Raw genomic sequence first — 69,197 nt, 5'->3', positions numbered from 1 at the left:
GTAGACTCAACTTGTGATATGTGAACAAAGTATTTTACAATTACAAGGACCAGAAAGTGAATTTTATATTTTTAAATATTTTCTATATACATAAAGTATTTTATTATATGATTTTTTTTTCCCAAAGAAGGCCAAACATTCTGCCAAGAAAATGTATGTACTGCAGGGCAATAAGTACTGCATTCAAGTTTGTAATTAGTAAATTATATTAATGGTACAAAATACACTTGGTGTGTGTGTTTTCTGCATAAGGATTCATTGGGTTTGAAGTGGAAAACAGGCCCAGTTAAGTCGTGACTCAGCTGAATAATAGTGAAATGATGTGTAACCTCTGAGTGGTTCCAAGCTATTCCTTTCAATATTTCCCCAGGGCAAGGGAGTTGAATGTTGCAGCTTCCAGGCTGTGAGCTATCCCAGGACCTTTGGGATGCCTGCCCAGGGCAAGTTCAGCATTATAAAATTCCTCTTCAGCATAAGAAGTAACATGTATTTAAAACTAAACCTACAAATGGCTTCATATAAATCATTAACCACACAATTTTTTCCAATTCAGTAGGCTCCACACAAGCCTACAGGGACATGATTGGCACAGAAGTACTAGAATTTTGCTGTATCTCTCTTAGGTATGGAGTCACCATGAGTAAGTCTCCACTTTAGCTGAACGTGCATGCTGAGCTGGTGTGTATTTAGTTTATCTTGTTCAACTCCTTAATCACCTGAAATAATGTGTGATTTGTTTTACAGTAATAAATATCTATTTTATTACTGATAACCAGGCCTCCTCAGATGAAAGGATTCCTCTGTTCAAACAGTATTTGCTGCTAGAACCTCTTTTGCTTTAGTTGTTTTCTTCCTACACCAAGCACTCCACAAACCCATTGGCAAGAAAAAAATTTACCAGGAGTCAAGCGCAGAAAAAACTTTGGGAAGACAAAAATAATAATTTATTAATCCTTACAAATTATACTTCTTAAATAGAAACATGAATCTGCAGCCAAGCATTCATTAGGCATTAACATTTCATATAGCAGAGGACAAAGCAATGAATTATTTATCACACACAGAATGTAGTGGTTATACACTGATGGGATTGTTAGGAGTGCTAATAGTGTCTTCGGTGTATAAACTGCATAAGACACAAAAATATTCCTGGGAATGCATAGATAGGGGTCAGCATTTGTGCAAAATCTTTGACCCAACAGCCGAGCTTTCCTCTGGTGGCTCTGGCTGGTTTAACCCTGGTACCCTCCTGGATTCAGCTGGTGCTCAGACCATGCCTGACCCATCCTGTGCTGTGTGCCAGGGAGAAAGCAACAGCCAGGGTGATGCAAGGAACGATGATTTTGTTATTCCATTCTACAGAAGTTAATATTCCACCAGAAAGCTGATATGAAAATCATATTTTGCCAATGCCTCGGGCTGTTTGACCTCCAGCACTTTTGCAGAAGAGGCTGTTTTGATGCGACAAAATGTTTTATATTCACCTCAGGAGACTGAACGTCAGCCGAGTGAACTGGCACAGAGGAAATCGGGGTGTTTGCACCGATCTGTGCTGCGGGTGAGCAGCGGCCATCCCGCGGACGGCAGGCTGGGAGCGGGCTCCCTCTTGTGTGCTCAGTCCCTGCTGCAGGAGCCGCTCCCTGGCACAGAGCAGCGAGCACGGCCCGGGGCGGGTGAGTTCCCCAGGTATCGGCTGTGATACAGGTCACTGCTCTCCTGTGCTCTGGGAAAGGGGCCGAGGCTGAGGTTGGTGCCCAGCCCCAGTCAGGGGGAGTCACCTGGAGCAGTCGGAGCTCCGGATGCAGCGCTGGCCTTGGCGTTGCCCCCGGCTCGTCTGGGAGGCTCCCAGCTCAGCACACCTCGGCTATCGGGCAGGTACAGACACTGTACAGCTTCTGAACTCTTAGACAAGACAAAGATAAATTCCTTTGGTTGCTGCAGTTTCCAAAGAAACTGCGGGAGGGGGGGAAGGGGAAGACGAAGAAACAGGAAAATTCAGTCCAGTTTGGTGCGTTCTGTTTGCCTGTTACATCTCATACTTTAGTCTGCTCATCTAATCCACAGCACCCACTTTTCACTTAAGCTACGAGAGAACTCTTCATCAAATGCAAGTGGAGAGACTAAATACTAAAATCCTAAAAAAAAAAAATCAGATAAAATCCAGCTCTTAAATACTTTTCAATTTCTTTATTCCAGAATGTCACAGCAAATTAGTCAAATTCTGAATTTTAAGTAACTGTGGTTTTGTTTGTTTTTTTTTTTTTCAGTAAACAACATGGGTAAACACAAGTCATAGGGAAAAAAAATAAAATACATTGCATAGGAACACAGGAAGATTTCATATCAGCCCAGAAATCACTGGGCACTTCACTAGTTTCTTTTCACACAGGCAACTTTATAGGTTCAAGATGCAATCTTTCTCAGGAATGCAGAGGCAAAAGGAAAATAAAATTACAATTTTGTGCTTTTAAAAGGGGAAATTAAAGCAGCATTGGAGAAATGTCAATACAGTAAGAAGAATAGGATTTTAAATTGCACATGTCAATGCTATATACTGACAGACAACAATAAAAGGGATTTTGGTTGAGAGCATATTTATTATTTGGATAATTACTATCACTTTTATTTTTAACCTGAGAAATGGGGAAAAGTGTAAACAGGGATTAAGAAATCACAGGTAATAAGTCACTTGATAGTATTCAAACGAGACATAGTTTTGTGCTTCTTCCACACATTGAAACCCTTCTGGTTTTTTCCTTCTAAGTAAGATATGACTTAATATACACAATCTAAAAAGGGAACATTAATGGTAATGGACTCAGTACAAACACTAAATGGGCTTCGTGGCAGGTTCTTTAGCTTGAGTACCTCTGCTATTTTATAGCAATCAAATTATTAGAACAGCTTAAGGTAAGCCTTTCCCTGAGAGCTGCTAACTCTGCAGTGTTTGAAGATTATCTTTTTGTAAGGAAAAGTGTCGCATTAACAGATAGTTCTGCCAATACTTCCTTTGCATTGAGCTACTTTCATATCAGACTCACTGCTCTTAGATTAACTAGAAGCTGTAACTGTGCATAACCACTTTAATTTATTTCCAGGTTAACAAAATAGATTTTTTTCACATCATTAGCCCTTATAGATATTGTATTTCAAACTTAATTTTAAAATGAGAGATACAAATATTTTGTTTTATTCCTTGAACAATTAGTATGTCAGTTCTGATGCCTTCTTGTTATAACCACTTCGTTCAGAAAGTGTTGGGACTCTGAAAAGTAAGTTTTTGTCGCTTACTGTTAGAACAAGCTCCAATTCTTGGAAATCCTGTAGCCTTGCAACATCTTTGTCCTTTAAATAAATAAAATAAGTAGTTAGGTGATACTGTCTGTTAATTTTGCAGAGGTAAGTTAAAACTATCTCATACTAACACATGTATCTATAAATACGACAATTCTTTACAGTAAGCTGGAAAGCAGACATCCTGTTGCATCTTATATTTATTTTGGGATCCTATTCAGCTACTCACTTAAGTCTATTTTTAGAAGGAATGCAACACTGATGGTGAGTGCAAGTGATTAGAGGAATTGCACTTGTCAAGACCTACTGCATGCCACCCAACTCCTCTTTTTTTCCTGCTTGATAATTCTTAGAAGCTCATGAATTGATACTTGCATCTACCAAAGAAGGTCCTGCATGCAGCTTCCTCCAGAGCAGCCCACTAAGGCCAGCTCTGGGCCCCCCACAGCCCTGCTCTGCTGCCAACAGCATGACACAGAACTGGGGTTTTGTCACCTCAAGGAACAGTAAGTGTCCTGAAGTGATTAGAGCTGGATATAAAAACTCTTTTCAACAGTAACTGAAGTTGGCAAGTGAAAGAATTCCTTGTGTCTTTTGCTTTTCCCTCCACTTCTTGACTAACACAGAATAAGTCATCCTATAGTCAGTGAAGATGCAGCAGGGTGAAGTCTATTACTCCTAATCAGATTTGGCCCACGAGTGACGCCAACAATGCTCTGCAAGGATTTCAGAGTGAAAGAGAGGTCAGTGGTGAGTTGGTAAAACAGGTCAGCAGGTGCCTTTTGTGTTTGCTGCAGGGGTAAACGTCCATTGAAGTAAGGACAGTTCCGTTCAGAGACCTGCACTGAGTAATTCTGAAACATCTCTCTGTTTGTGCAAGGACTCCAGCCAGGCCTTGATGAACTTGAAGAGCTCGGCTGAGTTCTGCAGGCCTTTTAAATGCTGATGGCAGCTCACAAAATCAGGTGAGCCTAACCAAATGGTTATGAAAAGAAACTGGAGAACCTTTTTACTTAACAGAAAACCAAAACAGCTGCTCAGTGTTGGAAGTTAAAGGAAGGTTTTTCATTTTGTTTTTTTTTTTCCAATGTAGGACTACGCAGGTGACCCAAAAATTATCCCTTTATAACAGTAATCTAAAAATGTTTTTTATAAGTTAATGCACTTCAAAATGTAGAGTTCTTACCTTTCTCAACATTGTATTTGGTAATTTTCTGATCTTCTGTACGTGCTCGGGGTTCACACCCAGCTCATGGCAACTCACTCGGAGCAGTTCCTTGTAGGTCAGTTCTTGTCTGTCCAGTTCAATTTCAATGAAGTCATTTTCTCTAAGATTAGGGTTTTGTATTCTAACTTTAAGCACCAGTTCTATTAGAAATAAAAAGGCATATTAATAGGCAGATGTATAAAGGAATTCAAAATTATAGACTAACTTTTGAATACTTCTGTATTCTATTAACCTTGTTTGTGTCACTTGTAACAACATGTGAATACTTGGAAAGCAAAAACTGGAATTGTATGAGCAGAGTTTTCATTACATTGACTTTCATCAACCTATATGAAAAAAATCATTACAAATCTAATGCAGTGTGTGTGTGGATGTCTGAGCCTTTGCATGAATACTCACCTTACTGGATTTAAGCCAATTTAACAGCAGATTATACTGATTATCAGTTTCCTGAGCAATCCAAGATTGCTTTTATTTACTCTTTTGGTCATCAGTTCAATTCTAATTGCCAACCCATGGCATCAGAACACCTTTTATTTCAAGCATTAAATTCTGAACAGAAACTGGAATTGCAGATTTCCCTCTCTAGGCAGGCAAAGCTTCCCTGCAGAACTGGCAGATCCCAGAACAATTCAGCTCAAGACCTGGGTGCAGACTGAGCCATGTGATGTTCTCTTGAGCTCACCAGCTGCATACTCACGTTCTGTATTTGCAGCCTGGACTATGCTATTTAGAGAATTAGATTACCCTGGGGCCTGTATGCTTTTATGACAATTGAGACAAACAGCAAATGTTTTCATCAATATTTTAATACCAGTTCCAGCAGAAACAGGATACCTGCATCTTTCATTCTCTACAAATATTTCATGAATGTCTAAGCACGGGAACCTGAAAATCTCTGGAAGTGCTGTGAATATGTGTGACCCTGATTAGTCTGCACTGCCCAAGGTGACAGAAGATCTCAGATGAAGTGAGAGGAGACTTTTGCTGTTACCTTGCATATTGAGTGGAAAAGCTCCTGTGAAGAACACAGGCTGGAAGGCTGGCACAGGCCCCACGCAGGAGCCGTTCTCTTGCTGGGGTACGGACTGGTTGGATCCTGCCGGCGAAGGGGGGCCTCTGCTCCACGACAACGGCCCCTGGTAAACAGGAGTTCTCTGGAGGACAGGATGTGAGCGTGGTGGCCCAGCAGGCCCTCGGGGCAGGGGTGGCATGTCCCCATTGGGAGCCCCCTCGGGAGCAGCGTTCCCGTGCTGTGACGGCGCACGTCTGTAAAGCTCCGCGTCAGGCACGGACGGAGAGTCGGCATCGTGCGGCTCAGAATGGGAGACATTCCCGTTCACAGTGGGATCTGGAATGCTGCTACCCGTGGTGTTATAAACATAAGGGAAAGGTGGGTTAGCCAGGTAATTGGGGATGATTGGCAGGTCTGAATCTTGCTTTAGGTCCGGGAGTTCATCGTCTTCCACTGTAAAACAAACAAAACAACATTCTCCGAGACTTATCTTGGGGGAAAAAAAGAATTATTGCTATTGCACTGCTTTATTTCTTTTTTATTATTATTATTATTGTTATAGGGAGGGAGTGGAGTGTTAAAAGCATCAGAGGTTAAAAAATGTATCAGGAAGACCTGCACCTTTTTTTTCCACAGTAAACAGAACCGTGCTCAGGTGTTGCCATACAGTGAACACAAAAGCTGAGTCTGATTCTAGTGATTCTAGGGGTACTAATTCCTTCTAAATGCGGCAGTACTTCTGTTTTGGTTTGTTTAAATCCATAGCAGTGTGTTGTAACACAGTCTCTGGTGGTGTCATTTTCATAATGCATCAGGCAACAAAAAACAAAGGGTCGATATTAAGGCAGGGGATAAAGGGAAGGGAACATGCAGTACTGGGAGAGCTGCAGCATTACCCATTCAACAGCTGGGAGACAACAATGAAAACAAAACCAGACCTGGGAGTACAAAGGGGAGGGGAGAGGTTGTTAATCGACCACATTTCAAATTACTTATCACCTCCAGCAGCAAATCCTACTCTGCTCCAGCAGTTACAAACAAGATAAAGATGCTCTACCAATGTCCTTTAATGAGCTGCTAATTTTCGATTTATTCAACACAGAACATCAGGAAAATTAGGTGTTGATCATATAAGGACTTCCTACAAATTCGAGAGATTTTTTCTCCCATTGCCTTTTTAAAAACAGGAAGCTGTATCTGTCTGCTGCACGGCATTCTTCAAAATAACAGTTTTTCTAATTTGTCAGTGTTTAGAAAAAAGTTTGGCTAGCTGGGTATGGAATTTGTTGGTAATCCTCTTTTCTTAAACTTTGTTTTCTTACCAAGTAAACACTAGAAATCAAGTATAGTTAGTACTGAAATCCAAACACAGTCTCTTTGCATGCAAAACAAAGACTGGAGCACACATGCTTAAAACAGCCCTTTACTAGTCTTTGATGGTCACGTGGCACAGTGATAGGTTACCTCCCAGCATCTCCTTGATCTCTCTCTTGGATGTTAACTGGGCTGGCCTCTCTCCTTTCTTGGTCAGGATGTCCTTGTCTGCTCCTGCGTGCAGCAGATAAGCCACCACGGCCGCGTGGTTCCGCTTACAGGCCCAGTGCAAACATGTCCTGCACGTGGAAAACATTAACTCTGTGTCAAAGCAGATTCATTTCCACTCATTCTTGCTGCCTGTGAGAAGAACAAGACCTAATGCATGTCCAGCAAAATAGGTTTGAATTGCAAACTTCCTTGGAAATGTACACTGGATTCAGAGCCTGCAATGGCTCTTGCTGATGTCATTTTCCCTCGTTCTAATGCTCTTGATACCAATTACCAAAGCAGTGTTTTTAAAGTTCAAGATCATTTCAATTTGTCCTTTCTTAGGCTATAAACTTTGCTGGAAAATTAAATATAAAAAAGAAATCTTGTGCATGCTATCTTAATCTTTGAAAAAATCATCTGTACTTAAAATACTTGTCCGTGTATGTATACATAATCTATTAGGGATACTTCCCTAGGATGCTATTTGTACTCTTTAATTAATGCTGTCAGCGCAAGGACTTGCACTTTTGACAAGTAAATAATGCTTAAAATATTCTATAGTTTCTCAGCACAGTTCTTTGCCCAGTTGCTATTTGCTGCACCAGCAATTCCCCAGCTTTGATCTGCAGACAACTCTAGTTTTCTGCAATCTGTAACTGATGCACAGAACTATGTTTTTCTATGTTTTTTAAATATTATTTGCAGTCACTGACTAGAGAGACATAGTAAGGAAACATCTTAAAAGCTACTAAACTTATTTAAAAGCTACTAAACTTAGTATTGGAGACTTAGACTCACACACATGTAACTTGCTATACAGTCAGACCATCCTTTCCTATCCCAGCTTCTAGAGGTGTTTACCTTTCTTCAGTTTTTATGTTTTAATTCTTTAGCTCCAGCTGAAGGAAACTTCAGAAAAATGAACACACTCAACCCTTCTCCAAGTTTATTTATTTTTTTAAGAATTAAAAGAGATAAATAAACTTAGACGGAGAAAATGTTTTAGTTGAAAGTCCGGCCCCAAAAAGCCTTTTCCACTCTGGGTTTTTTGTTTTGCTGTGGTTTGTGTGTCTATTACAGAACAGCCTTGGCTTTAGTGTCCTCAGGTGGGTGTGAATGAGATGTCAAAACCAAAGCGTTTGTATACATCCCCTGAAACAGCCTGCAGGGTCCCTGCTTGAAAGGGAAAGCCATTTTCAAACTTGGTTTAGAGTCAATAATAAATATTTCTAGAGAGACGTGAACACGTAAAGCCGAGGTTTGTGTTCTGACAGCCTCTGCTGTCTCAGGCTGGGGAAAAAAAAAAAAATCTAACCCAGCACTATAAGTACAAAGTAAGTACACAGTGACCCGGAGAAGGAGGAAAAAACCCAAACCCATCAATACAAAGTAAGTGCACAGCGCCCCCGAGAAGCAGCGAAAGGCGCAGGAGGTGGGATGGGGACCCCTGTTTGAGACCCCGGTTATCGGCCGCACCTCCGGAACAGGGATCGCTCCACAGAGTGTTCCGCGGCGGATCGACCTTTTATTTCCTTCTCAACTGGCACCTCACGTGAGGAGCGAACCCGCGGGAGCGCCGGGGGGGCCCGGGGAAGGGCGGCCCTTACCATCCGTTGACTTCGTTCTGGGAGTTGAGGCCGACCCCCAGCTCCACGAGCCGCCGCACCTCCTCCGCGTCCCCCAGCGCCGCCGCCTCCCGCAGCCGCTCCTGCCGCTCCCGCTCCGCCAGCTCCGCGCCCGCCTCCCGCATCCCCGCCGGCGCCGGGACCCTCGGCCCACACCCCCGCGATGGGGGAACCTATTGCCGGTGACAACCCGGCCCCGACAGCCGGTTCCGGCGCAGCGCAGGGCGGGCGGGGCGCGGCCGCTGCCGCTGCCCGGCGGGACGGGGCGCTCCCGCAGTCATTTAGTATTGTTTAACGTACAAATGCACAATAGAGGGTGTCTCCTGCCCTGCTTGTTGTTCTTGCGCGCTCTGTAATCGTTAATAGAATGATTAACGTTAATAGAATGAGTCGTGGAATCGTAGAATGGTTTGAGTTGGAAGGGACCTTAAAGATCATCTCGTTCCACCTTTCCCCCCCCCCCCCATAGGCAGGGACACCTTCCACTAGGTCAGGTTGCTCCAAGCCCCATCCAACCTGGCTTTGAATACTTTCAGGGATTGGATATATTTCTAGCTCACTGAGTATCTCTGGTAATTTAAGTAAGATTCAGTTAATCCAGTGGTTTTACCCAGGTTAAGGAAACAATGTTATGATGGCCACTGTTCTGCACTAGCCTGCTGCTAAAGAGGGTAAATAGAGGGATTCGGAAAAATTGGTTTTATCTGCTGACTGCCATGAAAGGAGGTACTAAAGAGATTTTTAAGATTATGAGGATTTGGGTTGGGAGGGACCTTGGGTTGGGAGGGACCTTAAAGATCATCTCATCCCAACCCCCTGGCATGGACAAGGACACCTCTCACTAGACCAGGTTGCTCCAAGCCCCGTCCAACCTGGCCATGGACACTTCCACAGGAGCGTCCTGTTGTTCTGCTTAGGAAATTCTCACCATCTTTGTGCATTCTCAGCAGAATCAATTAATCCCCAAGCCCCTGCCCCCCAAAATTAAAATAAAAATCTACAGCTGCCTGCAAATCAGTTGGAAAGATTATAGGTAAGTCCTGCCATTTGCATTGCTTGGTTTGAAAAGCTGGGTTTGGTCGTTGTGGATATGTCCTAAATCAAGTTACAGAACAGTTGGTAAAAATTTCACAACTATTAAAAGTCAAAATAATTATTTTGAACTTCAGTCAGACTTTTCCATTCCAGCCTGCTCTGTGCAGCCACACTGACACGCCAGGGAACTCTGCAGCAGTTGGGCTCCAGGGTACCTGTTTGCTTTCTCAATGCAATCGGAGCAATAGAAAGAAGCTGAAACAGCCCAGTTCTGCCCCAATTTCTGACACAAACACCCGCCTTCCCTCCCGCCCCCAAACCCAGACTGTGGGATATTGACTGAAAATTCATGCCAGTTGTGTGGTGTTGATTTCAATTACACTCTTCCAACAGTTCCAGTGGGTTGTGCAATCATTACAAAATTGCAAAGCTTGAAAAAAGTGATACCTCTCACTGCTGCATAATGGAGGTGTTATGGAGGGATTTTCAAAAGGTAACTCCTCAGGTAACACTGGTGCTTGCACGAAGCCCTCAGTGATGCTGAAAAAGGCTGCTGTGAGTCCTGTAGGTTTTACAGGATCTGCATGAATACAGGCTTCAAGGTCTTAAAAAATATTATTTAATTAAAATTTAATTAATTTCATGCACTTAAGTGGTTCAAATCGATGTTAAGAAATTGAAAAATAGTTGAAAATTGCTATATGAAATTGAGTACATATGAGGCATAAAATCACATCTAAAAAGGGAAAACAACAAAAGGGGCCAAAACTGGTTCCAAGGTTAAACAGAAAGATTTACATTAAATATGAAGGACACCCTGCAACGTGTCAAATATGGGAACAGGCTGCCCAGTGAGGTGGTGTCACCACCCCTGGTAATGTTCAAAAAACATGTGGATGTGGCACTGGAGGACATGGTTTAGTGGTGATGGTACTGTTGATAGTTGGACTTGATGAACTTACAGGTCTTTTCCAACCTAGACTGTTCTGTGATTCTATGAATTCCTAAGGGAATAGCCATAGCTGGAGGCACTCAGGAAGGGGAATACCATCTGCCATAGGCACTCTGGGTGTCAGTAACCGTGCATCAGGAGTGGTCTTGGTTCTGCTGGGGCACAGAGTGGACTGTGATAACCCTCCAGCTGTGCCCAGGGCTGTGTCCTCAGCCTCTCACCAAGCACTGTGTGCCTGGGCCGTGTCCCTGTGTCAGGACAGCACACAGGGCTGGACACAGTCTTAAGCTGCTCCAGGGGAGGTTTAGGTTGGACATTAGGAAGAAGTTCTTTACAGAGGGAGTGACTGGGCATTGGAACCGGCTGCCCAGGGAGGTGGTGGAGTCACCGTCCATGGAGGTGTTCAAGAAGAGACTGGATGTGGCAGTCTGTGCCATGGTCGATTAGGCAAAGTGGTGTTAAGTCAAAGATTGGACTCGATGATCTCAGAGTTCTTTTCCAACCTAGTTGTTTTTGTGATTCTATGACACCACACAGGGCAGGACACTGTCTGCCATGACACCACACAGGGCTGGGCACTGTGTGGCTCCCGCCGTCCCTCACATCGAGCCGCACACGAGTGTCGCTGTTCCCTGTTTCGCCGTTTCTTGGGGGTTCGCCCCCTCCCGCCCCTCAGGCCCCTCAGCCGCCGCTCACCCCGCGGCTCCCGGGGCCGGGCCACGAACCGCGGCCGTGAGGGCCCGGCCCGCGCGGTGCATTGTGGGCAGGGCGAGCGCCGCCGCCATTTTGTCTCTGTCAGGCGCGGCGCGGGCGATCGGGGCGAGGCGGCCGAGTCGGTGTGTGGCGAGGGGGGATTCGGCCAGGACGACACGATGATATCGGCCGCCCAGCTCCTCGATGAGCTCATGGGCCGGGACAGGAACCTGGCCCCGGATGAGAAGCGCAGCAACGTGCGGTGGGACCACGAGAGCGTGAGTGCAGCGGGGCCGCCTCTCCCCTCTCTCCCTCGCTCCGCTCCCGCATCGCGGAGGGCCGGAGGGTTTCTCGGAGCGACATGGGCGGCTTCTCCCGGTCCGGGGGCAGCCGCGAGGGAAGGGGGAAGGGGAAAAAGAATGAGGTGCCGGGCAGCGCGGGGGGTTCCCCATGGTTTGGCAGGGTGCGGGTCAGGCCCTCCGCGCTGGGCCCTGCATGGCGGCCGGGGGCGGGCCGGGCCCTCCGGGCGCGGGAACCGCGCCGGGCCCTCACCGGGAGCAGGAGGAAGAGGAGAAGGGGGAAGAATAAGATCCCGCCACAGCCAGGCTGTTGTTGTGCTGCTGGAGGGACAGCCCCGTTGTTTGGATGTCGGCGGCCGGGGCCGCGGTTAACGGGAACGAGAGGGCCGGTGGTGGCGGAGCTCTCTCGTGGGGAAACACAAATACAAGGCGGGGAGAGAGGGTAAGGTTAAAGGAATTCTGCGCTTCTGAGTAGAAGCTGCTGGCTTGCGCGAAGAGGGATGAGACAGATGTTCGTAGTTTGGAAGACAAATGTCTCTGGATCTCTTCCTGAGGGTGGTGTTGGGGGAGGAAGCAGGAGGGTCCGGGAGTACCGGCTTTAACGTCTGCAGGTTGTAGCTCAAGAAGAACCGTAAGACTTCTGAAACGAAGCTTTGGCTAGGAAAAGCTTGATTCTTTTCATGCCCTCTCAGTCAGAGGAAGGTGGGGGGAGCACACAAACATAAACAGGACTGTTTTTTAGCAGTACTTACGTATTTTTGTTATTGTGGTGATTCATTCATTTTCTGCAATAAGTAGCCCAAACAAGACTTCTAATTATTATTTTATTATTATTCTGCCCAAGAACGGTGGAGCTTTAATGAATGATGACTTTTAGTGACGGCCATCATAGTCATATTGTAAGTTATTTCAGAAAAACTCAGTGGTAGCCACAAAGTTCCTGTAGCTGCTTCTTGGGGAGAGATGAACACTGATGTGTTTTTTAATTTTATTTTCTCTCCGTTCATGATATATTTTTCGAGTTAAAGTGCACACTTACAGTAATTTATCACCTATGCAATGGGAATTTCTGTGGTTTAAGCTGCACAAAGCATTTGGCTCCTCCCCTTTTAGCATTTTCTTGGGATGTTGTTAAATTGGAAGGAGGGAGAAATCCTTGGGTTTGGCTGTTCTAAATTGCATCTTAATCACAGAAGCGGAAATTTCATGTTTTTAAACGAGAGATATGTCATTCTAAGGATGGACAGTACATGTTTGAATTTGCCTTGCAATGCACGAGATAAGGACCAGTATCTGTCCTGCCATAGATTTTGCAAGTGTGAGTCCCTCCCTTGAAAAATGCTGCTGTATAGGTAAACAGTGGGAGTCAGGAGGAAATTGTGAGTTCAGGAGGTTTTCATGACCTTCTTTATGTTTTTCTAGACTTATTAAGCAAATATCATTATTCAGTTAGGTGTTCAGTTACATTTTCTTTTGATTGCGAACTCAAAATAAGAAAGAGTTATATGAAATGTATAAAATGTGAAGTGAATGGCTTGAGCCATGTTGGTCCAGGTAGGACAATTAAGGGGATTGGTTTGGTTTATTCCTTAATGTGAGAAAGACTTTTTTTTTCTTGGTTTTTTTCCCCCTCCTCATTCTCTTTTGACAAGTTTGGATTGTTTTCTTCATCTTCGAGTGAGCAAATCACAGAATATTTTCAGGTTTTTTTTTTCAATTACAGTTTTAGGCTGAAGAGTTTGACTATAATCACTGGACTCTGTCTCTAAGCTCTTGCTCAGTTCTGTTGTTTCAGAAACGGGCCTCGTCTCTCCTTCCCAGCCCTCTGACAGTTCAGACAGTAAGATCTACCCTGTGTCTGAGTCCAGCAGGACTGTTACAGCCTCAGGGTTGAGCCTTCAGTTTTGCAGGAACTGCTGCTGTTTGCTCACCTTTTACTTTTATTTATGAGTTTATGGGATCATAATTAAATACAACCTCTCTGAAAGGAATGTTTTCCTAGGTTTCTGTAGTCAACTGACGAGTTCATAAAAACCAAAAATTACCGTTAAAACACGTGTTCGACTTTCTGCGTCTCCTAAAGATTCAGTTTGCAGTGCTGACATGTTTTAAAACACAGGAAATGCAGATAAGGTTCAAATAGTAACGTTAATTCCTCTCCCTGACTACTCTTCTGCTTTTCAGATGAAATACATGCGCTAATGGCGTTTCTTCTGAGATTAGACATAGATAAACATGCAGCCTTTTCAGTGTCAGCATGTTGTGTTCCTCCCAAAGTTTAGGATTTTGTGTCACATTTCATCACTTTTAGGCATGGAATATTATCAGAAGAAGCTGATCTGTATTTTGTTTATCATTTGGAAATTGCATCTAGATGGCTCTGAGAAACTGGGAGATGCAGTGAAATACAAGATGGGAGTGGAAGAGGAAGGTGTGTGAGCAGTGTGTGTGATAGCTGAGCAGTAATTTGCAGAGCCAGTGAAACACGTTGATCTGTATTGTAAAACCTTTTTTAGACCTAAAGTTCTTACTTTAAAACTTTGACACGATTAAAGCCTTTCATATTTAAAAACTGGAATCCCACTCGCTGTATATTTCAGTATTGCAGCATGTCCTTAGGTGATCAATCCTGGGTTTGGCGTAAAGGCTTTGTTTTATATAGGGAGATAATCATTTGTATCATTTATTTCAGTCTTTCTGCTTACTGTTAAGTGTATTTCTGGAACAGTAACTGTATTGATTCACACGTGGCTGCTCTAATATGGTACCTGCACAAAGCGAGCTCATACGGAAACAGCGATTGCGTAAGAGTTCTGAGGCTGTTCTGTAGCACAGGAGAGCCCAGCATGGACTGCCTGTGCTCTGTGTAAGGCTTTGAAATTGTGGTGCTTCCTTCCAGGCAAAGTCATGTTTTCAGATAGCAGGGAGGGGTGAAGAGCCGGAGAAATAACTGACCCATTATCTCTGATAATGCAGTTTCTCAAAATGAAGGTTCTGTTTTCAGAATATGATGTGATGGTTTTAGGTATTTATGATGTGTTACACTTTTATTTTTATAATACCAATGACCTAAATGCATCTAGGTAGAATTTAAGGACTTAATCCTTCAGGGGATGGAGGGAGAGGACTTAAGTGTTATTTGTTTTGGAAGAATATTAGTAATGGAAGGTTATCTGTAAGAGTGGGTTTGGAAGAAGGGCTTATGTTTGTTTGGGTTTGAGTGGGCGGGCATTGCTCATAAAATATCTGATGCATGGGAGCTTTAATGGTTTCAAGGAACTAATCTGTGTGAAGGAATTTACTAGTTTTTGATGTGTAAGCCATAACCTGCTGGATTTTATTCTCAGTCTTTTTAGTAGGAATTGTCTGCCTAAAGGAATTTGCTTGCATAATTGTTTATCATTGTTAGAGAGATACTTCTCCCTCAGTAAATAGATTTCTTGCAGAAGAGAAGCGTCTTAATGTAGAAGCATTAACCATAGAGAGCTGTCAGTAGCTTCTTTATGTGGGAAAGCTTTGAACTGCTTCCCAAACTCCAGAAGAGCTTGCAATTCTTGTTGTTAACTTAGTGGACATCGAGGTAGAGGATACTACTTTCCCACTTCCAGGAGATTCCAAGGATTAGTGAATTTGAGATGAAGAAGTGGAAAGTTCCAAGTGCCTGTGTGCATTCTGGTGTCTTATCGAAATGTGAGATCCCAGGGGCTTTGAGACACGAGCTGTGGCTGATCCTACTGCAACACTTTGACAGTAACATTTCTGTTACACCTTCTTGGTAGTGGAGTCCTCAGAATAATTCAGCAGAAAGGAATAAATGCTTGTTACCTGCCTAGGGAATTATCCATACTGAACTGCCTTCTGCTCTGCTCCTGCATATATGACATGTGTTTCCATATTACTTGTGCTAAGTGCAGTGGCCTGATAAGCCATGGACAAGTGATGTCAGTTGAAGCTCATCAGTCACCTGTTTCAGTCCTTTAATGGCTCTGTGATGCTTCAGCCATTCCTTGTCCCTTTCTGTTCTTGCTCATCATTGATTATTTGGGACTGACTGTGAGTGCAGTTGATAGTGTGTTCAGCCTGGGAAGGCAGATGCTCCACGTGGTGAAGCTGAGCTGGAAGTAAGATTCTGCAGGATTCTAGCAAGCTGTGTCTTTCTGTTGGTGAGTATAAGGAAATAGGTATGGGAGGGGGAGAAAATTGCTGCAGACACAGTGATCTGAACCACTCAGAAGTGAGTACTTCTCTGCAGGTGCTTCCTAGGAGAGAATGTCGTGTAATTCACTGGGTGCCATCCTAGTGCTGGTAGGAGAAAATTATGGCAGCTTTTCAGTGTGGGCAGGTTTTATCGTTTTGGGTTTGGTTTTTTTTGTGTTTGATTGGGTTTTTAATATATAAATAATTAAACCAGTATGTGACTGTTAAAGCTGCATGTTTTAGTATTGTAGTAACCAATTTTTCACTGTAGCTATCTCTTCATAAGGGGAGGCATTTCCTAGGAGTGCTGCTTCATAAAGCAGTTTTAATAATTTCTGATTTTGGGTGGGAGTGGGGTTTTTTGTTTTGTTCTATGTTGAATAACTTTTCCTTTGCTCCTTTCGTTGGTGCTTGTTTCAGAAGTATTACAGAGCAGTTTGCTTAGTGTTTGAGTTGATAAGAGATACTCTACAACTTTTTAGCAGTATAATATGGTCAGACTGTGCTCTCTGTGTCTTAGGAAATTTGTCTAATCCATCCCTGAAATTTTTTGAAAAGTGCCTTTTCACTGATCCTAAAACTTGAATGTGAGGATGAGAAAATGGAGGAAGAAGCTAATGTAGAGAGGAATTAAGTTTCTGATGACAAGTACAGGAGTTCTTACCAGAAACTCTTCCCTTGAAACATCTTGATATTCAAACAAGGGATGTTGCAGCTTTCAGAGAAGAGAGCAGATTCAGAAATCAGATTTTGTCCAGTATCTTTCTCCTTGCTTCTGAGAAGAAAAAAAAAGTGATTTTATATATTTTCTTAGCTGTTTTTAATAAATTACTTCAAATAGGTGCCAGTGTCCTAACCTGGATCGTGGGAGAAGTATTCACATTATATAATGAGAGATTTTTTTGTTTGTTTGTGTTTTGTGTCCATGGCTTGTCAGTAGAAAGCCTGATTGTTTTTCTGTGTAATCTGTAAAGCAGTCAGTAGAGTTTTAACTTCCGTAGCCTGATTTGCAGTCTGGCAGTTAGCATGGAAAAATAAATCAGACTGATCTTATTTGGGCAATTGGTGTCGCAGGCATTTCAGTGAGGTGGTGGTGTGGGGTAGGTTTGGGGTCTCTCTCCTAACCCCTATTTGTTAAAATACTTCAGATTTTATCTTGGGAAATAATAGGTTGCAAATCTTTGTCCCTGGTGTATGTGAGAGTATCAGATGGTTGTAATAGAAATCACAGTTATTAGATTTGCCAAACATTAGAAATATAAGATAGAGGAGGTGTTGGAAGAATGTCCAGGCTAGTTTTGGATTTACACCTTAGTTAATGGCAGTCACATCTACAAGAATGGTCTAGTGAAGACTTAATTATTTGAAATGTTTATGAAGTTAAGGGTGAAAGGATTTCTGATTTTGCCCTTTTGGCTGTTCTGATGGATAGGCAGGAGATATTTCTGTGTTACGAACTTCAGGAACTGACCAACTTGACTAGCTAAGCCCACGCTCATGGGTGAGGGTAAATAACCTTTTTAACAAAAGATGGTTTTATCCCATCATATGTTAAGTATTTACTCGCTAGACTTAACAGGTTGGTGGTTTTTTTGAACTTTCTGGTGGTGGTTTTCTCTTATCAAAACCTGGCTTGGTAATGCAAAACCAGACTATGCAGAAACAAACCAAACCCTTTCTGAGTTGGCAGGAAACCAGGTTAAAAGGAGTGTCTTCCCTGCCTGCCTGAAGGGGTATATGATGTCTCTTTGCCTCTCATTCCTAAAGTAGGGATTTTTAAAAGCATTGGAGTGGGAAAGCTTCTGAATAGTTACCATACATGTTCCTAAGTGTTCTAATTGCCCTCAGAATCCTTGAGACAGTACCTGGTGTTTGGGTGCTGGTGGCTCCTGTTCTCCAGGCCAGGAGCTCTGAGGAAGTGAAGCCTGAACACAGAGTTGTTCCCAGCAAGCAGAGGAACTTGTTCCACGCTTCCATGACAGACATTGTCACCTCTTGTAGCTTTTCACACTTAAAGAATTTCATTGTAACTTATTATAGGCCAATCTGATTTACTTCCGCTGGAAATATTAAGTATTTATATTTATAAAGTGGTGACACTCTCCTGTAATCTTAAATATTTAGTGGTAAAATTAAGAAATACTGTTATTGCAAGGGAAAGTAAGATTTTTGGTGTTTTGTCATCAAGATGCACTTTGTAGCACTTACTGCTGCCAAGAAATCCAGAGGGTGTGTAAAATTTTCAGAAATTTTGTGGTGTACAAAGGAAAGATTTACACAGTATTTTAGAAATAGTGTTTACCTAAAATTGCCAGTTTAAGAGACAAAAAATAATGCCTGTTTCTTTCTTCTCCTCTGTCAGGTTTGCAAATACTACCTTTGTGGCTTTTGCCCAGCTGAATTATTTACAAATACCCGTTCTGATTTAGGTAAGTTTCTAAGTCTTGACATTTTTATTCACTTACATGTAATTACAGCTGAGCTTTTGTTTGCAAACTACATTTTTATTGTTAATTACTCTGTCAAGACACTTTGAAAATAGGCTTTTATATTCCTAAGGGGTTGCCAGTGATATAATATGCTAAGAACAATATTTATTCCAGTTCCTACTTTGTCTAAGTGGAAAAAATTGTATAAAAATTTTTATGTTACAGTGTGAGCTAAATTACTGGGTTGGGGTGGTTTTCTCCTGCTGAAGTGTTGGCTTCTAGTTTGATTTACTCTGCCTGGGCAGGGTTTGAAGTGTTTTTGTGTGACTGTATATTTTTGAGCTGCTTTACTTTAGAGACTCATCTACTGTAGTAGTTATTTCTGAAAGCCAGCTCTAAATTACTGATGGCTTTCAAGCAATGGTAGTTTGGAGATGGTAAGTAAGATTTCTTGTCTTAGAGTTAATTACTGAGTTCATTGAAGAGTTTGAGAATCTGGGGAAGGTGGGAAGTTTTAACATGAGTACCTTTGTGAACTCTGAGCACATACCTCCTGATTTGACTCTGAAGATCAGTGTTTTAAGTAGCCAGCTTGTTGCAAACAACACTGGAAATTAGAAAGTGCCTGATGAAATTACCCTTCGTGTGTAATTTTTCTTTAATTGTTTTTTAAGACCCCAGGTGTTTAAGATATTACATTGTTAGTTGAGATTTACTGATGTAAAACTTGATCTGGAAATTCTATTTTACATGAAGACTTTGTATGTCACTCAGAGTCTGTTTTGGTTTTATAATTACTAAACCATACTGGCATGCCTTTTCTTTAATGTGTCTTTCAAGCTCCAAGCAAAGGAAGCAGAAAGGCAGAAGCATAAAGTCCCTGGAAAGTGTTTGTAACCCTGTTCTCTCATGGTGCACAAACAAATGCTGATGGAATGTGAATACACCACTCAAGAATGCAAACTTAAACTTTTTGTGTTGTCTTTTTAGGTCCTTGTGAAAAAATTCATGATGAAAATCTACGTAAACAGTAAGTATGTTGGTTGATACGTTAAAGCAAATAGTGGTTTTGTTTGAAATTTGTTAAAAGCAACCCAAACACGACAAAGTTATGATTTATGTAAACATTTATTTAAATGTATAATACTCTCTTTCTGTGAGCAAGAGTTTATAATATTGTGTATTTTGTTACTTGTTTTTCATCTGTGGTGGATTGGTGCGAGCTTTTGTTTGTAAAATGTTTTACCAGGTATGAGAAGAGCTCTCGGTTTATGAAGGTGGGCTATGAAAGGGACTTCCTGCGCTATTTGCAGAGTTTGCTGGCAGAGGTGGAGCGCAGGATCCGGAGGGGCCATGCCCGCTTGGCACTGTCACAGAACCAACAGTCCTCTGGGGTGAGTCTGGAAGAACCACTGAGGCAGCTTTTCCTGCAGATAGCGTCTTTGTGGTGTCTTTACCTTATCTTTTCAGGTAAAACATACTGTTTTCCAGAAGATTCCCTTTAGATAAGTCTCTTCATCTGTTAGCCAGCAGATTGCATCAAGCCCTAATGGACAAGCCAAGTGGCTTCACAGTCAGCAAGAACCCCTCTCTTTTCTCCCCATCTGTTTATTTAGAATCAGTATCTCTTTTCTGCTGGGAATATTAATCCTGTTTAGTATTATTTTTGCCCTGACCACCTCAAGTTACCTTTTCTCCCTTAGTTGAATATTCCTCCTTCCCTGCACTAGTAAGCTGTATCTTTTCCCATGATGGGTTTGGAGCAGTGACTGTGGCCTGTGCTCTGTGGGTTTTGTGACTGCCAGGACAGCCTTGCTCCTTTTTGCTGCTTCACCTAATTGTTCTGTGCAAAGTGCAGTTGCTTCAGAAGGAGCTGTGGACAGTATCCAGTCAAGGGAGATATTGGTTGTGGAGCAGAGCAAAGGTGGGAGGGAGGCAGTAAGTCTAATTTGACAGCCTGCAGAGAGGACACTGCTAACAAATACATCTTGAAGTGACATTCTTTTTGCATTTGTGCTCAGAAGTCGAATTTCAAAGCCCACGGAACTTCTAAGTCATACTTGAATGTCTGCAAAGATATGTAACAGCTGCATGGCAGTTTGAGAGTTTAAATTTAGGACTTTGAATTTGGATATCTTACCTTTTATGGGCCAGGACCTTGAACATTTTTGTTGACTTAGGATGAATGAGTGTGACTAGACTCAACAAGGGTGGAGTAAGCTGTGTTAGACTAGACTATTATTAGTAGCTCCTCGTGGCAGAAGAGGCAGGAGGATGTTATTCCTGAAGTGTCTCTGAAATATGAGAAGACGTACCTTTGTGTTTTAAAGCTGTTTTAACAAAAGAAGAAAAACCAACAAGCAAACAAAAAACCTCCAACTCACACTTGTACTGTTTGCAGGGAGCAGGACCTACCGGTAAAAACGAGGAGAAGATTCAGGTGTTAACTGACAAAATTGATGTACTTCTACAACAGGTGAGGGTTTTTTAACCCCCCTAAGAGAGATCTCTTGCTTTTGTTACTCGATCAGAAGTTACATTTGAATTTTTTTATTGTCCTTTAGATTGAAGAATTGGGTTCAGAAGGAAAGGTGGAAGAGGCACAAGGAATGATGAAACTTGTTGAACAGTTAAAGGAGGAGAGAGAATTGCTGAGATCTACAACTTCAGTAAGTTATGTGTTTGTTTTTTGTCAGACATTTCAAAATTTGGTGCAGCAGTACATTCTGAATAACCTTGTCCTTCCACTGAAGGCATGCAAGGTCTGAGCAGAATTGATTAGATAATAACAGGACATTTAAACATGTTAATCCAATGTTTTATTTTGCATTCCACCTTGAGAGTGGGCTTCCTGCAAACAAATTATGAAATTATTCACCCAGCAGTCCTGGAGGTGAGCTTGCACCTTACTCTGGTTCTGGTCTCAGTTAAACTTTACCTTGCAGCCTCTGCAGTATAATTTTACTGAATTACCAGTGTGACTGTTACAGAAAGCCCTTGTGTCAGGGCTGTGGCTATGGACAGGCATCTTTCTGACTGTGAGAGCCACAGAAGCCAGAGGGAATGTATTAAGTAGCAAGTTCCTGTCAGTAAAAATGAGCTTAAGTTTAAATATTATGTTTTGGAGTTTAATGAAATGCTCATATTGAGAGTCTTATTTTTTAAAAGTTCTTAAATGTTGCAGGCAGTGTGTTTATGTCCACAGTGTATGATTCATGAACACTGTACAGCAGTAATCACACTTGGGTTTATGTTGAAATTTCAGTGTATTTCTCATATGTCTGTTGAATCAGTTTTGACTGTCATCCTTTTAAAGAGAAGCTCAGCATTCCTTTTTTTATTTCTTCATGGGATACTCTAGCCTTTTGATTCCTTGAGACATATTCCAGGGTTATTCTGCAGCTCCTGACATCTCAGTTGATGCAAAAGAAATCATCTTAAACTGAAAAGGAAAGCTGTAAAAGAAAAACTTACAATTTTGTTTTTCTGAGATTGCAAGGAAGCTGCAAATATTACTGTGTACATGCAGTGAGGAGTAATTCTGTGGTTTCTATTGGACTCCTTCCTTGTGGCTCACATGGAATGACTGTAGGTATCCTCTTTTTGCCCTGTTCACCCTGGTAGGTGCAGTGCCCCAAAGACAAAGCAGGCAGATACAGTTTTCAGCTTTCAGTAGTGCCTGGGATTTGACAAAAGTAACAGTAAAGTTCTAAAACCCTTCACTGGCTTCTGGCTAAAACTTGTTTTTCTTTTGCCTTATCAAATATTTTTCTTTCTGCAGACAATTGAGAGCTTTGCAGCCCAAGAAAAACAAATGGAAGTTTGTGAAGTTTGTGGAGCCTTTTTAATTGTAGGAGATGCACAGTCGAGGGTAGATGACCACTTGATGGGAAAGCAGCACATGGGTTATGCCAAAATAAAAGCTACTGTAGAAGATTTAAAAGTAAGTATTTCCTCCAGTTACTGAACATGATAAAATTGCTTGGAGGCTTCCCATGGTACATAAAAGGCTGTCCAGTGGACTTCCTCAAGAAAGTGAAACACTCCAAGGAATGGAATCCATTTAGGAGTGTGCTTGACCTGATGTGCCTTTTTGTATATGATTACACCAGGTACAAGCAAAGATGTAAATTCAGGTGGGAATTTTTATGGCCTTTATAAAACACTGTAGTGTGGCCTTTGTTCTTGAGAGAATGACCAGCAAAATAAGTTCTGTAAGACAAAGGATTTTCTTTTCAGGGATTTTAGGAAGTGCTGTCCTTTGTTTAGAAAATAACACTTGAAATATTTTAAAAGCTTAAGCTTCTACATCCTCAGAATCTATAAACTAAGTATATTCAATGATTTAGCTTGACTAATCTTCATTTCTTCCTGTGAACTTGTTTTTTTAAGGAAAAGTTACGAAAAAGAACAGAAGAACCTGACCGTGATGAAAGGTTGAAAAAAGAGAAACTAGAGCGAGAGGAGAGAGAGAAAGAGAGGGAACGGGAAAGAGAAGAGCGGGAAAGGAAGAGACGGCGTGAAGAGGAAGAAAAGGAAAAAGAGAGGGCTCGTGATAGAGAGAGACGTAAAAGGAGTCGCTCCCGGAGTAGACACTCGAGCAGAACATCTGACAGAAGGTCACGAGACCACAAAAGGTCAAGAAGCAGGGAGAGAAGGCGAAGCAGGTGTGTGTGTGTGATGTATTTCCATGTAACTTTCCAAGAGATAAAAATCTTAATCTATCAGCCTGGGTCACATCACTGGTTTGTTAACTTCACTTTCTTATCTCTTAAGTAAAGACACACTTCATTGGTTCTGAGGATAAGCAAGTTTTTGCTGCATGTTCACTGTCTTCTCTCCATTTTTGGAAGTAGGTGATGCCATTGTGGTGGAAGTGGTTTTATGAGGGAGCTCATAAAAATGCTCCCAAAGAATAGGGTCTTGTTTCTTACTTAAGTTGTCTTTATTTCTTGGTGGTAGGTATTTTTAAACTGTGTAGTTAAATGGAGTAAATGAAGAGGGCAATATGAAGCCAAGTCTAATGTACTGAGAAGTATTTGAAAATGTATGTTAAGATTTGTTTTCTGCAAATAATCAATGTATTAGAAAGTGCTGCTGTTTCACTGTTTTATCTTCTGAGTTAGAAAATAGCAGCTGAGATTGACATTTTTGAAATTTTCTCTGAATGTTCAGGAGTCGTGACCGCAGAAGGAGCAGAAGTCACGATAGATCAGAAAGGAAACACAGGTCTCGCAGTAGGGACAGGAGACGGTCAAAAAGCCGGGATCGGAAATCCTACAAGCACAGAAGCAAAAGCAGAGAGAGAGAACAAGATAGGAAGTCAAAAGAAAAAGGTATGTTTGTGTAAAGACTGAGTTCATAGCAAGTTCTGAAACTAATCTTGTCTTAGGGTCTCAAAAGCTCTTAGTCTTTCAGTGAGTGACTGAGAACTCTGAGCATCAAATCAGATCTGGTTTTATAGGCTGTGTATGTTGCTTTTAACCAATGTGGAGCATTTTTTTTTCAGTTGCTGTTACTGCACGTGTGTGCATACATACATCTGTTGCACTTTGTCTGCAAATGAAGTGTGCAAGGATTTTTATATATTTTAAGACCTATTTACCTTTAGGAAAGCATAAACCTGTAATCATCATTTCCTAAGAGTGAATGTCTTATATTCCTACCGTTAGCAGATATTTCTGATATTACCCTTTGCAGGTACATGTTTTGTGGGAGATTGGTACCTGACTTTTCACCTGTACCATGTATTACTTCTCAACGCTATCATGTTTCCTTTCTTATCCTTTAACAGTACTTTTAAGGTGTTTTTTTTTTTTTTCAATCTATGAATGCAGTCCAGGATAAATCTTGCAGAATTTCTGTAATGTTCTAAATGACAATTCGTGCCTTCTCCCCAGTCTCCTGCTCTTCCCCCAACCCTTCTCCCTTGTTTTTTGTTCTGGCTTTTTGTTTGTTGTTTAAATGAAGTGAGTTTTGCTTTGTCAGTATTCAGGTGAGTCTCAACAGAAAGCTGTGTTAGTCCTTGGAATGCTTTTAAAGCTGTACATGCCATGTACCACAGCACTGATGGTGACTCACTGCTTCACCAGAGGCTGGTGCTCAGAAACTTTAAGTAGAATTAAAAAGAGCTACAGAGGGAACACTACAGATTCCCATTTTGTGAGAAGATACTAATTAACTGTTATTGCTAAATTTCCCCCTTTAAAAGTCTTTTGAAACTTCTGGAGGAGCGTAGTACTTCTGGCTTAAACCACTGGCTCTGGGGAGCTGACTAATGTCCAGTCCGAAACAGCCACCCCACTCCACGGGCTGATCATCAGTAATGGATGAAACTATTCTTTTATGTTCCTAAGGTACTTTTGAGGTTCTCTGGAATGAAAGGTGCTCTGTGCATGTTTCTGGATTCCATAGGCCTGTCTGCCCGACCCTTACTTCTCCATATTTATCAAGCGGGTTAGTTGCCAAAATGTTGGTAATGCTTCATATATTTCTCTTGCCTGACTTCCTTGGACTGTTATAATTTTTCTGGTTTATACTGTGGGGCATCTTTAGTATTGATTCTTCTCTCGCTTTCCTTTGCCTTATAGGCAAGTGGTTTTAGCTGCTTGCTCGTTGGCAGTGGAACTGATTGCAGGCTTTAAACTCAGACTCAGTGTCGTAGCCTAAATCTGTCCATTTGTTACTCTATTCCTACCTGATACTGTGCCCTTTTTGCCTGCTTTATGAACAGATTTCTGGTACTTGGTCAAGAATGTCCTGTTCTTCTGAATGTGTGTATCTGTGCATATAAATAACTGTTTTCTTATTTATTCAAATTTGCTCTGGTTTTGAGCTTTTCAGTTCTTTCCTTTATCTCCCCATAAGCAGAGGAGCTAGTGAACTTTCTTCAGCATCTCAGTATTTTTAGTTTTAACTTGACTGATTTCCTTGCTGGCTGTTTTATTTGCTGCTTGCTACTTTCTTCCTCCAGAAATGAGAACAGTGAGGTGATGCTGTGAGCTGTGATGAAAATTCCACCTGGGAAAATCAATAACTTTGTTTGACTGTGCAGTCCTAACTTTTGTAGAAACACAAGTAGGCCTTAGAGCAGGACTGTAATGCTGAAGAAGTTTGTGGTTTTCCCTTTGCTGAGAAAATCTTTAGGAGAAAAAAATACCAAAAAAGGTGGAGGGGGAGGAAAAACCCAAAGCAGTAGTAGTTACTAAGCAAACACTGAATTTCTGTAAGCATTACATCCTCATGTTTGCAATGTGGCACTGTAGATAGGTGGTTAAGTGGAGAGCTTTAGAGATTCATATATTTGAAGCACATGGCTTCCTGCTCTACTCTTTGCACAGAAGGTAGTAATGTAGAAGTTAAGATTTAACTTACTACATTTTGATGCTCCATTGGGAATATTGACTTCAGAATCTAGTTGTCTTTATAGGCACCACTGATCTGCAGTTACAAAAGTAAGCAGCAAAGGCCTGGCTGTAACTGCTCATGTAGTGCTTTTCATCTGAAAATCTCAGGCTGCTTTATGAACAGGACTCTCTAACAGCAAAAAACCAAGGCACAGTTGCCCAAGACTTGCCTACCATTACTCATTAATTAGTGCCACATTTTAAAAACTCAGAAGTCCTGGCTTCTTGTTCACTAAAATACTGTAGAAGACAGCAGTCAAGGTTGCAAGAAAAAAGTCCGTGTTAAAGGGAGGCACATAATTTGTGACTCAGCTTCCAGGGACAGGGATACATTTGCTAGAGGAGGGAGCCATCAGCCATAAACACCAGCTTAATGTAAACCAGCAGAACACAGCTACTGTTCAAGTAAACTCTCAAGAGTAGATGAAATAAATAGGGTTTTTTAATAAGAAAAGGAAAACTGCTCTCCAAGTACCTTTGTTTTATGAGGGGTTAATATTGGAATGGGCCTCCAGACCACTTAAGCTTGGCTCTTTACCTTCCTTAATCTGGATTCTGATACTTATATAAAAATAATTGTGATTGTGTTTTTGTATTAGTGATTAAACCTCAGCAAACACTGCCAGAACACCCAAACCCTCAGTGATACTGGATATTATATTTGACTGATTTTTGCATTCTCTGAACAGTAAAACCATTCATTTTGTCGTGGTAAGAATTCTCACAAAATACATCTCAGTTGCCCACACGAACTCAAACAGAAAAATGTGCATGTGTTGAATCAGGAAACAAAGTCAATATTATGTGATTATACCTAATAGATCACAGCTGAAATAATACACACAGTTTCAACAGCAAACTAACTGTATGTGCTTTTAAAGAGAGAACTCTAACTGATTAAAAATACAGTGGAGGAACTTAATTTCTTGCAGATACTCCAGAAGTTGAAAAGTTCAGTTACTGGACTATTTGTTGAATACACTTTTTCAGTTCTGCTTGGCAAACTGGAGGTTTGCTCTGGTAAACCTATTTTATTACTAAAATTTTTTAGAAGAGTTTCATCTTTCATACCACAGTTTAACAGTAGTTTTTTTTTAACCTTAAACCAAATTATCCTTCCTGACCAAATCCAAGAAAACAAACAAGACAGAACAAAACCCTGCACACTGCACATCCATAGGGCTATTAAGATCTACCATATCTACATAGGACAGAAGATAAGATTATTGGACTGACTACTAGTCCTCTGCGGGGAAACAAGACTACTATTCCTCAGTGGATCTACGTGTGCACCGGAGATACCTATAAGACACAAAACGAAGACTTTTTAACAAGGTTAGTTAGAGTGCAATCTACCTGCGGAGTTGCAAACCCGAGGGCAGACAGATCCAAAATGACTTAGTCCTTCAGTGAGCCGTGTGACGTTGCCCTGTGCTTTCTCCAGGCACCCTGCACTGGATGTGCTGCTGCAGGTGAATCCTCACTACTGGTGGTCATTAGGCAGTTGCCCTCATTTCTGTGTGGGGGCTTTACCCCTCCCTTTTGGTGATCTGTTTTAAAACAAAGAAGGCGGGATGTTGCTGCTCTTTAAAAGCTTAATTTCTTGCTTTGTCTTCTGGAATATAAAAGTGTGTTATGCCAGTCTAGGTGATAACGTTATTTAAAATAGCTTTTTCAGAGTGTTCGATCTGTGGGCTCCTGTGTTGGGGATTTATATATCTATATTATTTATTTTAATTGCCCGGATAGCAGGGAATAATCAGAAAAAAAGAGCATGAATGTTGTTCTGTATGATGACATCTGAGAGGTTGGTTTTTTGCATTTTTTTTTTCTCTCCAAAGTGTCTTTACTGATCAAGGGTTGAATATTATGGTTTGAAATAATACAGAAAGAACTGATATTTTTATTAAATTTGCAAATACTGAATTTACAGATGAGGCACACAGCTCTAATACTGAATGTTTTTCTTCCCATGGAAATATTTTTACTTCTGGCTTCCTTCCTTCTTTGAAGATTATTGAGGAAAAGATGGGTTTTTCAGCAGTGTAGCAAATGCTTCAGTCAGCTTTCCAATTCATGACGAAATTGCAGGGTCCTTCCCATCTTGCTGTTTCTTTGCCTCTGAAAAAAATGGCTTTTATATATCTTCCAAATTGTCTCCCCAAACCTTTTTAATGAGTGGTTTATAAATGACTGACGTTTTTATAAAATGGAGAATTAATAATGCTGACAAACGTGGCAGCTTCAAAGTTAATTTTGATTGTCACTGTGATCCCCACCTTCAAAGCTGGCAGTGCTAAATATTGTTTGTTTCCCCAAGTATTTGATAGTTTGGGATTGCTGCTTTTTTAATTGGCAACTACTGATTTATTTGATAACGCACCAATGCATTGTCCCACCACTCTTTCCTGATTCTCTTTCAAGAACCATACTTAATGAGAATCGTACACCAAAGAAGGCCCTACACATCAGAAATTAAAACTTGGGGACCAAAAGAGTCCCAAAATAAGTAAGGAAGCCATGCACCATAATTACACATCTGCCTAACCTCTTTAACCCCCAATTTGTGTATTTTGACAGAGAGCTGAGTAGCTGCCTCTGTTAGGAGGTCTGACCTTTCTCCTCTTCCCCCACCCTCTACTGTCCCCTTTTACCTTTATTTTGTCCCCTCTCCATTCCAGCATGGTAGTCTGAAGCCTATTTCTGTAACTTTATGAGTACTACTGTTATTGCTATAAAAATAATTGTCCCATTTTGTATGCAGTATGTATCTCACATGTGCAATGTTTGTTTTTACTTTGAAATCCATGGTCAATGTCTTCTTTCATGGCAGAAAAGAGGGGATCTGATGATAAAAAAAGTAGTATGAAGTCCAGTAGTCGAGAAAAACAGAGTGAAGACACAAATACAGACTCGAAGGAGAGTGAGACTAAGAATGAGGTCAATGGGACCAGTGAAGACATTAAATCTGAAGGTGACACTCAGTCCAATTAAAACTGATCTGATATGACCTCAGATCAGACAGAGGTAAGTGCATTATTTCAAACTTTGATTAGGGCTTTTTGTTACTGTTTAACAGTGCAGCGTAAGTATGCACAGATGAAGATGGAACTAAGTCAAGTAAGAAGACAAACTAAAGCACCTTCTGAAGGAAAAGACAGTGTAGTCCTGCAAAACATTTTGAGGTACATTGTTTTGTCTCAGCTATTTTGTAGCAGACTCGTGCCCCCATTAGTGTGCCTCTTTGGGACATATTTGTAATATAGTCACCATAGAAAAATTAATTATCCTTTTTTTAATTTTTAGGGATTTTGTTATCGTTTTTTAAAAAAAAAGTTGAACTGTTTTTGTATTTAAGTCCATATTGTGTTGGTACATCAGCAGAAACTTTTGCTTTAATACTTAATATTTGAGGCACATGTTGGACTACTTTGTTTTCATATAAACTGCTAGTATTTCTTTGTCAAGGATGTTTCTAGTTTTTTTGCTTTATTGCCTTGCATTCTAATGCAGTTTGTTCTGTAACTCGAGAGCCAGTAGCATTGGATTGATGGAAGTGTAGGGTTTATGAATTATTGCAGCTGACTACCATACCTCACACAGCGTTGGTGTTGTGAGCGGCCCATGAAAAGCCAAATTAAAAATCAAGGATTCAGTCAAACTAAGCAGGTACTCATGCCAGGTACTCCTTTCTCTACCCACATCCATGTTTGAATGCTGTTGCCTGTAATCTTTAAGCTTACTGTTGTGTTTTTGATTTTGAAGATAGTGCAAAGGACTTTTTTGTGTATTGTGTGAATACTGTAAATCTGATGTTAACAGAATGGAATTTTCTTTCAACTGTGTGTAGGGATGCAGTGCTGCCCAGAATTAGATATCTTTAAAGAGTTTAAAATGCAATAAACACTACATAATAATCGCCTTGTTACTTTCAATGCAATTCAAGTCTTTAAGAGGTATGTGCTTAATATTTCCTACTGTGTAGGAGAATTTGCAGTCAGCCATAGCACAGAGCAGTGGAATGGCTGGTTAACAGGCTTGTAAGGCAGATGTAAATGCAGAGACAGATGCCACCAAATGATTACAGTGTTGATGGCAGGAATGTATGCTGGAAACTGTTTGTGGGAAATGAAGCAGCTAAACAATAGGCAATACGATACTGTATTAAAAGGAAAACTTGAAGTTTTTTCCCCATGCTTGACATAGCTTTCTTACAGAAGGTCTTTAGTTGTATTCCTGAAGTAAGGAACTAACAGTGGAGAGTTCAGCTGATAAATGAGCTTCTTGCAACATAATTTGTTACTGTAGTTTGCATTATGTATGCTAGGAACTCTTAAACACTTAATGTTGATATTAAACCATTAATGCTACATCATTGCTTCTAAAGCCAGTCATGGTCAATGGTGATGTTTTTGTAGAGTTAAGATGACAGCTAACAACTGGGCCAATGTATAGGAGTGGTAAACAAAATGCTCATAATGCTGTCTAATCGTCTGTTCTCCCAAAATTTTGCATTATAGGACTACTACGTGAAGAGTCTGCGAAGACAGTGGAAGACAGCTTAAACTGAAGATCTGCTTTAAAATGAGGTGAAAGAAAGCTGTAGTGGCGTAGAAAAATATAAAGTTGAGTTAGAATTTTTTTTTATAAAATTTAATTCAGGACTGGTGTTTCCTCCCAGAGTTCAGAAAGATGTGTTGATAATAGCACATATGCTACTGAGAATATAAGTCCTGTATACTTTTTTTTTCTTTTAAGACTTTTTAAGATAAGAAACCAACATAACCTGAACACATGGCTTGCTCAGTGTTTAATTGCAAGTTTTCATTCTCGGACTTTAAAACACAGGAATAAATGTTTAGTATTTGTGTGAATCGAACTAAAATGAAATCCCATTTTTACAACTAAGCTATTCCTAGCTTCTTGATATATGAGAAATGGAAATAAAATATCTTTGAATTTCTGTTACAAATTTGATTGTCTCTGTCATTGAACGTTTAATATTAAATAAGTTTCTTTCCTAATAAATCTACTCATGTCTTCAAGCTTAGTCCATTAATTTGGATGCTTAGTTATTCTGTGCTGTTTGTGGGTTTGGAATTTTTTGGTGCCATCAGTATTTAATTTCAAGGTCACTTTGTCAGCAGTTAGATGCTGTTGGGTTCAGTGTCCCCTAAAAAGTGCAGCTTATGCTGCAGTTGGTTAAATTATAGAAATCGTGCAATAAAAGTGTAGGTATTAAGTCTTTATAAAAGCAGTTCAACTTTGAAGGCCTTATCAGGAAGATGCCAGTGCTGGGACTGGCCATGACACTGCCCCATATTTGCTTTGCAGTATTCATTTGGGATATTAAATTATGCAGTTGGTAAGCACAGTCTGAATGTCAGAACAGATACAGGGGAAGGGAGATGTGCCTTATGCTTCCGTGTGAAGCTGTAGTGCAAGCAGGAGTAAAAGAACTGCAGCCTGTACTAGTCAGTGCTGTGGCTGCAAGGCATTGAATTTACATTCTTTTAAAAAAGCACTATCCTTCCCATTAGTATTCAGGACATGACTGTCCCTGTAACCGAAGTCAGACACGGACAGAGCACCATTGTGACTTGCTTGTGCTGATTGTGGTGTGCCTTGTGTGGCCTGTGTGTGTGCAAGTGCACTCAGAGTCTGCATGTTGGTCCCTCTGGTGAGTAGTGCTGGGGTTTGGATGAGGGGATGATACCACTTCCATTTTTGACTTTTATTGTTCTAAAGCAGGTATGCATGCAGGGGGGCACAGGGCATTGAGCCTGGGTGTGGTGGGGGTTTTGGAAAAAATAATGAAAGTGGGGAGCAAGTAAAATGATTACCAAGTTCTAATTGCAGACACCTTTCTTCTGAAACTTGTGATACAAGATTCAGCCGCTTCTTTCAGTGGCAAAAATGTTCATCTTGCACCTTTTCCTACATGTTTGTTACAGGACTTATATGTCCCCTTATTTAGCAGAAGTAAAAATGATAAAATGGGGTACCTTGTAGTAAATTAGGCTGGGATTCAGATTCTGACATGTCTGATAGTGGAGTCTTTAGTGCTTTGAAGATGAAGGAAAATTCTGTTTTGCAGAGCATAGGAAACCCGGTGCCTTTCTAATAACTACCTCCAGATTTGACTGTATGAACATCTCCACCAGAAGTCCATCTTTGTGAGAAGTATCTTCAAAGCTCAAGCCCAGGATAAATACCATCCCAGATTTTCTAGGAATGCTAAGCAAAATGCAAGTAGGTCCTTTTTAAAGTAAGCACCTCTTATGTGCTTTTTTATACTTTTTTTGACAGCCTATTAGTCTTTTATTGGGTGTTAAAAATGTACTGGCCTGTGATTTTTCAAAGTTGTGTTAAAATTTTAGGAGTGTCCTGTCCACTCTGAAGTGTCCCCTCCACATCCTACCCCCACCCCAAAAAGGAAGAGATTGAGGTACTTGAAACAACTGATACTTTATTGTAAGTGAAGAGTAGCAATGTCAGTTCAGTACAAGTTTGTAGTGCAAACAAAAGCAGTCCTCGGAAGAACGGTAAGTTTTGTAAACTTAGTCTCAGTTGTCATACCAACAGTTATTGTTCAAAGAAAAAGACCCAACAAAAAACAGTTAACATAATTAGTGTGCCTCTGAGTTTATCAAACTGCATAAAACATACAAAAATATTTCTCTGAATGCATAGACTTATTACTGTTGTTGTTACAGTTAGATCATGATTAAAGTCTTAACACATTAACAGTTATTCTTGGTGGAAACTAGAGCAAATAAAGCTTTTTTAAACCAGCTGCTCCTATAGCAGAATGTTCAGTAGTTAGTGGAGACAGTCCTTACAATGACTTCCTAAACAAAGGAACTGGAAATTAGATACTCATATTAATTTTGAGCCATTTAACCACTACTGTTTTTCAAACAGTTATTGCACATAATCTGAGCTACCTCCAAGCTATGCTGGAAAGATAAATACACAATTGTTAAAACCTCCTTTCCTGTCCTACAAGAAAAACAAAGCGGGAGCCCTAGTTAGGAAATTTTACTTCATACTGTGTCACAGTCTTGAGCTTCCCAGGAGTTGAATCTGGCATTAAAGTAGCTCAGCTCCTGGCTGGAGAAGGGCCAGGATTGAGAGTGGAGAGTTAGCAGGGCTGAGGTGATAAGATGTATATGGGCATGTGGGGAAGAGGATGATAATTATTTTCAATACAGTAAGAAGGAATTTTAAGCCTGAGTAACTTGATGAAATCCTGAACCCGTAGTCTCTGCTGGCAGAATGGGTTTCTGTGTTCTCCTGGCATGCAGCAGACTTACACACCGGGCTTGGGGAGCTCCTTGGGAGTAAAGCAGGACACTGGGAGGGTCCAGCCATGCTGCTCCTACCAAAACATGGTGCTGGTACTATTTATAGTCTGACTGTCAACATTGCAGTGCAGATCAACAACAAATACAGCACCAGCTGTGCAGCTCTGCTCTAGTGCAGCTTCATAAAGCAGAGAGGGAAAGAAAATCAATACAGCTGGGCAGGGGGGGAAGAAAAATCAGCTCATGCTAAAAAAAGTCCCTCGTGCCTCCACCCACCTCAGGACCCAGTTAAGGTTTTGGTGCAAAGGTCAGCATCGTAGTTTTTGGTACAAAACGAAAAGCCTCCAAAAGTGTAGCTTTGCAGACTGCCATGTTAACAGGAAAAGCTCCAGCCTGTTTATGCTCCAGCAATGCTGCGGCTTAAATACTTTGTTCAACCCACAGATGGATGTTAACTGATAAAAAGCAAGAGTAGACTGTACATTGTGTAAAGTGAAGGTTAGTTACTTGCTTGTGCTGTGTTTCCCACTCAGTCTGGCTCACAAGAGCTGGTTTGCTCCCTCCAGCTGTGATCCCTCACAGGGACATTTGTGCTTCACCTGCTCCTCAAACAGCAGAAACCTGTAACTGCTGAATGAGGGTGGGCCACAAAGAGCTTACCTGACTGCACAGGACTGACACCTGGTGTGAGCAGTGCCTTGCTCACAGGGGTTGGAAAGGAAATAAATAAAACCATGGACACAAACTGGGGGTCTGCTCCCTATCTCCTGAAGCATAAGGGCTTTCTCTTGAAAGGGCACTTCAGCTTGTTTTGTGACTTAATTAAGGAGCATTTAAGAGAGGCTTCTGTATTATTTGGTGGAGGGATGCCATCACTTAAGGTACAATATTCTCACATGGGAAAGAAACATTTAAATGTGGGCACACTCCATTTACTTTCAGCCCAGTGAAAGTGTTTTCTCCTGTCACTTCAGAGCATTAAGATTTCTAGGTAACCCATCTGAGTCTTTGGGAAGGGGCAAGAGATTAAGGACTTGCACATTTACATTTTTAGGGAGAAACTGTTCATTGTCTGCTAGATACCCCCTGACGTTTAACTTAACCAGGAACTTTAAAATATATATATCTATACACACAGAGACACATAATTTCCTGAATCTCCTTTCCCTGACTCTTATTTGGTCAGAGCGGGTATACTCAACATACTTTTCTTAACAGTAATTATGTCTTTCCTGCCCTCTGCTGCCAAATACAACCAATAAACTTCCTCGAAATACATTGGAAGCATGTGATTTTTAGTAGACAAATGAGGTATCCCTTAGCTGAATACAGTATCAAGTAAAAAAATAAAAGCAAAGGGGTTATTAAATATAAAATATAAACTATTAGTTAAAATAGTAACCCTAACAATAACTTAAGGTTTTACACACACTCAACTCACTGCCTTCCAAAGGCAGCAGCCTGTCATTCCCAGGTGTTCACATTCCAGATGCAGCTCCAAGAGTCAGTAAGTCAGCTTGGATGCTCTGCTGTTGTAGCACGGCCTCTCTGTCAGAGTGGCTGCAGCGTTTCGGAAAGGAGAGCTCTCACTTTTCACAAGAACTAATTCCAGCTCTTGGAAGTCCTGGAGTCTGGCAACATCCTTGTCCTTTTAAAGAACAGACAGAATGACACATTACTCCTAAAAATAGCTGGTTGTTATTATTTATAAAATAGCTAAAGTAAAAACTAAAATTTCGGGGAGGTCACACCCAATGAGAAGAATAAATAATGAGAGGGAAAAAAAAAATCCTACCAGCATACCTTCTTTCTTTCAAAGAAGACTTGTTTGTTTTTTCTCCTTAAAATGTACGTTTTCTTCTTGAACCTCATTATGATTTGCCAGTGTTTGTGTGTGTCACTCACCTAAGAGTTGTGATCAAGCTCATTTACAGACCTCCCGAACCGATATTTTTGGAACAGAAGAGCATGTTCACTTGTTAACAGCATATCTTTAAATTATTCATATGCCAATTTGTGGAGGTTATTTCCCCTTACTGTTTGTTCTTTTAGGCAAGCAGATGCTGACGTAGTACATAGCAATTATGTTAAAAGCACCCTAATGCACTGCTTCTGATACATTTTAAAAAAGTCAGTAATAGTTTCATGTGCTTTAGGAGCTGGAATACTCTGCCTGTTTTGACAATATTTTTAAGTAAGTTACGATGAAGTTTTAAGAAAAGCCCAACATCCTTTTGAATTTGTGAGCTGAAGTCAGTTTTTGATTTTTAACAAAGGTGACATTTTACCAATCTTTTTACAAAAATACCTTCTCTGATATTTGCAAAGTGCAAAGTCAAGTCAATCTCTGATTTCAATTCTTACCTTTCTTACTAATGTATTGGGGAGTTTTCTGATCTTCTCTACTTGTTCTGGATTAACACCCAATTCACAGCAGCTCACTCTGAGCAGATCTTGGTAGGTCAGTTCTTGTCTGTCCAGTTCAATCTCAATGAAGTCATTGTCTCTGAGGTTCTGGACTCTCACCTTAAGCACAAGTTCTGACAGAAAGGATTAAAAGGTGTTGTTTTTTTTAAAAGCAACAAACCAACCACAAAGGGCAACACTACAGTAATTTACCATTATCTTTGGTATTCAGGTTTTATAATGTGATCCCTATGATCTCACTAAGAAATACTGTGAGTTAATAGAAGCTTCCAGCAAAAATACACGGGGGAACCATGTTTACACTGTTTAAACTCTCATCCATCCAGTCATGAAGTCAAGTTGTTACCAAACTACCAGAGCTGCATTTGACTCTATATCATATAGTGCAGAATTTAATTTTTCACGTTACTTGGACTGATCTTTCTATTGGTTTGCAAAGTATTACTGTGGTTAAAATACAGGCATCACAGCAGCAGAGCGGGAGAAAAAATTAAGGGTACTTTTGCCCACAGAACTCAACATCTCTGCCTCTGTTCTACTTGAGTCTGAAGCGGAATTAACACTATTCACCCAGTAACAAAACCATGGCCCACACTGGGATAGAAGGGTGGTAAACAGCCCCTCGTTACCTTGCATGCTGTAGGGGAAGGTCCCAGTGAAGAAGAAGGGCTGGAAGGCCGGGGTGGGGCTGGTCACTGAAGTGTGGGGCTGCAGAGGCCCAGCCTGGCCGGGTGCTCCTGTGGAGCAGAGCCCTGTGCTGGGGGGCATGGCCGGGGGGCACACGGGACCGTTGGGCACCGCTGGGCTGGCGTGTGCCGGGGCTGTGCCGGCGGTGGGCACGGGGGGCGGCGGGGCCGTGGCGTCCAGCGCGGGGGAATCCTCTTGGCTGCTGCATGGCGAGGGCGTGCATACACTGTCGACCTGAGTTGCTGATGGACAAGGGCTGGTTTCGCACTGGGAAGCAGAAGAGATGGAAGCACTTTCATTCTGGGATTCTGCCAAGCTGCCTGGAATGCTTTCTTCGGTGTAAACGTAAGGGAATGGTGGGCTGGCCAAGTAGTTTGCAACAATTGGCAAATTTAAATCCTTCACTCCTTGGCATTCAGTTTCTTCCTCTACTAATGAAGTTCGAAAATGGGAAGTAGGGGACGGGGAGAGAAAATAAACCATCATGTTACTGGACAGATCTTTCTCATCTTGAATAGTTTTCTTGTTGTGTCTTAAAACTACATCGCATTCCGAGGTCATCAAAGGATGACAGAAATGTACCATTAGCATGAAATACCTGGGAGGCAAGTAGCTGTAAAGTTGAAAGAAAAACCTAGAAATGTCTACAGTGTATCCTGTGTTTTAAAAACAAAGTGGGGGGAAAAAAATAACCATTGAAAGACATGTAATTTCTAGCAGTGTTATTCCAGTGCTTTCAAAGGAATTCTATGACCAGTAGTTCTTTATTAAATCTCATTTTACAATGCTTTAATAGCACTGCTGTAAATAGTTTACTATGACCCAGGCCAGCAAATTCAACCCAGTATTTCTTCAGGCAAGTGACTACTTGCTGTAATACCCAAACAAACTCTTCTCTTGCTTAAAACACTACAGTAAGTGGCATTCCTGCCTGACTGAGGATTACAGGACATTAATAGTAATGTCAAAGCAGTTTAGAAAGATCAGCTTAATAGCACCACACTCCCAGAATAAAAACTAGGAGAATCTAAGTGATATGTGTTTATTCCCTAGGAAATACATTATAGCTTAACAGACAGAAAATTACGGCAGCTCTGAACAGGGTTCATCCTCATGTGCTTGACTGTAGATGGTAAAAACAATGTGAGTCATTTGCCACAAACTAAGCCCAAGAGATGAGCACCTTTCCCAAAAGAAAACAAAGGCATCGTGCAAAGAACATGTCATTCCTTGAGTGGTGACTGTCGAAACCTGAGTCACGATTTAGCTGCAACTTCATTTAAGATAACCCTGCACTGTTGATGTAAGAGCAGATCACTGTAGGGGGCAATTTAAGTGCAATTAGCAGAAGACAGAACATCAACATTTCCAAAGGTGAAGCACTTAAAAATTTTAATCTGGAGCACAGTACCTAAATTCTGATTGGCAACAGACACTGGTGGCGTTCAGGAGTGTCACAGGCATCTAACTGGGGTTGCTCTGCATATGAAAGGTGTAGATGGCAGAATTATGGGGCAAAAATTAATCACGCTGCAAGTCGCAGTATAACAACATGCTCAGAAGCCGTAACTTCTGGAATGATGCAGTTGTTTAGAAAGGATTTGTAATTTTCGATTATGGTCAGACAACAGGCAAATTGTACAGTTGTGAAAGCCTCCTGCATGTTAGCTTCTGCTTAGTGACAGCAAACAGGACTGCAGCAGCACATTTACCAAAGCATACAGCTCTTCCATCCCTTGGTGACACAGCTCGGAATACAAAGCCTTCCTACCTGAAATCCCCATGTCTATTTGCCCAAGTATGAATTTGAGTTAAAAATCACTTATCTAATGAGATACAATGGTCCCAGTCAAAGTTTTGCCAATCCACTGCCTCAGATGAAAGCACTAAAAACACTTCAGTGTTCAGACCAAGAATTCTAGATGACTTCAAAGACAGGAATGGTACCTCCCAAAATCTTCCGGATGTCTGGTTTTGATGTTAACTGTGCAGCCAGCTCTCCTTTGGCAGTGAGGATCTGCTTATCCGCCCCAGCCTCCAGCAGGCAGGACACCACCTGAGCATGGTTCCGCTTACAGGCCCAGTGCAGGCAGGTCCTGCGGGAAGGAAAGAAAGGAGTTGGGATGCATGGCAAGCAAGTCCTACTTCACCTGAGCTGTGTGTAAAGTGAGGATAACTGGGAATAAAGTTTCCTTCACTGCGTCGCTTTTTAAAGTCCTGAATCTACTGTAAGTTGTGTGGGGCAGGGCCCTCCTTTGCTTTCCTATGGCACAGAGTGACTCCCACCGCTGTCCCGGGTTGGCACCAGCGACTGGAAGAGGTCCTTGGGCAAACACGCAGTGACAGGTGGAAGGAGGGCGGCCTGCTTTTATCGTGATCCTCTTTAGAAGTAAATCTCCGAGCCTCCCGAGATTAGCTTTTCCTTTTCTGTAAATAGGGAAACTAAGAAACAGAAGAGCTGCGACCCCCCAAGCCGCTCCCCCCACTCATGGATGGGCGCCCGAGTGCCGTGCGGGCCGCCCCGAGTCCAACCACCGCCAACATCCCGCAGGGAACGGCAGCGGGGAGAGGAGCCGAGCCCGGCAGCGACCCCGGCCCGCCCCGCGTCCCCCGCAGCCCCTCACCAGCCGTTGATCTCGTTGCGGGAGTCGATGTCCGCCCCCGCGCCCAGCAGCCGCCGCACCTCCGCCACGTCCCCCAGCGCCGCCGCCTCCCGCAGCCGCTCCTCCAGCTCCCGCGCCTCCGCCGCGCCGCTCATGGCCGGGGCCGGGCTCGCCGGGCAGGGCCCCCCTCGGCCCCTCCCCGCCGCTCCGGAGCCCGTCGGGAGGGGCCGGGCGGTTCCTCAGCGCCGCTGCCCCGCCGGGCCCGGCCCGCCCCGGGCCCCCGCTCCGGCCCTCGCGGCCGCCGCCATCTTGAGCCCGGGGCGGGCGGGGAGCGCCGGCGCTGCCCCGGCCGGGAGGGGAACGGCCCTGATGTGGAATATTGTGTCCCGTTCTGGGCTCCTCCGTACAAAAAAAGGCAACGAGCTACTGCAGAGGGTCCAGCGGAGGCCGCAAAGATGGTGAGGGGTCTGGAGCATCTCTGACGAGGAGAGACTGTGGGAGCTGGGCCTGGTTAGTCTGGAGGAAACTGAGAGAGGATCTCATGAATGCAGATAAATATCTCCAAGGCGGGTGTCAGAGGATGGTGCCAGACTCTTTTCAGTGGTGCTCAGCAACAGGACGAGAAGCAATGGCCATAAACTAAAATGCAAGAAGTTCCACCTCAACACGAAGACAAACTTCTTTCCATGGAAGGTGGCAAAGCCCTGGAACAGCTGCCCAGGGAGGGTGTGGAGTCTCCTCCTCTGGAGACATTCTAAACTCGCCTGGATGCGTTCTTGTGTCACCTGCTCCAGGTGACCCTGCCTTGGCAGGGGGTTGGACTGGATGATCTCCAGTGTTTCCTTCCAACTCAGTGATTCTGTGACTCTGACCCCTCCGGGCGCTGGGGTTGGATCCTGGACAGGGTGAAAAGCCCAAAACTGGAGCATTTCCTTTGACAGGCTCATCCCACCCTCACTCACCACCCTGAGACCTGTGTGGAGGCTTGAGGGGAGAAAGATCATGGGGAGAGGGAGAAAGCTGTGAGTCAAAACTGCCTGCCTGGCAAAGGCACATCACAGAGTAGTTCAGGTTGGAAAAGACCTCTAAGATCATCGAGTGCAACCATTCATCCATCGCACTGGCCTTGCCCTTTTCAGGGTGTTTTTGACTGGCAGCCTGCCTCCTGCCTTTGAGCTGTGAGGCTGCCATGGGCTGGGGCAGGAAGGTACCACAAGGATGGGTCCAAATCCGTGGGCCAGGAGTGAAATCCACCAGGGTTTTTTCTCCCAGACATTTCCAGCCCTGGCACCTCCAATTCCCAATCATCTCCTCACCAGCACATTGCTCACACTCTTAATTAAATCACTGCAACCTGTGTTGGGGAGCTAATTTAACTCCAGGCTTTCTGCTTTGGCATCAGCGTCTGCCACCAAGGAGAAATTTGCACTAAGCTATTTGGTCTTTTTATTTCATTGCTTCTCTTTTATTGCTTAATTTTTTTATTAGTGACATTATTTTTAACCTACCGTTTAATTTTGGACTTGAGTTGCTGTTCCTTTGGTCTGCTGTTCCTGCTCTGGCAGTTGTGGCAATTAGGTTGTGGTAATGCCTGCAGCATTACCTTCCAAACAGTTCCCAAATATCTATCCATATAAATGAAGCTTCAAAACACAGTCATCTTCCTTTTAATCAGTCAGGAGAGACAGAGGCCCACAGGCCAGACATTTCTGTTTCTCTAAGAGAGAAGCATCCCTGCAAACTGCCCTTGTGAAGGCTGGAGGGGCAAGCCAGCGATGACATTTTTAGCTACCGTGGCAAAGGTTACACGGTGACTCAGTGGTAAGTTTTTCACACCAGATCACGTGCTGGTCATCCCATGCAACAGGCTGCAACACGCTGGGCAAAAATTTTGCCCAGCTCATACCATAAGACTCAACCAACTGTAGGAGAAACAACTGGATTTAGAGAATGTTTTGCAAACAACATTTACCCAGCAACAGCCTTGAATTCCAATCTCCGAGACCTGGAAGACCAGCCTTCAACTGGACACTGCTGTTACCCGAATATTTTACTTTTAACTTGCTTCCTTTTTCAGTAAAAGCATCTTAAATGATCACTTTTTAACCCACAATTCCTTTTGTCTGTTTTCAGCATCCGTGGCACAAAGCTGTAAAACAAAGACAAGGCACACAAAAGTGGAGACCTGGGGATACATTATGGGGAGCAGGACACTCTCTTGCACACTGTAAAAGCTTTAAATCCCAATTTTTTACATCTGGAAAAATCCAGTAGGATAAAGTGGCAAAAGAGTCTTTTCTGAAGTCATATAAGACAACACTCAGGTGGGGAAAAGCTATTTGGGTGGCAAAGTGCAGGAATAGGCCCAAAACCAGAAACACCATTCCTAGTTCTCCAGTACTGCTGCCACTAGATGTCACGGTGGAACAGCAAGAGGAGCCCGGAGTGTGGCTTTGTGCTTCTTGCTATAATGGTAAAATGCCTTTAAATTTGTCTCGGCACATCCATAGTGTCTCCATACAGCTTTGATCCTGCGGATTTCAAAGCTCCGTGTGGTGCAAAGGGACATTATGCAACATTTCCACACAGGCGCAGGGGAGCCGGTGCAGGGAGCTGGTTTCTGGGGGGTTATGGGCTTTTTCTCTTTTTTTTTTTTTTTTTTTTTTTTTCCCCTCTGCTTGATCTCCTCTCTCGAGGCCACACAGGGCTTTTAAGGACTCGAAGCCGGCGGGTGATGCACTGAGATGCTCTCTCTCACGCTCTCTTGGGATGAGTATCCTACTCTGTCGTGCCTGTGCCAAGCCCTGTTAAATGCAGCTCGGGCTCACCATTGCTTAGTTACACAATGTACTTCTCCCCGGAGTCATGAGATCTCCTCCTGCAAGGAAGGCTGTGTGGAAGAGGATTAGCAGCGAGTTCACTTGACTCAGAGCTCCCCACTGCCGCCATGAGCCCTCCTGCTCGTGCCCCACGCGTGGAGCCCCAGAGCCCCTCGCACGCATCGCCCCCTCCCCATTTATTGGCACTAGTGCTGCGCACACCAAATCCCAGCAGAGCCAAGAACTTGTCCTTTCCCTGCTCCTTTCCCATATGGCAGCTCGGTCTGTGCCCGTGCTGGCCGGGCCCCCACGGTGCTGTACCTGTGCAGGGCACACGTGCACACACCTCCCTGCCGAGAGCAGATCCTGCGTGGACCCAGATGCACCGAGGCAGGTGGTGGCTGAGGGTTGCCCATCCCCTTTGGAATCTGCTGGGAACCGCACACGGTGCTGTGCACTTATGGCTTGAGCAGCCACTTTTCCTCCCAAACGCTAAATGCTTTTGGCCTTTGGTGGGAACACGCTGAGCTCTGAGCCACAGTGTGTGTGTGTGCGTAGCCCAGGCCAGTGATATTTTGTTTTGTTGTGATTCACAGGTGCTCGGTGCTCCCTGTGTGTTCCCCATCCGAGGGGAGCCGTGCCTGCCAGCCCTGAGCCTGAGGCATTGCCGGGAGCGCTGTGCACGCCTGGCACTGCAGAGCCTCCTCTTCCCTGTGACAGGCTTGGAGTAACCACAGGGGAGGCTTGGGCCATTCTTTGTCCTCAGAGCAAGTTTTCCAGATTTTATTGGTTAAGTTTTAATATGTGTCTTTTTGCAAGCTTCTGACTGCCCGAATCTCTGGATTGGTTCTTTTCTCCTTTTTTGGAGAAACCATGGTCTGTCTGTTTGCTATTTGCTCCTGTTTTTTTCCAGGCTTTGACAGTTTTTCATTCCCTTTGCATTTCAGGTTTCATTCCCCAAATAACTCCATTCTTCCCCATTTAACCAACTTCTCAGTCATTGAAAGTTATGATTAAACATGTTTTTAAGGGCTTAATTCCCAGTTACACATTGATACTGACAGCTGCATGATCATATTTGAAACACCCAATCCCCACCCAACCCACCAAAATAATGTTCTGGCAATTTAAACCAACTTGTGCACTTATTAGAAATAAGATTTAGGGATAGTCAGAAACCTTAAATATTATACTTAATGCACAGAGGGAGAGAGATTTAAAGCCACTATGGGATTAAGGCTCAAGGAAATGGAAGGACTGGTGGAGAATAAAGATGGAAGGAATTAAAAGTCAAGCCCAATATTCACCTAGATTTAAACTAATTTATGCTGCCCACTTTGGGCCTTTCAATGGGTGTTTGAAGGCAAAGGAGACAATTTCAGAGGAGGAAGTCAAAGTCACATGTGAGAAGCAGTTTATATTATACCAGTTTTTGTGCTGGCCCCCTGGAATTCCCTGTGTGAGGGTTTGTAGGTGAATTAGGTTAAATTGAAAACTCCACACTGTCAAGTCTGAGCCTGTGTCACCCCACGCTCACTTCATGCCCATGGGAAGAAACACACAGCACGAAGGCTGATTCATCTCATTCTGGGACAGGCGTCTAAAATAGCACAGCCAGATCATCCTCTGGAGATGCCTCTTGTGTTCTACCTGCTGTCAAAGGATCCGAAGGGAATGAGGTTTGAACCCGATAATTTCCAGCTGCCTAGTGGCAGGCAAGATGAGCAGGTGAAGGCAGGGTGGCTGGGGCTCTACACAACTCAAGAATAGTTCCTCTATTCTTAATGAGATAAATACACCATTCCAGTGAATTCCAGAGTTTCAGGGAACTCAAACATGATCTTTGTTTTGACCGTAAATTACAGCTTTTTCACCAAATCACCAGGCATGGATTGCAACACTGATAGTGGTACAGAGGGCTGGAATTTAGGACAGGTGGCATTGATATTTGGGGGGATGGTGATCTCCAGAAGAAAGATCTGCTCAGGCAGCCAAATCCCTTTAGAAATCAGGCATAGTGTGTGGCTGTTTTTTTCTCAGTTGTTAATTTAACATTGTTCCTATTTGTAGAACAAATATATAATTTCTGAACAAACAAGTCAGGGAAGTGGAACCTGAGGGGAGTGGTACATCAGCTCAGGGACTCATGGTTAAGAAGTCCAATAGATTTTGATAACAACTGAAAATTGTTCAGTGGATTAGTGTCTAAAGCCAGTTTGGCTTCAAGTAATGACAAGCCTGAACTGCAGTGCCGTGGATCCAAACTTCTCCCCTGAGGGTGGTTGTTGCTTGTGTTGGGGTTGCAGTAGGGCCCCCAGGTGTGACCCCGGTTCCCTCTGAGCTCAGAGAAACCCTAACCCAGAAAACAGAGTGCACAAGGGGCTGCCTTTGCTTTCTCTCCAGACATCTGGCTGCATTCCTCTCTGCCCTGTAGTTCCTTCCTTTGCTCTGCTAATCCATGAAACAGGCTCATCCTGGGGATGAGGGGCAGATGTATGTAGTTGCCTGATTCCTGCATAGGGGCATGTCCTATTTAGGCATTTGGAGTCAAAAGGCTTCTTGGGATCTTGCCCCAGTTCATCTCCTGCAGGACTCCTGCGTGAAGTTCACAAGATGATGGGGATGGTTCACCTGCATGTCTAAGAAAAAAGAATTGCTTTGCCAAGACAAGGTCTGTATTTATTGCTGCAGGGATTTTTGCTTTAGAAGAAGCTGGGCCTGTGCAGGAGACCTGATCGGGGTGTCTGGATTCTCATTAGGCTGTGTTTTGGCCATCAGGGAGAAAGCCACAAAAGCAAATCATAACTGAGGGGCTGTGCCCTGTGCACCTCTTGTGGTCCTGAGACACGGCAAGTCAATTTGGAACACTCCATTGACCTGGCTGGGCTTTCAACCAGGCACTATACAATTCATCAGAGTAATTAGCAAAGCTGTAACTAAAGAGGTCTCCATGGAGATCGACAGCATCACCTCCCAGCTGGTACATTCTCTGCCTCCTATTCTAAATTTGTTCTCACTGTCTCCCTGGCTCTAGACCATAAGGTTAGTGAAATCTTCCAACATTTGTGACACATCAGAGCAGTGGAGAGAATGACAAAGGTGGTTGGGAGGGGGCTGAGAGAGAAATAACCTCGTTGGTGCCTCAAGGAAAGCAGCAGAAGCTGTTCAGACATATATAGCCAGAGTTTTGAGAATGGGATTAGGCAGAACAGCACCTCTGCCTGCCTGTCACTTGCAAATTCTTGCTAATACTTTAGGAGCTTATTGGAGGTCAGCACCAAACACCCAAACAGACTAATCTGTATTATAGACACATAATCAAAGTCACAAGGTTTTACATAATATATATTGGTGACACAAGAAGTGTTTGTTCGAATAATTTTGTCATCAAGATTAGGGGCCATGAAAGCCTCTACTGTGCACTAACCCGGTTTTCTATGGCCGTGGGTACTCCAGATTCCTCAAACTAATCAAAAAGGAGCCGAAAAAGTTTATGTTCTGAAACAGTTACAGTATTAGGTTTCTGGCCATGGCAAAGTTTAACAAAAAAACGTATGTGTGTGTGTGAGGTAGAAAGGGCTGTGCTTAAGCTGCAGCTTAAGGCGTGAACAAATGGCTGGAGATACAATTCTTGTGTTCCTCATTTTTTCCTGACAGTTTTGCAGTTGCAGCAAATCACACCTCACACTCACACATGGCTCTGCGGGAATGGCAAGAGGCTGGGATTTGGAAGATAAACTGATGTCACTTGACCCACTTGTGAGCTTTATAGTCCCCTTCAGGAAGGTGGAAGCTGTGGCACAGAGGGAGTGAGTGGTCTGGGCTCACGGACTAAGTCAGAGGCAGGGACAGGAACGGGTCCTGTGGAGATAACCATTCCATACTGACAAATCTGATTGACTTCAAAAGGAAATTAGTTTATGGAAATGTTTGGAAATGTGTAGAAAAGTCTCATTTTCCACCCCGTGTAGAGCTTTGTAACCATGGTGTTACAGAAACACAAGAGAAAATGTGTAAAATTATGAAAGAAGAAACACCCCAAAAAAAAAAAAAAAAAAAAGATTCAAGACCATTTTCTCTGTGCTGGGAAGAGACTAAGCCACAGCTCATGCCATGGGCTGCAGAGATGATGTAAAGATTTTCCAGGCACATAGACCAGCTTGTTCTCCTGGCTGATGCACAGCAAAGACAGAGGTCTAGTGAAGGTACCCCAAATATTGCTGTCCTGCTGCAGGAGTTCACCCCACAAACTGAAGTACCTCAGTGGGAATCCCATTGCCCTAAACTCCCCCACAGTCAATGAGGAGAGAGCAAGAGCGATGCCAGCCAGACATCTGCAGAAGTGGAATCAGAACTTGGGAGGGCTGAATCGTCCTCTAGATTCGCCGCAGTTCACATGCTGCTACCATGTGAACCCAGGGCTGAAAGCACTCCGGCGGCTTTTCCAGGACTCCTGAAAGCCCCTTTGTGGAAGCAGAGCTGACTGAACTGGCCTTCAGGTCAAGAAAAATCAAGCACTGGGTGGGATTTCCAAGAGTACTTGGCTGTAACCTCACCCTGCTCCCCTTTGAAGTCAGCAGAATATTTACATCGATTTCAACTGGAGAAAAATCAGGCCAGTGCAGAGCGTTTGAAACGATGCTCCGGTCCCTTTGTACCTCCCAGCTCAAAGGCCGTCTGCTGTGTCTGTGATTAAACACCATCCCAGCAATTGGTTAGACAGCACGATGAGCCCAATGTGCTGGCCCAGGGGGCACAGGGAAATTATAATGATTAATCCACGTGAATCTCCTAAACGTTACCTGCGATCGTGCCGCCGGCCACCATCGCGTCAGGCAGGCACGGGCCGGTTACCTGCAGAACTGCCATGGAAAAGAAAGTACTGTGGCCTCTTCACGCTGCAAACAATAGAAGATCAAAATAAAAATGGATCTGGAATTAGCTGGAATCAGAAAGAGCAACAATGAAAAAAAGCCGTTAAATACAGACGAACATCCTGTTGCCAGAGAAGGAAGGATGGGCTTGCTCCTCTGAAGATCAATGGAAGCGGATCATCACTGGTTTGCAGACATCACTCACACCTCCAGCCTCTGTTCAGATCTGTTGGTCAATGAATGCCAGGAAAGGAGCACATTTACGTACCAGATTTGCATGTCAGCTCCTTTGGGCACTTCAAGTAAGGGTGTCAAGTAAGTGGCCCGGAAGAGCTGTTCTAACTCTTCTGTTGGCCATCATCTGGGTCTGAGCAGTGCAGATTGAGATGCCTTGCATCTAGAAAAGAGTAAAAGAGCACACAGGGCACGCTAAAACAAAACAGCTCACCTTTTAGAAAGACTCTTAATGTGTCCAACTTACCAGGCAGGGACTGCCCTGGCAGAGGTCACCCTCTGAGCACGGGCAGAGGATGTGCTGTGTGACAGCCAGGACTGCTAACAGCCAGCAAAGCCAAATGAGGGCAATAACTCTTCAGTCAGAAAGAATTTTGCCCTAATTTAGATTTAAATTCCAAGAAGATGGAATTGACGCTAAAAGGATTTCATGGTATTTGCAGAAATGGAAATAGTTCCATTTTGTGAAAATTAACTTGTTTATAGCGAAGTTTTGGATACCAAACCCGCGGAGGAGCTCTGGGACTTCCAGGTTGTCTGAAGAAGCCAACACTCGTTGCCTGATGAAAAGCCCAGTTGCTGGGAGCTTCTCTGCATCTCCTGGAGAGGCTCCCAGCCACAATGAGGGTTCCAAACTTCAGCAGAATCAGTGGCTTGGTAAAGTCTCACAACGAAGCACAAAACTGAGCAAATCTGCAGCAGTTTAACCCCACCTCACAAACTCTCCTCCACTGAAAGGTTCATAACCTTTCTGAAAAGATTAGCCCTGAGTGATGGTGAGATGGTTACTTCATGTTGAAGTAGGGAATTCACAGGGAATTAAGGCTTGCAGTACAAACCAGGACAAACTCGGGGTTTTCAAGGAAAAAAGAACTGGAGGGAGTTAAATTAAATTAGCACAGCAGGTTAAAACCTTACTATTTATATAAGTTGAATCACATCACAAACAAAAGCAAGGTGACTTTTCTATATTGAACCTGCTTTCTGAGAAGGAAATGGTGCCCATGGGGTTGGAATCAGGGTCTCAGGACTCCAACCTTTTGTGGCTGTTGCTGTGTGATACTCATCAAGTGATTTCCTCTCAGCTTTAAATTCCTAAAAGTAAATACGGGAGGTTAAATTAGGGTCATTTGCAGACTGAAGTGAACCTGTGCAATGCGTTCAATAATATTCATTAGCCTCCTACTTGGGGAACTAAATTAACTCACGTTCCTGGAGAAACACCACCAGCTCTGGTGAAAGATGTGCTGAACACTCAGCCTGAGCACATGTCAGGCCTGCCCTTCACTTTTATTGTGAGCTTTTATTCAAATTGTGCTGGAACCAAGCAGAAAAACTGAAGACCATAAAGAGCAACAACAAATGTACCAGTTCAGCCCTGAGGTTTTCATGCTATGGCTCATACAGCCACAGCAGTGCTGCAAGCCATGGGAACATCTCCAGTTGCACACCATGGATTTAGTGCCAGTTTCCTAAAGTGCCATTATTCAAGCTCACCACGAAACTAATCACTAGTTCCCAAAACCTGCAACAAAGCAAGGTGCTCAAGCCTCTCTGCAGCAGCCTGGTGTCCGTGTTTCCCACGACAGCAGCTGGTCCAGCCTGTTCACCATGGAAGCAGGTGGCTGAGAGGGCCTAACATGGACAGTGCTGGCCCTGCGCTGGTGCCACCGTGGCTGGGATTTCTGTTTACTGGCATTCATGGTTGCATTACAGATCTCAGATTTCCCTAACTCAAAGCTTAAATGATGGAGCAGGTCTCACTCAGCATTGAGGGTGACAGAGAACAAGGCTGGAAGGGACTTTGGGAAGTGACTTAGACCCTCCTGCTCTATGCCAGGGTGAACCCATTGCCAACATTTCACCTTTCCAATCCTGGCAATCCAAAGATGACGGCGCCATGGCCTCTCCAAATTATCTATGGGATACTTAAGGCTTTGCCTCTGACAGAGAGACAGAAAGATGGGCTGGTGAAAGACAAGCTTCTGAGCTCAGCTTTTCCCCATATCTCACTGATAACGGGTTGATTATCTTCCTTTGTACCCTCGGTGCCTCTTGCTGTGCTGTTTCAGACAGAATAAACCGAACAATAATGAACCATCATCAAACTGGCAATTGCTTCCTGCCCAGCTTACGTTAGCAGAGAAAGAGAAAGCAAATGATGATTAGTCGTATGTCTGCACTCAAAGATAAAACCCCCGAGCAGAAGCCATCTGCCGAGGCATAAAATAATAATTCTGGCGCTGGCCCCGTCTGAGTGCAGGGCCATCAGCTCTCCCCGAAACACAACGCAACACAGGCCTAATGCTGAGTTCTAGCAGGTGGCCCATAACCCTGTAATAAACTCCCTGACATCATTGATTTTCTCCCCCCCAAACTGAGCCCTTTTGTCTAACTACATTAACTTCTGCTTACTGAGCAGCTGCACGTGAGGCAGCACATAAACAGCAGCTCGTTTGGGTGAGCAATCACCGTGCTGAATGTGCCCCCTGAGCCTGTCCCTGCACGCTGGGATCTGCTCAGATGGGTTATTTCAGAAGTCAAAAGCAGCACTTGTTAGCTCTGGGCACTTCCAGGGAGATTTCTATCATTACTTGGGGAAAATTGAAATATGCCTCCTCTTCTAATTGTGCATTTGAAGAGCCCTGAAATAGGACCCAGGCGTGCTGTTCCCATTGCAAACCTTCAGCCAGATCTGCCCTGCCCATGTGTGTGCTCCAAAAGCATGTGGCCAGCACAGCAGCCTTTGCCTGTGCTTTGATGTTTGGAGGTGCATCTCATGCTGCCAAAAATCCTTCTCTCTTGGCCAACCATCCAGCCAGTGTGAGCTGTGTGCTTTTCTGAGGTCTGTGGAAAGGCACCCGAGCTGGGATTCCTGGCCATCCCCTGAGCAGGTCCTGCAGAGGTTCGTGCAAAGGAACATCGCTCAGAGGGGAAGGTTTGATCCTTTGCAGTCCAAACCAAGCTGAAGTTGAGTTCCCAAGGCACTATCTGTATTTTTCAGTCCAAACCAAGCTGAAGCTGAGTTCCCAAGGCACTATCTGTATTTTTCTGTGGTTTGGAAGAAATGTTCCTGCTTAAGACAAGCTGTACTCTGAAAGGGATTTGGCAGTGACATTCCCTCTCAGCTTTAAGAGCAATAAGCTTTACATACAGCCTGGAACATCGTTACTGTCTAAATGAGACAGGGGTTTTTTAAAGTACTTTTCTGTTCAGGCATCACATTTTCACCTGTGCATGGACAAGAAGCCACCTATGGAGGGTGAATGATGATGGTGGGGCCAAAGAAGAGCGTGTCCTTGGGGCTCCCTGAGTGACCGGGGTCTCTACAGGCAGGGCAGGTTTTGGTGCCCTGTTTGGAAGAAGGGGCTGATTGCTGCTGTGGGCAGTGCAGGGAGTTGGTACCAAGCCCTGCTGTCCTGTGGGAGGAGGAGGAGGGTGGCCTCAAGGAGCAGAATCTGTGCTTTAAGCTAAGCTCAAAGGCAGAAGATGTCCAGCATCCAACCTCCACCGCTGCGGTGGGTGCTGGGGGCACCCCTTACAGCGCAGCACAGGCAGGTGCCCACTCCAGCCCAGAGCCCTCGTGTAGGGTCTGGATGCCACAGGCAGCAAACTGCCACCGGCAGCGATGAGTCAGAGCCTGCCTGGAGAGGGGGAGGCTCGTGTTTGTGTTGGCAAAACCAGCTGCGAGTGGCGGCGGGCCCAGGGAGCACGAGAGGCTGAGGCTGGAAGGGCCCCTGTGCCGAGGCAGAGATCAATGGGAAAGGGAGGTTTAACATCGCAGGGTGACGGTTCCTGCCAAGAGCCTTCCACAATAAAACCAGCAAATCAATCCACCATCCGCTGAGTAACTCCAGATGAGGATTGCTCGTAAATATGATCAACAGTTTGCTGTTCCTTTAACAGTGGCTTAAGAAAAAAAAAGCAACAACCAAATACAATTATAGTTTTCTGTACACCAGAGAATCCCGTTTCCCTCCTCAATTAAAAGGGGTCACACCAAACGCTGGGTCAATTCTTGGCACAGCAGAGGAGGGCAGGGACAACCCATAGAAGCTTGGCAAGAGTAAGAAAAAAGGCAAAGAAATTACAATTTACAAAAAAACTCAGCAACAGTTAGGATCCTGGGCATCCTAGGAGGGCTTTTCAGGACTGGTGTGTAGTGGTGGATGGACATCTGTGGAGCACAGGCTGCACAGAGACTGCATGTCCCCACTGCTGGGAGCAGACTCAGGATGTTGTCTTTGTGCCATCAGGGCTCAGGTTTGTCCATCCGAGGTCCAGAGAAGCTCATCCCAGCTCCTCATCCAGCAGACTCAGTTCAATATCTTGATCAGAAAGGGAGATTTTGGGGTAGTGGTGGGGATCCTTCTAAGGCTGGATCTCATTTGGGAAGATCTTTATCACATCAGTATCTGACATGGTTGAGAGAAGATAAGCCATAAATTTGGTTTTCATAATAGATTTGCTCATAGAAATGGAGAATGAGGGTCACTTTATTGCTTATATTAAAGAAAAAATGCACAGTGCTTTATAAACAAGGAGGAACAGAGAAACTGTGCCCAGGGACCTTGACAGAGACCCTGATTCACAGCTGGCATTAGCTGGTGGTGTTCTGGAGTCCCCAGTCAAATCCACTGAGGTCAGCGGAGTTCAACTCAGTTAAACCAGGCAAGAAAACAACCTAATGAAACTGAGGAGACAGTGAGTGCATTAGGCAGAGCTTGGCTGTCCATGCTGGGACAACCAGAGTCCTTGCTGTCCCTGAGCCAGCCCAGGGTAGCCTGTGGTGTCCCTCCTGGATGTGCTCCTCAGGTTGGGTAACAGCACGTCTTGATGTCCTGGCAGGGACAGGGCAGCTGTCAAGGGTTGCTTGGAGTCCTCACTGCCTCCTCTGCCCTCAGGAGCTGCCTGCCTGCATTCACAGGGAGATTTATGGCAGTGTTTTCCTCTCTCCTGGCTGTGTTCAAGTGGCCAAGGGAGTGATTCAGGAACATGATACCTAGGAGCCCAAAAGCAGAAAGCTGCAGTGGGACTTGCCTGTCCCTGGAGATGGATGGAGGAGGACATAGCTCTGTCTGTCTCATGCAAACCAGTGTCTGATTCTTCAGAGCCCCACTCTGCTCCCCCACAGCTGAAATGTGCCTCTGGGCAAGGGATCCTTGGTCTGGCAAGGGAAAAAATAAAATAGTGTTATTTTTTTCCTCCTCGGAATGGTGGATCCACACTGATAGGTCTCTCATTCAACATGGCCAAGGAGGTGGCTTTCTGGCACCAGGAGAGGAGATGGAGGCTGCAAGACCCACCTCTGGCCCAGCAGGTGAGGGGGTAAAACAGGCCCACAAGGCTCAAGATGGCAGGGGAAAATCACATCCATGGCAATGCCATGGATCAAGGGAAAATTCCCTGCACCTACAGCGGCTTTTGAGGTCATGACAGCAGCTTCCCCAGCACCCAGGATACCTGCACTCCCCAAGACCCACATACAGCTTGTTTCAAAGCTTATCTGTAGTAAGTTTTACAATATAAAGTGTCTTTGTTTAGCCAACAGAACCACTAATACATGTGATTTTGTTCTTAATAGAGCTGTAAGAATTTTAAGTACCTCTTGGGAATGTGTCATTTTTGGTTGGCTTTTTTAGGCATCACAGGGTGCTGCGTTTGTCTTTGTAAACAAGTACTGAATAAAACATTTAGCACACAGCCGCACTTTGTACAAGTGTCATGCAGGTTTCTAAAGTTTCAGGGAGAATAAATCAACTGCAAACTGCTGCCTGGCAGTTGACTGTGCTCCTTATAAATAGCTAATTTGGACAACTTCGCCCTGCACGTCCCATGAAATTCAAATACTGTGCATATCGTTAATGCAGGCACACAAATCAGAACTGCAACAGCCCCTTTTATAAGCCCGGGGTTGTCACAGAAATGCCACAGCCAAGGGCAGGTCAGCTCCAGGTTGCCCTCCCTTTCTTCCAGGGGCGATCCTGGGAAGCATCACCAGGCCACTGTGCTCTGCTGCCTGGTCCCAAGGGAGGAGCAGGAGCCCCATGGTGGCCCAGTTCACCTGGCTGGTTGTACTGGTTGGCAGCATCATCACTCGGCAGAATTAGGTCCAAACTGAGCCCTGGTTTAATACACCCAAGGGAGAAAAGTAAGGGCTGACTGTGCCTTGCTCTGTCGCCTTTGCAGTGCCCAGCGCTGGGCACAGGGTGGATTCACACCCTTCCCTCCTCCCCAGGCACAGCACTGCTGCTCCAGCCCTGCAGAACCCCCACGTGGGATGCAAACTTACCTGATCCTCCCAGGAGGCCCTTAGCAACACACAGGGCCCACCCAGGCTGGCCCAGAACTCAGCCCAGAGGCTCTAATCCTGGAAGGTGCTGAGCCACTCGGACTTCTGCCACTCATCTCTGGATTTTGGCACATGTTCAGCACAAGCAGGATCAGCCCCTTGCTGTAATAATCAGGGAATGAGGAACTCAGCTTGACTGAGTTTCCCTCCCACCCCCCAATGCAAAAATGCTGTACATTCCTTTATGCAGGTTTCCATAGTGTTGAACTTCTACTATTTTTTTGTTGTTGCTGTTAAAGGGGTCAGCAATGCACTGTACAATGGGATCTGGCTGTCAGGAAATGTAGAGGAATTCAGGGACACTTTTAACATCTTCCTGGTGGGGCTGGAGGGCAGCATTAAACCTGGCATCCTGGAAATCTCCCCACCAAAGAAGAAAAAAGCCCAGAGGAGCCCCGGGAGAAGTTATGAAGACATTCTGCTTTGTCAATCCTACGTTTAAATAAGTTATTTCTTCCCCTACTTCCTCTGCTAAAATATGATATTTTGGCTTTAATTGCTTCAATCCTATTACTTGTTCCTTTTAGCAAGTGATTGTGCAGCCCCTTGCCGTGGGGAAATCCCCTGACCGCGGGTCCGTGTTATTTAGACAAGTCCCCTTTCAGAACTAAATGCCATTCTTAGCATAGGGAAGTACTTTAGGTCTAAAGGGGTTAAGAAGGCCTCCCTGCATTCAGAAACATGCAGGGGTCCCACCATGCCAGTTCCAGCCTTTTGAACTCTTTCCAGCTTTTTTTTCTTGCAACAAATCTGTCTGACTGCCACCAGGACATAGGAAGCGTGTGCCTGTCAAAGAAATCAAGTTTACTTTTTCTGACTTGTTAACAGAGGCAGGGTATAAATAGAGCTAACTCTGCTCAGACTAGTAGCGTTTCTCTTAAAATAAGGGGATAACTTCCTAGGACCTTTAATCCAATGAGGTCCAGACCAAACTGCACTATCGACAGAGGCAGCAGAGGAGCTCGCTGAAGCTTTTACTGAGGTCAGGTGCATCTGGGTTCCTCAAAAATTTAAGGCTTGCCAAAAAAAAGCAACCCCAAGCAAGCAAGAACTACTTCCAGCTCGGACACTGCCACTGCCCTGGAGAAGTTCTGAGATGTTGTTGGTGCTGTTCACTCGGTGGATGTGGATCTTGCTGGGGAAGAGCAGTGTCCTCTTGCTTCTGGAGGTCTCTCTGAAAGGGAGAGCTCTGCCCCCAGTCCGGTATTCCCACGCTGGGATATGCCCCAATGACATGAACCCCAACCTGTGGGTCGACGCGCAGAGCACTTGCAAGAGAGAGTGCGACGCTGACCTGGTGAGTGATGCACATCTTTGTGTCTCTGCGTCACGGGCGGTGAGGGGGCTTGTCTGGGGGCTTGTTTCTGTCTGTCCCACGAGAAGGGCACTGGCACCATGCAGGACTCGGTGCAGACAGTGCATGTATTTAACTGACCCGTGACCTATATAAAATAGAAAAGGTTTGATGAGTTGTTGTTAAGCAGGGAGGTGTGTGGCAGTTGTCACTTACGCTGATGTGGGCACAGGGCTCGCTCTGTTTGATCCTTTTCCGTGCTTTCATGTCAAAAGAACTGTCTGAATTTGATACTCCAGCACTCAGCATGCACTGGGGCCAGTCTGTAGTATTTTAGCAGTGTCACCGTGTTCTTTGTTGTTGGTGGCCATCATCGATGTTTTATATTCCTGGGAGAAATCCTGTATGAAATTGTTTGATTTAACATGCAAATCATCAGCCTTTGCTGCACTTGAAGCACAAAGGGTGCTTGGGGTGCAGAACAGGGCATGGCTAAAATGACCAGGCAGATGTTCTGTGGGATGCTCCCAGCTCAAAATGTGTTTAGTTTACAACCCCAAAATTCATTTTTCAACCTGTCAGCACTGCCAGCTCAAGCTGGCATCTGAAAATACCTGCTTGTCCTGCCTCTTACATCATGTCCCACGACAAAGCTCCTGCAGCCCAAACCTGGCTGACAGGAACACGTACTGTGATGAAAAAAAGTGTTTGGGTTTGTGCTCTGTAGCCAGGTTGTTTCTGCAATGCTAAAAAGGGTAAAAAAACAGAGAAAAATGCTGGTCATAAGTAAACAAAGACATTTGCTCAGATGGATCCCATGTGTTAGGAATGAAGGTGCTCTTTTTACTTTTGCCATTCTCAAATAAGCCTCCTCTGTTCCAACTACCAGGTGCAGCAATGAATGCTAAAACACTTGCAAAACCCCAGCAGCAGACGACAATGTTTTAATAATTTACTGGTCAAAAACTGAAAGCCAGAAGCCAGTGGCTACAAATATTCACTTTGTGGCAGCACGGAGTCCTGGCACCTTGGATGGAGTGAGTGGTCTGCAGGCAGCCAAGGGCTCTGCCAAGCCACACTCCTTAACCCCAGCTGAAAACCTCACCCATCCTGGTTTCTAGCTTTGCTTCTGAAACCTAGTAATGTGCAGCTGGAAATGGGGAAAGAGTTCTGGTATTAGGTCATCTTTTTCCCAATAAGGAAAGGATACTGGACTCAGGGGAAGCTCTTTAGTTTGGTAGCCTAAAAATCATGTTGTCCTCACTTACAGAGACAGCTGATGGATTTCAGGGGGCTTGTAGAGGTTTAACACACAGTGGAAGTGTGACCTGTTGGGCACATGGTAACAGTGTTCATGGTCCCTTAAAGTAATCCATAACAGCCCAGCAGCCGTGATCACACGTATCAAATACCTTTTCTGCACAGAAGATGAAAATTCTGCTAAAATTAACCACAATTTAGAGCTGACTGTAGCCGAGGCGGGGTGTAATAAATCACTAGAAGAGCGATGCTGCATTTGAAAATAGGACTAAAATAGGACAGAGAAGCCATAATGATCTGTTTGGGGTTTGTTTTTCTAAATACCATAGAAAAATTATTTTTGGAGCAAGAATTACCTTACTTTTGAGATATTCTATTATTTCCTCTACAATGTGAACAATTACAAATCCTTGGCAGTTTCACCTCCAAGAGCAGGCTGTTAGTCTCAGGGAATTCAAATAATACTTTACATACTTCTGTGGAAAATAAGAAGGATTACTGCCTACAGCCATATGATAAGACTTTCCATAGGCTCTTGTTTCTCAGGCCTTGTCCTCAGGCATTTGGGAGAGCACAGAAGGGGGGGTGGTTGGTTTGGTAGTCAAGCACTCCATGTGACTCTGGGGTAAAGACTTAGGATGAGGTTTGTGTTTAAGAAACAGAATTGCATTTTCCTTCCAGAGAGTCTTCTCCTGAAGCACTTCAGAACCCCCAGTATGTTTAGACACCTCTTGGGAGATGCTGAGGAGATGTTTCTACTCATTGCCTGTGGGGACACTGAGTTTTCAGACCAAAGATATCTGTGGCAGACGAGGTCCCCTGAGTTTCTGGGCTGCTTGCTGGGTCTCTAAAAAGGCCTTTACTTTGTCCCCAGTAACGATTGGGTTATTTTTCTCCCCCACAGGAGTGCGAGACCTTCGAGAAGTGCTGCCCCAATGTCTGTGGAACGAAGAGTTGTGTGGCTGCTCGGTACATGGACGTCAAGGGGAAAAAAGGGCCGGTGGGAATGCCCAAGGAGGCAACCTGTGACCGTTTCATGTGCATCCAGCAAGGCTCAGAGTGCGACATCTGGGATGGGCAGCCCGTCTGCAAGTGCAAGGACAGGTGTGAGAAGGAGCCGAGCTTCACCTGCGCCTCCGACGGGCTCACCTACTACAACAAGTGCTACATGGATGCAGAAGCTTGCATCAAAGGCATTACACTGAACGTGGTCACCTGCAGGTACCATCTCACCTGGCCAAACACCAGCCCTATCCCACCAGAAACTACAGCTCGCCCAACCACTGCCTACTCTGAGACAACGGTCGTCGACATCCTGCCACCCGCGCTCGTGAACAACCCTGTCCATCAGTCTGTCTACGTGGGAGAGACCGTCAGCTTCCTCTGTGACGTTACAGGGAGACCCAAGCCAGAGATCACGTGGGAGAAGCAGGTCGATGGGAAAGACAAAGTCATCATGAGGCCAAATCACGTCAGAGGGAACGTCGTGGTCACCAACATCGCCCAGCTGGTCATTTACAACACGCAGCTGCAGGACGCAGGAATCTACACCTGCACCGCCCAGAACAGCGGTGGCCTCCTCAGGGCTGACTTCCCTTTGTCAGTCATCAAAGGAGAACCCGCATCCAAAGAGGCTTCCCAAAACAAAACGCATTTCCCAACCGATGAGTGCCTGAAGCAACCGGACAGCGAAGACTGCGGGGAAGAGCAGACCAGGTGGTACTATGATGCAAAGAAAAACAACTGCTTTACTTTCATCTATGGGAACTGTAACAGCAACCTCAACCACTTTGAGACCTACGAGAGCTGCATGTTAACGTGCATGAACGGCCCCATCAACATCTGCAACCTGCCAGCCCTCCAAGGCCACTGCAAGGCCTACGAGCCCAGGTGGGCCTACAACAGCTTGACAAAGCAGTGCCAGTCCTTCATCTACGGCGGGTGTGGAGGCAACGAGAACAACTTCGAGAGCCGGGAGGCCTGCGAGGAGATGTGCCCCTTCCCGAAGAACACGCACTGCAAAGCCTGCAAACCCCGCCAGAAGCTGGTGACGAGCTTCTGCAAAAGCGACTTCGTCATCCTGGGCCGCATCACGGAGCTCACCGAAGACCAAGACTCGGGACACGCCCTGGTGACGGTGGAGGAGATTCTCAAGGATGAAAAAATGGGATTAAAATTCCTGGGGAAGGAACCCCTAGAAATCACGCTCTTGAACATGGACTGGAGCTGCCCGTGTCCCAACATGACCACGGTGGATGGCCAGCTCATCATCATGGGGGATGTCCACAACGGCATGGCTGTGCTGCAGCCAGACAGCTTTGTGGGGACCTCCAGCATCCGGCGCGTGCGCAAGCTCCGCGAAGTCATCCACAAGAAAACCTGTGAGCTTTTGAAAGAGTTCCTGGGATTGCATTAACCCCCCTCACACGTGTCGGCCGCCCCGCTCCGTGTGTTACGTAGGGCTAACAAGAGCTAGGCTAGTGCACAAACTAAAGCGCTGTTTGAAGGTACACCGTAGGAATTATGCAGAACCCCTATTTTAATCCACTAATGATGCTTAGCAACAACGTAGTTTGGTCTTTGGCAAGCACGTAAACCAGCAGCAAAAGGCTATTAATCTTGCATTGAAATCAATTCGTCCATATAGGAGTGCCATTTAAATAGGTGACTCACTGCAGTAATTATGCAATTTTTATGTAGCTTCCATCATAAATGACGGAATTCATAGCGTTTGTTTGGCTAGTTGGTACACAGCTAAATAATATATAATGTCAATTTAATCTGTCTCATTTTCAGTCTGGAAATGCGATGGTATGTCGTTGTAAGTAAGTCACATGCTTGGCTCCTTATAGCAGCACTAATATTTCAAGAGAAAAGCCTGTAAATTATTGTCTGTATTTACAATTGTGAACATTTAACCAACCTATGCATTATGTTTGCTTCTTTTAATTGAAATTTTCCCTTTTCTTTTTAAAAACCTCATTTTTAAATGGCAACTACTACCTATCTTGCAATCCTTTCTGGAGGAAAAACTCCCTTGATCCTATGCCCAGGACAACAGGTCCCTGTAGAAGCTCAAGGCACAGTCTCACCCTGAAATGACTTTTCTGTCACCAGAACAAGGTCAGCAAACACCCTCATTCCCTATTTTAGTTTCAATCAATTTACTGTCTTATCACAAAAAGTCCCAGGCAGAAGGACAGCAGAGTGCTGTCTTGCTTTTGAAAATGCTTTCCACTTGAGCATACGCAGCAGTTTATTGCTTATTTTCAGTAGAAATCCTGCTTTTATAGATGAGAGAGCAAAGCAAGAGGAGTCAGAACAAGATTCAGCCTAGGAAAGTGCAATACACAGCCTGCAAACTGCATTAGGCAGACACAAAGCTGCTGAATCCGAACTGCACAGACACAGGCAGACAGAGCGGACACTCTTTAAAGGCTTTTATCAGTGTTAGCCTTTTAGAGCCTTTTTAGAGGATTTCAAAACCTCAGAAAACACTTTCTACCAGACCACTGTATATATATATGTGTTGGATAAATTCCCTGGGAGAGCCAGCACGGGCTGTGGGGGGGAGTGTGTGCATACACATAGGATTGATCATTTTAACCTCTGTGTGCCCAAAAAAATGTAACATTTGCCTGTGCAAAAATCCTTAAATAAAGAAAAGGCTGATCCTGGAAACATCCTGCCTCGCTAAGGACTGTGATTGCAGGGAAGAGGGGCGAGCGTGGCGAGCCTTGTCCTCGCTCCTCGTTTCGCAGGCTCAGCCAAGTGACTACGGTGGAGCTCGGAGCTTGCTGCCCTGCACAAAGGGCCAGTTCAGGGCTGGAGCAGTGTCAAGACACGTCTAGGGGAGAGGAAGGAAGGAAAGAAGGTGTAGCCAACGCTGCCCCGTGGTGCCATCTAATGGGATCGCTGAGGGGTGGCCGAGGCTGGTGCCTGGCAATGGGCACATGGCGGCTTTTGCAGGAGTGTGTTGGGGCTGGGTATGGTAAGGGCTGGGGAGGGAGATAAAACAGGCAGATCCTGGGCTTCAGCATGATGTGCAAGGCTCTAGACCCCCCAAAGCCTGTGCACGTTGGGTGTTTGGTCGCTGCAGGGAAGAAAACTAACAATGAGGGAAACGGCGTTGAACGTGAGTCCAGCTCTGGTTCCCCTGAAGGCTTTCCATGCCCTGCACCTGTAGCTGAGCCACGGACAGACACCACAGTAGGATGGAGAACTGGGATCCTCTCCCAGTGGTCTGGGCTTGGGTTATGTCCGAAATGTTTCCACAACAGGAGCGCATCTAAATCTCCAGTGCTTTGTGTAACGTCAGAAAAAGCTGAGTGGGAGGGAGTCTGGATCATGTTTGCTGACCAAGAAAATACCTGCTGGGTTTTTTGTTGTACCTTTCCTAAGTGTATGTGAAAAAAAAAACGCTCCAATTAAAGGTCCTTAATGTTTGTGTATGTTCTCGTGAAGACCATTTTCTGCAGGTGGGAGATGCTGGCCCTGCTGCCCTCCAGAGCAGCAGCCCTCCTCCGGGTCATCCTGGGCTGTGGCAGGTGCTGCTGCTCCCATGGCTCACCTGTCATTTTCCAAGCAAGCTGTAGGAAGTGGCACATTCCTGGCACACTAACACAGAGGCTTCAGAGGATGAAGGTTTAATAGATACAGGGTTTATATGGCTTTTTTTTTTTTTTCCCCAAAAAAAGCTAAAGGACTTTGCAACTGTGGGAGTGTTAAAATTACTTGGGAGACATGTAGCTGTTTGTTCCACAAGAGCTGGGATGCAAAGGTAGCTGAGAGCTGAAAGCAGAGCGTTCATTGCTGCTCCAGTCAGCGCAGTGCAGTGCTGAAGCCTGGGCTCTAAAGTGCCCTTTTGGCTTTCTCTCCTGGTGAATCCCCCGGGAAGACAGCAGGCACTTAAAATAGCAAGTGTGCAAGTGGTCTGAGGTGCTGAGACCCAGAGTTGAACAAGGCACAACGTGTCTGCCAGCCCCCTTTGGGCATGCAGGCCTAGTGTGTGAGGGCTTACCTGCACAGGGTACACTCTGGGGGGACATTCTGGGTCAGCTTTCCAACATGGTGCAGTGAGATGGTCACTGGACAGCCCAGCCCAGCTCCCAGACACAGAACAGCCACCCTTCTGTAGCTCCTGCCCAAACCTACAGACTTGCCCAGCCACACCAGGAAGGCTGAGTCATCCTCTGAGCCCCTCGGGGTGCACAGGGCTGTGCTCCACCACAGCTCCCCGGGGCAGAAGGAGCAGTGCCACGAGCATCCTTCATTTGCTTGCCGGGGAAAAAAACCATCCCATGCCATGCTGGGAGCACCGAACCTCCCCATGGCACAGGACTGACCCTAACCCCACCTTCTCCACCTTCTGACCTGGAAGAATTCAGCTCTCCACTCACAGCTAGTATTTTAGTTCAGCCTCTTATTAAACCCTTAAGAAGCCTAAAATTCAAGTCTGACCAGTCTGGCAGCCCGGGGATGCCAGTGCACGGGACTGGCACTGGAGGATGTTGCTCCAGCCTTCACAGGGATAATGGGCACGTGCATGCAGCTCCTGGTCAGAAAATCCCTTTTGTGTTGCTCACAAGATGAGGTTCCATCCTGCTCTCTGGGGTCCCTCTCTCAGGCTGTCAGAAAGCTGGAAGGAAGTGCTGGTATTTAAAGTCTGTATAAAATGTATGACAGGAGAGAGAGAGAAAGGGAAAAACCCGCTTGATTCCTTTCCCTGCATGCCAGCAGGCTGGCAAGGAGCACCAGTGCCCTTGCAAGGCTGCAGGGAAGAGCTGGAGGAAGGACACCACCTGCAAAGCCCCGTGGCCATGGCCAGTGGCTGATGTCAAACCTTTCCTCTGCGTGTGGACACCAGAAAAGCAGCATTTCACAGAGACAACCAGCCTGGGAAGCAACACAGAATCACAGAACCTAAGGTTGGAAAACACCTCTAAGATCATTGAGCCCAACAGACAACGTTTTGCATCAAGGCAGCAGACCCCCAGTAGCTGGGTCTGAGACCTGCAGGAGCTCCCAGGGGCGCTGGGACGGATCCGATGGACACTTGGCACAACGTGCCCACCTCCCAGCCTGGAGCGAAGGTGAAAAGTGCGACACGTGAACCTGCAAATCCCGCGGCTCGGCGGGCACCGCCCAGCACGGGGATCCGAGCGGGAGTGCCGGGTGGTTGTGCAAACAGCCGGGGCAGCCCCGCTCTGTTACCAGGGGACAAACAGCGAGGTGCCGGCGTGTGGCTGCAGCACGGGGCCCGCGGGAGCACGTCCAGGTTGCGCACAGGGATGTCAGAGAGCTGACGGGGCAGGGCACCGGGGCACGGGAGCTGCACGCACGGGGAGCCGGCTGGGTGATTACTCACAGGCACATCCTGCATCACCGCGGAGCCCGGAGCCGCCGAGGTCAAAGGAAAGAGGAAATGGAGCGTGTTCTCATTGCAGGGGCTCGAGATGAGGTCAGGCAGAAGTTTTAATGGGCAACCGGCTCCAGAACGAGGAGCAAACAGAAGTGATGACGCCAGTGCAATATGATTCAGACGGCAAAGGTATTTAAGAGCTTAGTTCCCAGTTGTTTCAAAGGGAATTAGGGACCCCTGCAAGAATTACCCCCTGGCCATGGGTCTCAGTTCCTGAGAGAAGTGGTTGTGATGAAGGTCATGCATGGCTTCAGCCAACACTTAATGATTTCCTGCAAAAAAGGAGGAGTAATCCAGCTGGCACCAAATGAGCACCTTGCACCACAAGACTCACTTCCTCCACCTGAAGCACCTTGTGCCCTGGTTTGCTGTAATTCATTCGTGTGCACGTGCTGGGAAATTCTCCCCGTGGATAATTACCAGAAAAAGATCATGGCTAGGCTTGTACCTCCCCCAAGGCTGGATGGAGCCAGGTTTCCAAAGGCATGGCCGTGAAAATGTCACCTGAGCAAGAACTTCCAGCTTAGAGCCTGTTTTCATACCAAATATTGAGTGTTTTGCCCTCTGCCTGTGCCGGTTACTGATTGACTACAAGTGACCTCCACCCGCTGTATTGATTTACAGCAGCTGTCAAAGGGCAAAAAATGAGCCCCATGCCCAGGATCTGAGAACCTCTCTAAATGGAGGTTGCACAACTGAATGAATGTTCTGCCAGCTCTTTAAATCTTAGGAGGAAAAAAAAAAAGCCAGCTTGAGCTCCTGATCTCCAACGCAAACACAGTGGGATATGAAGATAAGGCTGCAGCACTAGAGGACATTATCTATAAGCCAAAAAAGCAACACAGTTTGTTTAATTCCCAGCTATTTATGGCTGGGCAAACGATATGACATTCGGGCCTGAGAGTTTAGAAAGCAAATGGAAAGTCTTCCAAAGGCTGGTAGGTGGGTCAGGTTCCAGTCAGGAAACTCTCCAACTCTGGTGTTTTCCTTTCTGCCCATCCCTTTATCCACCTTTCTTCCCAGCCAACTTTTCTTAGTGCCAGCCCAGACGGAAGGTGTTTGGGGTCTTCTCCAAACCTCAGGACCTGCACGTGCCAAGGACCAGCTCTTGTCCCACCTGGCAATTCCTACCCCCTCTCATGTGTCCCAGCGATGGTTAAACATGCAGGAGGGAGGAGAAGGCTGGAGAAAAAAGATTCATCTAGAGGAGGGAGGGGGAGCATTTTTTCACCTTAAACTGGTATTACAATACAGTAGTTGGACAAGATTAACTGGCATAAAAAGGAACTACCATAAAAGGGTTTGTGCCTTCTCTTCCTTCTCTGCTCTGCTCCTCACACCCTTGAACCAAGAGGGGGGTTGTAACACGTGTAAAGGACATGGCTTCCTCTACTGCTTGGAATAAACAGAAAAACAGTAATAAATCTCCTGGATCAGAAGGTCTTCACCCAAGGGTAAAAGTACTTACATTGCTTAACCATTAACTGCAGCAGATAACCTTTGCTTCAGTCCGAGGCAGGACCAGAGCACGAAGGTGGCAAACACGGGGCTAATTTTAGAGGAGGGTTCCCAGGGTCTGGGTATGAAAACTCAGAGAGTCTGGTAGAAACTGTAAGAGAGGATAAAACTCACAGCTAAAAAGGATGTAAGGAGGAGAGAGTCTGTGGACTTCAACAGAGGGAAGTGATGCTCTGTAACACTTTCTTTGAAGCAATCACAAGGACAGAGATGGCCCAGCTGATGGAGTTGACTTGGATCAAGGCCTTAGAGCTCTAACTTCCTCACCCAAGGCCTTTAAAGTCATTTAGCTGTCCTGCAGGGAGAGGTGCAGGAGTCTCCTGAGCCAACAACTGGTTTAAACATCGGAAAGAAGGGTGAGACCAAAAGGTCAGTGTTCAGAATGAAGGGAAGTCATCGGCAGCGTCCCAGGGGAACTGTGCAAGGTGGAGATGGTCTGGAAGAGGGATGGGAGAGGTGGGTTATGAAGATTAATGTTGAGATCAAGTTATTTAGGGCTGCAAAAACACGAGCTGACTGTGAGGAGTTGCAGGAGGGCATAGTTATACCAAACCAAGGATAATAAAAAAGCAGATGAAATGTGATATTTAATAATATACATGGGGGGAAAGTGAGTCCTGGCTGTAAACAGGCCATTCCCATTCCGGGCCTGGATGATCCACATATAGATCTGAGCAGGGTGGCTGGTCCAGCCTGCCCCTGTTGTGCAGGCAGCCCCTTGAGCAGATCATCCACATTTCACCTCTCAAAACAGCACCAGCAACAGTCAACTTGCAACAGTCCCGTTAACAAGCACAAAAACCTATGGACTCCTTAAAATCCCAGCAGCACTGACACATGCTCAGGCTGGACTGGTTACTGCCTTGCTAAGACAATGCTACTTGCTATTGGTGATCCTAAGATCACCAGATAAATCTCAGCCATGTCCCAGCCCCATAAAGTCAGATATTTCTAAACCATGGTCTTCACCTCTGGCTGCCCCCACAAGCACCCTGGGCTGCAGGAGGGACAACAGGCACAGACACAAACCCAGCTCTGGAGCCCTGAGTCTCTTCAGAGGGTCCCCACAATTCCTGCATCAACGGTGCCTTGGCCAAATCCCCCCAGCCCTGAACAGAAAGCAAGGTGCAACCAGGGTATTACAGAGAGAGCTGTGGGGCAGAGCAGGTCTCACCACCTCAGCAGGACTCACCATGTCATACAACTGTAGAATCATCAAATGGTTTGGGTTGGAAGGGACCTTTAAAGACCATCACTTAAAGACCACGAGCAGGGACACCTTCCACTACACCAGGCTGCTCCAAGCCCCATCCAACCTGGCCTTGAATGTTTCCAGGGATGGAACATCCACCACCTCCCCGGGCAGCCTGTGCCGGTGCCTCACCACCCTCACGGTACAAACAGGCAGGGGCAGGTTCTCCATCCTGCAGTGCCCAACACAGAATTTAACCACAGGAGCCACAGCCAGCTCTGGCACTCAGCAGTGTCACACACACTCACTGCACCCACCGCGGCCCCAGCATGACCCAAGGTCTTCCTCACACGGTCACGGCTTCCTATTTTGGCAATATTTGGAGTATACGGAAGGAAAAAAAAGAGACCCTGTCCCTCAGCACTGACATGACGTCAGACGGCTGGAAACGGGGACAGGAGGCTCCAGCCGCTCCCAGCGCCCGACACGAGATGGCGTTTGGCATCGCGACATCGGCGGTGGCACCGGCGTGGGCACCCGCACGCAGGCACTGCATCCGCGTCTTAATGAGCAGCATCCTCCCGCTGCGGCTGGGTTGGCCTCGCCCCAGTTAATTTAACCGTTTCACAGACACTCGGCTGCATAATTTGTATTATTTATTAATAAAATTATTATTTTTTTCTAAGTAGGAAGCAACAACACCCTGCCAAGCTGTTTTCACTGATTTCGCCCTTGTCTTGTTAGTAAAACAGGAGGAGAGATTTTAGGTTTATCAGGGGGAAAAAAAGATCTAGTGGGGAGTGTGATAAGGCAATCAAATCCATTTCCAGAGCTGCAGGGGAAAGCCACAATGTATAATTTATTTGAGGCTTTCTCTTTCCCTGTTTGCAGATTGCACAGTTTCTAAAGATATTGGTCCAGTTATTCAAAATTATTCATTAAATACTTCAGTGGCTACTTGACCTGCAGATCATCCAAAAAGTGAATATTGCAGTAATACTGCAATCAAATTCTCTCTTTCTGCTGTAATTTATCGTCGCTAACAGATGTGTACGACTCAGGTAAATAACTCGGGATGAAACTCAAATTGTATATTTGATTATAATATTTGCAACCCCCAATTTTTACTGGGCCAGCCAGCTCCAAAGCTCACCTCATCAGCAGAACTTACACCAAAGTCTCCTCATCTGTTGGGTCTCTGATGGTGCTTTTCCCCTGAAACACCGGGAGCAGGGCGGGTGGGCATTTTGTCTTCAGCTGCCCAGCCCATGTCTGTGGTTGGGATTATTTACCCACCTTTCTGCAGTTGTTACTTGCTGTTCTTTGGGTTACAGAAATATCCAAGTGTGGCAACCCAAAGCATTTAGGGATCATGAGTCACGTCTCCTGACAAAATTGGCTTCAAAATCTTGTTATTTCTTTTAAATAAACAAATTCACAGGTGTTTTGGTTGTTCTTTTGGTTTGCCTTCAGATGGCAGAGCCTCGCGGCAATCACAGGTTTACACTTTCCTTTGCCACCACCACCAGCATTAAACAAATACTCTTTCTTTCACTGTTCTTTGTGAATGGAAGTTTAAGGTCTCAGCCACAGGACTTCCAAAGCAGGAGCTTTCAGCGATCTCTGAGCCAGGACAAGGCTCCCGGGAGGGTCCAGAGGAGCAGTGTTGCCACCTAGGGACTCCCGAGAGCTCTGAAAGAGTTTTCTCCAAGCTGGGATGCTCTGACGCGTTTCCCTGGGGTTGTGGCTGTTTGCCTGCTCCCTGTAGGTGTCCTGGGAGGGACGAGGGGTTTGGAGATGGTCTTTTTATCTTGGCTTTTGTTTCCCCGCGAAATTAGTAGCCCTTGTTGCTCAGCACTGTGTGCCAGCCAGAAATCCTGCCAGCAGATGCCTCATAAAGGCTGTCACAGCCCCTCCATCACAGGCTCCAGGAATACATTCATCCCAAAATGCACCTCTACACCTGTTACTTATCGATCCAATTTTTCATGTTTAGCTACAGAAGTTTTTCAGCAGACAAAAATTGAAGGAGGATTTGCTGCTCCTGCCCTGGCAGGAAGATTTACACATGAGCAAATGATTTGTAACAAACACCTTGTAAGATAGATGGAGCTGCTCCTCTTGTTCACAAATTATTCACAGACCACGGGCTTGAAGAGGAAGAAATTTTTTCCTTGCTTTGTAAAGTACACACAGATGCATTTCTGTATTATTATTTATGACAACTTTCACAGTAAAAAAAACTCCTGAGAGCATGTCTGCAGAATTATTGCAGCTCATGGGTTGTTTAGTTGGCAGTCTGGACAGAGGACAGGTTTGGCCAGGTTTCTTTTTTTTTCCTTTCTCCTTTTTTTTAAGTGATTGCCTTGACCAGCAAGATTTTTGTCATGGGTTTGAGCCTGTGGGCATTACAAGGTCATAAAATTGAAGTTCCTGGCCTCCACTTCTCTCACCAGCCTGCTCAAGGGAGCGTATCACCAAACCAGCCCCTGGGTTTTGCTGGGTGAGCACAGCTCTTTAAATCAGACTCCGGGGCAAAGATTGAGTTCTGCAAGTGCTCCCCAGCATGATGGGAAAAGTGCTGCTGCTAGAACTGTTTCTGGAAAGATGGGGCATTTCTGGAGCCTCAGGTGCTACCACAGGGGGAAGCTGTGAAAGATGGACAGGTAACCAGAAACAGGGACCAGGGACACCAAGGCTTTTCTAGGCAGAGCCTTGGGGTTTGCTCCCATTACATATTTCCCATATAAAGGGCTGGATGAAACCTTCTTTTCCCTGCTTCCAGAGCCAGAATTAAAATGCACCACCACGTCCTTGGCAGTGCTGTGAGGAGGGGCAGATCCTCAATCCAGCTGTGCTACACTGACACACACACAAAAAAGAATAGTTTTACCTAGAAGATCCAACGCTGCCAGGTGTTAACAAGGTCACTATTCAATCTCTGTCTTCACGGCTCCTGTGTTCCAGATGTGTCTATGTTATGTGTTGATTGGTGCAAATCATGTACATATGTAAAACCCAGTGGCCTGTGAGCTGAGCAAACACACGATTGCTCCACGAATCCATTACTGGTAGGAGCAGATGGGTTCCTTGCTTAAATAAATGCATTTCAAACTCCTCTAGGTCTGCTTTCAAAACCACCAGTTTGTTTATATAACATGGTGCAGCCAGGCTCCTACACCCTGTGCTCACCAAACCCTCCCTGCCCTGGAGTTCAGGTGCTTTCATTTCTGCATAAAGAAAATCAGAACGTGAATACAGTTTTGCAAACATAACTGAAAAAAACCGAAAACATCTCTTTTGATTTGTAAATAGGAGCAAAGCATTGTTTACATTCAGGCACTGTTAATTGGAAGCATCCACCATACGTCACTCTGAGGCAGAGCAAAATAGACACAGAATAAAAATATCTCCAGTGACCTGGTCCTGTAAATGCTGAGTAACTTTATGCTCTGGGAGCAGAAGTGCCTTGAAACAAAAGTATTTTATTCATTCCTCCTGGAGCTGGCTGGAGTCAGCAAGGGAGAGAAATAAAAAGCTGTTTTCCCTTATTCTGCTGCTGCGTTCTCAGCTGACCAAAAAAAAAGTGAATGGGCTGGGGAAAAGCACGTTTTGTTTGCTTTGTGGGTGCTTGGGTGGGTGTTGCTCGTTCACCTGGGGGAGCCCTTTTCCAACACGGGACAGTTCTCACACAACCTGCAGCTCCCCAGACACCCCGGAGACCTTCTGCTGGAGAGGAGGAGGAGAAGGAGGAGATGCTCACGTGGCTCATCAGCTGCCTGTGCCAAACCGAGCTGATGTTCCAGCCCCGCTCCCCAGCAGTCACACACGGTCGCTCTCAATGGCCACCTTTGTTGGCAGCCCTGGGCAGGAGCTGCTGACGTGGCACCCGCCGTGTCACCTTGTCCTGTCCCCTGTGCCGGGCCTTCCGCCACACGCAGGGGCTCAGGATACCCCCTCCCTAATCTTTATGCTCGCTTTTATGCCTTAAAAAGAAAACGAAACGAAGAAAGGAGCCCGGCAGAGGAGGGAGGAGGTGGAGGCATTTCCCCCTCGATTGGTCCTTCCTGTTTCTTCATTTCCTCATCTCCCCCCTTCCAGCCTCTTCCTCCACCTGCTGAAACGTGGCTACCACAATTAGGGAAAAGCTGCAATTTTAATGTGTGAAGCTGCGACGATTTTAAATAATTGCTTTTAAAACAACAACCTGGAGGAAGACACCGTGTGTCCCCCTCTCCTCTGCCACCAGAGAACTCGGTGGCACTGACTGCCCTGCGCTGGCACTCCTGGGCAGACACACTCCCACCCTGGCAAAAGTCAATGTTTACACTTGTCACATATATTTTTAGTGCATCCTAGACCCAGCCGTGCCTCAGCACAGCCTCGTGGGCCAATTGCCACGGGGAGAGGCACCTCCCAGCAAATGTTCCTTCATTTCTGGAAGGACAGAGGGAAGAACAACCCCCCAAGTGAATCCTTTCAGGAGCTGGCTGCAGGTCCCCATTTCAC

General features: G+C 44.9%; 5 protein-coding genes across 15 annotated transcripts in view; 3 read left to right on the top strand and 2 right to left on the bottom strand.

Annotated features, from left to right (window-relative positions):
• ABCC3 (ATP binding cassette subfamily C member 3) overlaps positions 1-704 on the top strand; it is a 47,427-nt gene extending 46,723 nt beyond the window's left edge. Inside the window, exon 31 of the mRNA XM_027749779.2 lies at positions 1-704. This exon is cut by the window's left edge and continues 211 nt beyond it. The gene's annotated coding sequence lies outside the window, so the exon portion shown is untranslated.
• Positions 705-2,172: 1,468 nt separating this feature from the next.
• ANKRD40 (ankyrin repeat domain 40) lies at positions 2,173-9,017 on the bottom strand. Its single transcript, XM_027749780.2, has 5 exons — positions 8,672-9,017; positions 7,002-7,150; positions 5,517-5,990; positions 4,481-4,662; positions 2,173-3,345 (listed from the first exon to the last, which is right to left on the bottom strand). Exons 1-5 carry the CDS (start codon positions 8,812-8,814, stop codon positions 3,205-3,207), a joined length of 1,089 nt encoding a protein of 362 aa, XP_027605581.1. The 5' UTR covers positions 8,815-9,017; the 3' UTR covers positions 2,173-3,204.
• A 2,418-nt stretch (positions 9,018-11,435) lies between these two features.
• LUC7L3 (LUC7 like 3 pre-mRNA splicing factor) lies at positions 11,436-30,672 on the top strand. Of its 10 annotated transcripts, XM_027749885.2 has the most exons (13): positions 11,437-11,647; positions 18,228-18,294; positions 19,285-19,324; positions 19,544-19,688; positions 20,696-20,770; positions 20,859-20,963; positions 22,076-22,237; positions 22,687-22,961; positions 23,470-23,630; positions 28,534-28,674; positions 28,780-28,885; positions 29,304-29,369; positions 30,221-30,672. In XM_027749885.2, exons 1-12 carry the CDS (start codon positions 11,549-11,551, stop codon positions 29,326-29,328), a joined length of 1,401 nt encoding a protein of 466 aa, XP_027605686.1. In that variant the 5' UTR covers positions 11,437-11,548; the 3' UTR covers positions 29,329-29,369; positions 30,221-30,672. The 10 variants fall into 10 exon arrangements, 9 of the variants coding, with proteins under 9 accessions (XP_039246259.1, XP_027605686.1, XP_027605691.1 ...); XM_027749890.2 differs by lacking the exon at positions 28,534-28,674; XM_027749887.2 differs by lacking the exon at positions 29,304-29,369.
• Positions 30,673-32,149: 1,477 nt separating this feature from the next.
• On the bottom strand, positions 32,150-38,967 carry LOC114003188 (ankyrin repeat domain-containing protein 40-like). 2 transcript variants are annotated; one of them, XM_027749894.2, is made up of 5 exons: positions 38,746-38,967; positions 38,069-38,217; positions 36,064-36,552; positions 35,372-35,547; positions 32,150-34,655 (listed from the first exon to the last, which is right to left on the bottom strand). In XM_027749894.2, exons 1-5 carry the CDS (start codon positions 38,877-38,879, stop codon positions 34,512-34,514), a joined length of 1,092 nt encoding a protein of 363 aa, XP_027605695.1. In that variant the 5' UTR covers positions 38,880-38,967; the 3' UTR covers positions 32,150-34,511. The 2 variants fall into 2 exon arrangements, with proteins under 2 accessions (XP_027605695.1, XP_027605696.1); XM_027749895.2 differs by having other exon boundaries at positions 36,064-36,549.
• A 15,242-nt stretch (positions 38,968-54,209) lies between these two features.
• On the top strand, positions 54,210-59,213 carry WFIKKN2 (WAP, follistatin/kazal, immunoglobulin, kunitz and netrin domain containing 2). Its single transcript, XM_027749643.2, has 2 exons — positions 54,210-54,300; positions 56,462-59,213. Exons 1-2 carry the CDS (start codon positions 54,238-54,240, stop codon positions 57,971-57,973), a joined length of 1,575 nt encoding a protein of 524 aa, XP_027605444.2. The 5' UTR covers positions 54,210-54,237; the 3' UTR covers positions 57,974-59,213.
• The last annotated feature ends 9,984 nt before the right edge of the window (positions 59,214-69,197 follow it).

Source organism: Pipra filicauda, unplaced genomic scaffold (genome assembly GCF_003945595.2).
Source record: "Pipra filicauda isolate LSUMZ 115617 unplaced genomic scaffold, ASM394559v2 scaffold80_size11013439_pilon, whole genome shotgun sequence".
NCBI lineage: Eukaryota > Metazoa > Chordata > Aves > Passeriformes > Pipridae > Pipra > Pipra filicauda.
Note: the sequence above shows the minus strand (reverse complement) of the source record. Positions and strands in the feature narration are given on the sequence as shown.

Coding starts and splice junctions, on each gene's coding strand:
- ANKRD40 (XM_027749780.2), bottom strand. CDS start 8,814: ATGCGGGAGGCGGGCGCGGAGCTGGCGGAGCGGGAGCGGCAGGAGCGG. Junction 7,151..8,671: donor CAGAACGAAGTCAACGGATG/GTAAGGGCCGCC, acceptor TTCCACGTGCAG/GACATGTTTGCACTGGGCCT. Junction 5,991..7,001: donor GATCAAGGAGATGCTGGGAG/GTAACCTATCAC, acceptor TTTGTTTTACAG/TGGAAGACGATGAACTCCCG.
- LUC7L3 (XM_027749881.2), top strand. CDS start 11,549: ATGATATCGGCCGCCCAGCTCCTCGATGAGCTCATGGGCCGGGACAGG. Junction 19,325..19,543: donor GATGAAAATCTACGTAAACA/GTAAGTATGTTG, acceptor ATGTTTTACCAG/GTATGAGAAGAGCTCTCGGT. Junction 20,771..20,858: donor TTGATGTACTTCTACAACAG/GTGAGGGTTTTT, acceptor ATTGTCCTTTAG/ATTGAAGAATTGGGTTCAGA.
- LOC114003188 (XM_027749894.2), bottom strand. CDS start 38,879: ATGAGCGGCGCGGCGGAGGCGCGGGAGCTGGAGGAGCGGCTGCGGGAG. Junction 36,553..38,068: donor CATCCGGAAGATTTTGGGAG/GTACCATTCCTG, acceptor GAACTTCATTAG/TAGAGGAAGAAACTGAATGC. Junction 34,656..35,371: donor CCAATACATTAGTAAGAAAG/GTAAGAATTGAA, acceptor GTTCTTTAAAAG/GACAAGGATGTTGCCAGACT.
- WFIKKN2 (XM_027749643.2), top strand. CDS start 54,238: ATGAACCCCAACCTGTGGGTCGACGCGCAGAGCACTTGCAAGAGAGAG. Junction 54,301..56,461: donor GAGAGTGCGACGCTGACCTG/GTGAGTGATGCA, acceptor TCTCCCCCACAG/GAGTGCGAGACCTTCGAGAA.